This window comes from Dermacentor silvarum, chromosome 7 (assembly GCF_013339745.2).
Source record: "Dermacentor silvarum isolate Dsil-2018 chromosome 7, BIME_Dsil_1.4, whole genome shotgun sequence".
Lineage (NCBI taxonomy): Eukaryota > Metazoa > Arthropoda > Arachnida > Ixodida > Ixodidae > Dermacentor > Dermacentor silvarum.
Window position 1 is genome coordinate 7,030,249 of NC_051160.1, and position 72,089 is coordinate 7,102,337.

At 45.9% G+C, this 72,089-nt stretch overlaps 1 protein-coding gene across 1 annotated transcript; it reads right to left on the minus strand.

Moving 5' to 3' along the window:
- Window positions 1–2,346: 2,346 nt before the first annotated feature.
- Window positions 2,347–57,192, minus strand: LOC119458427 (delta-like protein 1). Its single transcript, XM_037720263.2, has 7 exons — window positions 56,826–57,192; window positions 42,850–43,095; window positions 34,815–34,878; window positions 18,984–19,568; window positions 15,269–15,329; window positions 7,470–7,600; window positions 2,347–3,612 (listed from the first exon to the last, which is right to left on the minus strand). Exons 1-7 carry the CDS (start codon window positions 56,901–56,903, stop codon window positions 3,257–3,259), a joined length of 1,521 nt encoding a protein of 506 aa, XP_037576191.1. The 5' UTR covers window positions 56,904–57,192; the 3' UTR covers window positions 2,347–3,256.
- Window positions 57,193–72,089: the final 14,897 nt, after the last annotated feature.

Below are 72,089 nucleotides of genomic sequence, written 5' to 3' on the forward strand. Positions count from 1 at the left end.
TGCTTGGGTGAATCAAGTGAATGTCGTTTCTAACAGTTAGGTTGCGATAAAATTTATTCAGATATCTATTTGCAAATCGGGATAGAAGAGTTAGATTTCAAAATTCATTGTTTTATTCTTAGAGTATAACCTAAGTGTCACTGCTAATTGCTAAGGACAGTCGAGAATTCCAAAATTACGTTCATATTTATGAATCCATTTTCAGTAAAGTGCTTTCGGTTTCGATTTCCCAAAGAAAGCGCGTGCACAATGACGTCACTGTTGACTAACCAGCGCTAGAGAAGTGGTGCTGGAAATCCTGGAGATCGTCTGCAAATTAAACGAATGCTAAATACAAAGGTTAAATCAGTCCAATAGTAATAACATTTTTTTTGCAAAATTTTCTTAGGCTAATTGAGAGGAAAAGGTTCCAGAATTACTGTTAAAAAAAAAACGATACCTATAACGTCTTTTCTTAATTTTTTTCTTTAATTTTGTACCAAAAGAGCACCAATAGTACCCGTGACGTTACCAATTTTGCTATATTTTCGCGTTATCGTTTGGTTATTTTTTGCGTGAGGGCCTAGAATGAGATTCCGCCATGAGTTCGTTTGCTTTCGAGTGCAATTCTTTTTGTTTGGCAGCGAAAATAAGCCACAATCTTTGACAGCACGGGGACTCTGCATGAAATTAATCGCGGCTTAGCCACATACCTCGCCTCGTTTTCAATGATAGGAAAACTCTGCTCCGATATTCAGGAATTGTTATCGACTAGCCGAGCTTAATGTAATAGTTTTATTCATCGTGCCTGTAAGGAGCAGCGAAACTGGACAGCGCAAGTTATCTTCATGTGTTTTGGGTGCAGTAACTGTGCACAATGTATCTATTATTTGTTAAGCAGGTCACAGGTATATCGCTTAGAATTTTCTTCGTGCGCTTGACGGCCTCGGCGCGCTGTGGATCACACTGTACTCTACAGCTAGAGAAATCCAAACAACAATGAAAAAAAAAATAATGAAGTTATGTCGTGTTTCTGAACAGTCGCTCGCCACCCATTATCAATGAAGGCACACTCAATATATCAAGACAGAAAACGCAACAAGAACTTCGGTCGCTGCGTTCCTTCATTTTAAACTGCGTTTCAAGACCACCACAGCGTTGGTTCCCAGTTCAAGAACCAGCGCAGCATGTTTGCTTGTTTGGCACCGATCGCGTATGCGAGACGTAGTTGTATCATGGATTATGCGTTGTTTCCTTTTCTTTGTTACATTTCTTTAATCGCATACTTCACGTGAGCTGGCCTGGATGCACCGATATGCCGTATAGTGAAGGTGCGGTGCGTGCGAAATCAGCGTCCCTCTGGTGTCGACTGCACATCCGTAGCCAAGATGACACAGGCGCGGTTGCTGCAAAGGAAGGCGTTCTCTCACGGATGTATGTCGTAGTGGCGATCATGTTCACCAAAGCAGCCCAACACATTTCCCGTACTTCTTTTTCCATTCTCTCTTTAACCTAACGTGAATCGTATTTTGCGCATTACTGGAGTCGCTCGCTTCTTTCCGTGCGAATCTCACGAGTTTATGTTCGTTAGACAAATTATTGTAGTTTATTTTCAAAGTTGTGGCGCTCAGCTGAGTACCGCGGACATGGTAAACAACACGGACGGAGACATCGACCCGCGCTTCCATGTCGATGCTGCTGTTGCGTAGAGTGCACAGCAAGGCCACAACTTGCAAGGCGCGTCGAGGGTTCCTGCGATATTTGACGCTGCTTTCTTTCTTGCTAAATAACTTTCATGTAACGATCGAGGCGAACTTTGGAGCTCATTCGGCTCGGTGGTGGAGGGCGTTCTGCCTTCCGCTGCTCGCATAAGCGTTGTGCGCATGCGCTGGTTCGAGCGGAACGGACAGACAGTAACGGCCAAGCTAACGTCACGCAATGTTTCATTAGGCGCGAATATATTTTTCATCTCTTGAGGCTAGGAAAAAAGTGTAATAAGCATAAACTCAGATGATTTTTTTTTGTTTTGTTTACAACGTGGCGTTGACTTCTCCATATGTCAGACGTTGCGCGATCGAGAGCGGCATGACGTCACGAAAATGGTTCAATAACCAGTGTCGCGCTCGCGAAAGATAGCAGTACTAAAACTGAGCTGCGAGCATGACAGCTCAGTTTACCGCATGGAAGGGCCAGCTACACGGCCTCATTTGTCCGGAGACACGAAATTATTTGACGCTAATATGAATATTCGGAGCAGCAATGTTCACTAATTAAGTAATTCGATATGAAGTTTAACGTCCCCGCCCCCCCCCCCCCCCCCCCCCCCCCCAAAAAAAAAAAAGAAAAAAAAATCACTTCTATGAGACTATGCTATAGTGGGTGGTACAAAATTATTCATTTCGACTATAAAGCCTTATTACCGAAATATTTTTAAGGTTCCCCCAAAACCAATAAGGCCGAACTTAGGTGTCCTAAAAAGAGTCAGTAGTCAATGTTCTGTATTAAAAAGCGCTGTATGCACTGTTGTCTGATTAGACCGTTCTTTTGAGAGACGTAACATGTAGATAAATATCTAGGTCCTTTGATCAAATGGTAGTTTTAGTAGAATGAGTGCCGGGTTAACTTATTTATGAATTTAAATAATGTGGGTGAGAACTGATCGATAGATCGAGCAGTGACCAGTAGTTCGATTAACAACCTAATGAATATGTTATCTTTACTGGCTTTGCGATGTTCACACGTTCATCTTCCAATTAAATTATCGGTACGCTCACTAAATGATTAAATAGTCGAGAAATCGACGTTTGATGGGGTAAGATGGCAGACTGGTTTATCAAATGATGGTACAGTGAACTAACTGATCACGTTGGGCGACTGCTGTACGGGTGGCTGGAGCACATAAAGCGGCAAAAACGCAGTTTTTTTTCCGTCACGTATATTGCCCGAGATTTGCGCAGTATAAATGACACAAACGCAACTGAACGGTTGATTGGCTGATGACAGGTAGATAGATTGATTGTATAACTGATAAGTTCGTCGGACAGCCGAAGGACAACTTCGCAGATGGACTCGGATGAACATTTCATCAGTCGTAAGACGACTTATGAAATATCGATGGACCGCAAATTTTCGCGTCTAAGATTGGCTGATCGGGCAGGTCAGTAGCGCAAATGAGCCGCGGTTAGACATCGACGCCGCTATATTTACAATCTCTTCCCCCCCAAACAATAAATAATACGGCACACACGCTGCACAACAGCGCCGCCTTGTGGTGGCGCTACCGTAGCATCGTGCGCCTTCGTTCCGAGGTGGCGGCAGTGCAGTTAGACGCCTGCGCGCCCTCTGGACAGGCGCACTTGAAGCCTCCGTCGGGCATGTCGATACACGTGGTACCCTCGGCGCACGGTGGCGGGTCGGTGGCCTCGCAAGCGGGCGGAAGAGGCTTGTCGCACAGCATTCCGCCCCAGCCTGGCTCGCAGGTGCATTCCCAGGGCTTGTTGCACGAGCCGTGGCGGCAACCCGGGTACGGACAGCACTGGCTGCAGTTCTCGCCCATCCAACCGACGCGGCATCGGCACTCGTTCGGCCGCGCGCAGTAACCGTGCTCGTGATGGCACTTGGGTGAGCAGACCGCTGCGAGGACGAAAAGGGGGCACGCACATACATGGTTGGGGCGAGGCGAGTCGCTGGGCTACACAACATACGTGAACGGGCAAAATAAGCACGGAAACATTTATTTCGATTTAGCGGAAAAATGCGACAGAAATGCGTTAGCATTACGTCGCATGTCTTTGAGGTTCCGGATGCGTGATTTAAACCGCGTTCACCAGATTGCAAAGTGTTGTCCAGGAGCTCAATCGACACACGTGCTGCCTCTTCGACGAGGCAGTGCAACTGACGGTGGTGCGGAGCAGGCCATCACCGTCACGCACGCACGTAATATAATATACACTATACTGTATTGAAATAGTCTGCCGACGACGACGGACTACTTCAAGCAATAAACACTACTTGAATTCTTCCGTTTTGCCACCGTTTCTTAATTCAATCTTGTGACCAAATGTTGTGGTCATGCAAGCGTCGAATTAACGGGACTCGACTGCATATCAGTAAGCGAGCGTTTTCGTGTCGCGCCATTATGCGCTTGTGGAAATCGAACAGGTGTCCTCCAGCTCGACAGGCGAACGGCACAGACGCTGTGACACCACTGCGTGGAAACGTAGCGACGAAGAAAGCAAGCGCGTATGGCGGGACGGGACGTGACCTCCCTGGGCGCTTGACGGTGTCGTTTATCAATCATCCGCAAGGTAGCAAATCGCGGCATACGTGCCGCCAGCACTACTCGCCCTCGACGAGTGTCGACACACGCTTCTCACTGAAGACAGCACCAGCATAATGACAATCGTGCGTATGCATCTAGCGGCAAGGCGCGAGCAAATGAGCTGACTCCGGCAGTTAAGTGAAGGTTCATACACTCCAAACCCTAGGGAAAAAAAAAAATACTTGCAGACGTTGAAACTCCCTAAACAATATACTAAAACAGTTTTGGTTTCGGACATTTTGGTTTCCTACAAAAATTACTAGGGGGAACACCGGCGCTTGTGTCTCTTCAAGCATGGCGGTTCAGCCAGCGTGAGAATTATGGCATAGCCACCCTGATGACGTTTAGTATACGGATGTGCCTAAAATTCGCCCAAATGGCTTGGTGACTTTGTGCGAACTGATCATTTTCAACAATACGTTGCGTTATAAACGCCACAATTCGCAGTGTTTACGCACATGCGATTAGTCTTACTGCCTTCTGCGTCGAGAAAAGTAAATAAAGGGGTTGCTTCGCGTTTTGGACCAATAGAGGCAGATCAAGCATAGTAAACAAATCCACAAGAACGTCGGATGCAAAAAGCACGAAGGTCAGACAGGGAGAGAGCTGGACGATCGCAGCGCCAGAGCTCATTCTAGCGATTTTACTAGGGAACTCTCATGGGTCTCGGCACTTAGACCATGATGTGGGTGGGTCATGCATTACATCGTGTAATATATTGCCTCGCTCTGTTCTCGCTATACCACGACGCGCGAATGCAACCAGAAGAAACGCGCGAGTTAATTTTTTTTGAGCAACGGCATCGTACGTATAGCCTTTGTTGCTCGTGACGTCAGCAAGTTTTGCTCCGTGTCATGACGTCACTGATAATTGCGGGGACGCCATGCATGGTACGGCGTTTCGGCACCAACTTTAGCATCAAATTATAATATCTGATGTTTCCCAGCCTTCATACTTGCTAACGAGCGAGCAGGAGTCCAGTGGCAGAACCCGAGCACGGTCGCGCCGCGCCGAGAGCTGCACTGCTCTTGCATCAAAAGTGGAGGAAAAAATAAGACACGTGACCCTTTGGGGTGTATTGTCACCAAACAATATTCGCCAGATGCCTTGCGTGCGTTTCCTTTCTTGAAGTGCGTGAAGAATTCTTGTCAAGAATTCTATGTCACGATGATAACGCGCACGCCATTCGTGACCTGTAAGTAAGTATACCGGGCGTGCAGCGTTAAAGAAAGCAAAGGCCCGTGCGGTAGATGACGAATATTGTTTGGGGACGAGACACGTCCCAAAGAGTGGTGCAAATTTCTTTTAAAATGTAGTTATTTTAGCTGCTGAGCCCATGACAACCGCCACCTGTCAAGGATGACGCCCAGAAGCTGCCACACAAGCTCCAAGCACAGAGAAGGGTCTATAGTTGTCAACGAAACCTTCTCAGGTAAAAGAACAGCTCATTTGATTGGCTCTGGTTTTTACAACTCATTAATGACAATTAAGCTCTCGTGTAGGTCCTGCTGAATGACTTGAGCAGTGGAGCCAGATGTCCATATGCACAAGTCGTCTGCATAAAGAGAAGAGTTCAAAGAAGTATGCAAGATATGGGGTAACTTAGCCATTACGTAGTTAAAGAGTTTACGAACTGAGTATACTTCCTTGCGGAACGCCTTGGATCACTTGATGTTCCTTGCTTTTACCATCAACTGTTTCGATAATTATTTTCCTGCCCCTAAAAAGTACGCGATTTATTTAAGTGTTCCCCGTGCTACGCCTATTTGAATCCTACCGCAGCTATATATGCTCCACGCATGTCTTGAGGTCTGGCATTACCTCCTTCGTTCATCGGCTAACGCCACGAGTGCAATGACTTACCGTGCTCTGCTTATCTGCTGACAAAATTAATCACTGTGGTGGTGTCATATTAATTACGAAACTATTCTGAATTATTACTACGGGTAGAAGAAAATTTCAAGTTTCGAATGCGAATCCAATATTACACCCTAACCATCCCTATTCGAAAATCAACTACAGCCGAACACTTTTATAACTAAGTGCTTGTGGCCTCCGAAATAATTCGTTATACAGGTCACTTCGTTGTAAAGGTCGCGCACCGCACAGCTCACAATAGAACCGGGACCGAATTATGCCTTCGTTTTACAGGTAATTTCGTTGAAGAGGCGTTAGTTGAAGAGTCGCTCGACTGTATTCAGTATGTTCGAATATTGAAAACTAACCAAACACTTGCCAACAACTGATTATTAAAGGCTTATTACTCTTCTCTGTCTGCTAAACAAACTATTGCAAGTTACCAGAATTAAGACAACGAAAAAAATTATTCGAAGCAATCCAGAAAGAAAATGGGTAATGCAAGTTTTGTTTTCGTTTTCGCGGCGAAAGTCAACATGACAACCCGTAATTTTTGCTTGTAGCCTGCCATTTAGTCTCTTTGGCAGTCTATTAATGTAGCAGTTTTATATTTTACGCCACAGCCAGCGATAGTTCCCTTTCAACGGGTCCTATTGCATGTGTCTACGGTCCACAAGTCCTTCAGGAGCTTTTTATTTTCTTTTCCCAGAACTTAGTATCTTTTTTTTCGGGAGCCATTTATTTAGCGTTTTTTAAAATCTAGTATATACTAATATAGTCAGAAAACTAGTCAGTGCAAGCATGGTAACTAACTATTCCCAAATAAATATTCCTGCTGCAAATATACGCGTCTGGGTTTGGTTATCCGATGTTCGATTCGATAATTACTATTCGTATTCGAAAAAGTGGGTACTCGCCCATGCACCTCTAATTCGCTTTATGGTTAGTTTAGTAAGATGTCGCTCCCAACGCTGCTGTTAGGCGACTGGTCTTCGCAGGTCAGTAGTCGAGATAAGTAAGAGACATAAAAAAAAAAAAAGCAGGGAGGAGATTTGATAGAACCGAAGTATCTACATGCTTAGGTTACTGCACAATATAAAGATATATATTTTAATGAAGAAACAAACAATCAAGAAGAGATAGCAAAGGACCAGACTGCGATAGATGTAAAACCTGATTAGCTCAATCAGGCTAGATGACTATTTGTCACCGCCCCATTTTAAGGGGATGCCAATAAACACAATCATCACCATTGGCATCATTGTGATCATGATATGCTCTCCGTTAGGCACGGCACGCGGGCAGTACTCACGGATGTGACAGAAGATGCCAGTCCAGCCCGGGTCGCAGATGCACTCGAGCGGCTTGGTGCAATGTCCGTGCAGGCATCCCGGCAGGGGTTTGCACTCGTCGCACTTGGGGCCCTGCCAACCGAACCGGCAGCTGCACCGCGAGTGAGAATGCTGTACGTTAGAGCCGTAATGTCTCAGAACTGTATCAACGCGAACTTGAGGGATCGACAACTTCCCAGAACGTGTCATCAGATTACTGTGGAAATGAAAAAAAAAAAGGCCATGCTACAGCGTGATAGAATAGAGCGTGCAGTTGGTAGTTTAGGTAGGTATTATAATTTTAAATCGGCACAGAAATTAGCGAAAGACAGTACGTCGCGACACACTACGTTGAAGCTTTGGTAGCGCTGTAGCACGCTGGAGTGATCACAGATTGATTTACAGGCACCCGAATTTCTAATAATACCGCGCGAGCGGCGACCACACGCCATGTCAGCGCCTTATAACGGCGAGAAGAGACACGGTCGGCAATAAGCGCACACCTAGCTACTCTCCAGTGCGAGCGTCGTCTGTGACGCTGTTGACTTCAGGAGTGCACACCCCCTAGTTATCTGTGAGGCCCCACCATTCAGAAACAACACAAGGTATATGTGCCGATAAATTTCCTTTAATATATTGTATATATGTATCATGGCGCATGCGCAGGTACTATAATACTAAAAAAAAAAAAAAGGGCAAGCAGATCGCAGATTACACTACTTAAGGCGCGAATATAGTCCGGTGTTTCCAAGGTGCCAAGCAGCTGTCGGCGAAGTTGGTTACGTCACGCCGGCGACGCCAGGATCACCAAAAATTTGTCCCCTGTATAGTTCGATGCCTGACTGGGAGCTTACCACGGTCGTTGAAAGGACAAGTGTACAATCATTGCATTCTACCGGTGCTAACATATGGGGCAGAAACTTGGAGGTTAACAAAGAAGCTCGAGGACAAGTTAAGGACCGCACAAATTAAGAGCGATGGAGCGAAAAAAATGTTAGGTCTAACGTTAAGAGACAGGAAGAGAGCGGTGTGGATCAGAGAGCAAACGGGGATAGCCGATATTCTAGTTGCGTAGGGTGGATAACCGGTGGACCATTAGGGTCAATAGGTGCCAAGAGAAGGGAAGCGCAGTCAAGGACGGAAGAAAACTAGGTCGGGTGATGAAGTTAGGCAATTTGCAGGCGCAAGTTGGAATCAGCTAGCGCAAGACAGGGGTAATTGGAGATCACAGGGAGAGGCCTTCGTCATGCAGTGGACATAAATATAGGCTGATGATGATGATGAATCACGGTCCGAGGGTGAGCGTCATACCCACTACGCTATACACCTACGCTTGCAGAGTTCTGCTGTTTGATCAGATTTCACAAGCGTGGAACTGGCTTAATTTTTGTTCGCTCTTCGTCATAGGCTCGGACAGGACTCGTACGCCGCCGCGCTGCCGTTATCGTTGTCATCTGCCTTTAGAGCGGAAAATTAAATTGAACATTACAAAATACGGGTCCTGCTTTGCCTGCGTTAAGTAAAATCGAAGAGCGCCGTGCTAACGGTGTGCGCTGCATTGTGAAATTGAGAACGAAAGTTTCGGCAGCCGTCGAAAAGGCGGTGTTTATTATTTATGTACCGCACTCCCGTTTGTAAAGATGTGTGCGTTTGAGGGTAAAATAAATAAATAAAAAATAAATACAGGGGTGTGAGAAAGGAAACGATAGCACCGCTAACTGCTATACGTATACACAAGGCTATTGACCCTTTTCACGGAATGGTTTGCTCTAGACGAAGAGATGGCGCCGTCGCATCTTGCCTCACCGAAAGCGCACGAATGCGGAATCATTATACCGCCTTCTGCGCTGCACGCTACTACTGCGATCAGCTGTTGGAAATGCAACTGGGTGATCGCTAACGCACTGTGCTCATTTCATGCTCCAAAATGTGGAACGGTAAAGCGAAGACGTGTGCAGAAGTTATAGCTGGGAAATTACCGGCTGGCATATAACGGAGTGGAATTAATCAATGTGGCCAAGTTCGCGGAGCTCTGGTACACAAGCACTGCCCGTATTGCTAGCCCTTCACGATGCACGACTTTCTTCAAGGATTAAAAAAAAAAGTCACTCGTCCGTCAACAAGGTATCGCTAACCTCCAACTAACCTCCAAAGAGAGAACTTGAACCCCGAAACGCCGGCAAGAGTCAGTACGGCTCATTGCACGATGACGAAGAGAGTAGCGCCGCTTCCTGGCATATTAAGTTTCTCGCACATTATGTACACACATGCACCCCAACTCACACTCAAACGTGCGCCCACTCTATCACCCGCGTATCAAGAATAGGGGATGGAACTAATGCGCCGAAGCATGCGTGACGGACTGCACCGACAGCACATATGAGTGCTCGTGGCTGAACGTACACCTTGACGGCAAAAACAGTAGGCGAGTGACTGTACGCATATGCTACCAGCGATTACCAGGTAGACAAGATTCGCGTTCAAGGCCTTGTGCGCAGTAAGAAAAAATGTGTCGCAACTGAGCACGCCCGCGAGCGATTAGGCAGAAAATAAAATGCTACAGAAATTCTGAGAATTGGCTACTTATGCGTAAGCATTCTTTGGCTCGGCTGTTACTTCGCTTTTGCTTGCTTGCTTTTCCTATAGCTTATGCATATCTACCCATCGCTTTTCCGGTGCCAAAGAAATGAAATCTGTGTACTGAATGGCGTGGAGATGAGTTGCCAGGAAGCAGCATGACCCCTCCAAAGCGATCGTATCAACTAAGCCAGAACGCCCACACAACCGGTTTCACCAGAGCTGTTTTTACCCTTTTTAAAATTTTATTTTCTCTTCGTCTTTTGTTACGAGCTTGACGCGGCGACGTCGACGTCACCAGTTTTTTTAACGTCACCAATAATTTATTATTATTATTATTATTATTATTATTATTATTATTATTATTATTATTATTATTATTATTATTATTATTATTATTATTATTATTATTATTATTATTTTATACTCAGCAGCCCCACAGCAGCATTCTTTGTGTAATGCGGGAAAGTAAGCTTTCAAGGCCGCCTGACGAGAACGGTTTTCTCTCTGATCAATTATATATATATATATATATATATATATATATATATATATATATATATATATATATATATATATATATATATATATATATATATTCTTGGTTTCAATTGTTTCTTATGGCCTATAAAGCTACCAATGATCTACATTTACACTATTATGACGATTAAGTATCTGAATGTCGCAAATTACGCATTCTTTGCAGTTACAAGGCATTACACTGTCAGAAAGAATTTGCTGGGGAACTCGCCAAAGAATGCTTACGAATTAAACTAATTAGCTAGTGACCGCATCGAAGAACGTTACGGGGTCGGAAACACAAGCCGCTGCTTCGGAGTGATAAGCAAATAAACAACGAACAGCAACAAACACTGACCCTCATTTGACCGACGGGGCCTGTAAGGTGTTTTCTAAATAAATAAATAAATAAATAAATAAATAAATAAATAAATAAATAAATAAATAAATAAATAAATAAATAAATAAATAAATAAATAAATAAATAAATAAATAAATAAATAAATAAATAAATTTATTTCATAAGTGGAAAGCTTGGACGCCTCGAAATTTATTTCCAGCTTTATTCCAGTGCAAGCACCGTCTCGCACCACTTTTTTTTTTTTTTTTTCTATGGGGTTTTACGTGCCAAAACCAGTTCTGATTATGAGGCACGCCGTAGTGGGGGACTCCGGAAATTTGGACCACCTGGGGTTCTTTAACGTGCACCTAAATCTAAGTACACGGGTGTTTTAGCATTTCGCCCCTATCGAAATGCGGCCGCCGTGGCCGGGATTCGATCCCGCGACCTCGTGCTCAGCAGCCCAACACCATAGCCACTGAGCAACCACGGCGGGTGGTCTCGCACCACTTGGACAAGGTGCAATGATCTCCGAAAGCGCTTACATGTTATGCGAAGCTGTGGGCAAAGCTTCGTGCCGTCCACCTAGTCACTGCCTATATACGATATTCGCCGAAATGCAGGTTTGCTGAGCCGCACCGAGTGTTATGCACATCCATAGTAAACACGGAGGCAGCTGAGGCAAGCAATGGACGCATCTCCACGTGATCAAACATGGCGGAGCACACTATTTATCGCCGTGAACAGGGTCTATACACAGAAATAGGCGTCTCTTTCGTCAGCATGCCGTCAATCGCCTTATCCGAGAAGGAATTCGTAGAATATCTTTCTCCTGCTATGAAAGAAATGTTGCAACATTGGAGACTCAAACAATAGTGCCAGTTGGTACGTATATTTAGACGAGAAAGCTGATATAGAAGCCTCGTAGTAAAGCGAAATCCTACAGTACCTTCTGCGTTATCATTGCGACTATGACAATGTGGCAGATTGGAATATCATTTAGTTGCGTAATTTTATTTTTCCTGTTTTCCAGACGTTAGATTTTCTTTTGCTTTGTGGGATAAGTTCCTGCATCCCTTCAATTAAATTGATCTGTTAGTCAGCGGTATGACTCCCCCATCGTCCCTGTGTAACATCCTGCTGGCCGATCTCGTCGACATGAACCAACTAGTCCAGCAAGATGCAGTGCTAAAAATTCCGGTAAAAAATGTCCCGCAACGTTTTCCGTTTTACCACAGCACGATCGGACATTATGGCCGGTTGCGCTAAAAGAAATAGGTAGCATGAAAATTAGCTGCCGGACCCTTTAAGCAACCTTTCTCTCCTTCCGTGTTACAAACCGATGCGTGCTTGGATCAGTAAGAAAAAGCCCGCTTAAAGCGGCATCGAGGAATTCGTTCGACTATCGACGTGGAAAAAAAAAAAAGTTGCCGTATTGCCATGGCAACGATAAAAATATATAAGCAGATTAATAATAAAATCTCCACGTCCATAGTTTCGTTTTTTGCCTGTTTCTTTGCCATTTGCATTTAAGGAACGTGAATAATAATAATAATAATAATAATAATAATAATAATAATAATAATAATAATAATAATAATAATAATAATAATAATAATAATAATAATAATAATAATAATAATAATAATAACCGTCTGACGCACGCGGGTCCTCGTTTTTCGTAGGGCCAACTGACGCAGCTTTCAGTGACAGTTAGGATTCCCTTGAGTGGGCTTATGCAATTCTGTTTTCATGTTACAGAAACAGAGCAGTGCGTTCAATATATGCCTCCGTTGCCTCACTCATCCCTTCACTTAAGCGCCGATTCTTTCCTTCAGCATAATGAACCAACTAGCGCAGCAACAGGTCTCTTTTGTCCAGGCTAGGCAGTGCTTAAAGTCAGAGGGGGGCTCAGAATCGTCCTTTTTTTAAGGACGATTCCCGCGTTATCATTGAAAAAAGAAGTTTCCAAAATGTCAATTTCTCAGTGCTTCGTAGCACCAGCTCATTAAATAAATGCCCGAAATACGCTCAGAATATTATATTTATTTGCAGAACACCGATAACAACTTGTACAATTCTAGATAAAGTTGGCTTCACTACATCTGCTTATGCAATTGCGCCGATTCTTTCCTTCAGCATAATGAACCATAACAGCACGTAGTAAAATATACCAGAATACTACTGATGTTTAAGCCAAGGACCGGCCTCCGTCGGGGTGAAAGCCGGACACTGGCCGAAACGTCAGTAAAATCCTGATATTTTTCCTACGTGCTTCTATTGTTTGACCTGTTTCACTGTCGGATCCTGCAACAATAATTTGTGTGTGCGTGTGTGTGTGTGTGTGTGTGCACGCGTGCGAGCGCTATTGACCCTTTTCGCGGAGCAGTTTGTTTTAGAGAAACGAGATGGCGCTCACGGCGGGGCGCCATACGTCTCCTCAGCGACCGAGCACGAATACGAAACCATTACCGCTTCTACCTTGCTTCTGTGCGATCAGCTGTCGGAAATGCAACTGAGTTTTCGCTAACACACTGTGCTCCAATCATGCTAGATTGAATCATGTGGATTGAAGACGTGTGTCAAGTTGGCGGCAAAAATAGTGACTGGCATTTTAAGGAATGGAATGAATCTGTGTGGCCAAGTTCGCGGACCGCTGCAGCAACTGTCCGAACGTGTTACCGGCACTTCGAGATGTACGGCTCTCCTCGAGGATACACAAATTTCCTCACCCGCCTGCGTTGTATTGCTAACCTTCAAAGAAAGGGCTTCAGCCCCGCTACGTCGGCAAAGGTGAGTACTGCTCGTTAAACAATGATAACGGGAGTAGCACCGCCTCCTGTCATAGTAGCTTTCACGCACAGTATTTACACACATCTACCCCAACCAGCACGGAAACTTACACCCACTCTTTCGCCAACGTGTCAAGAATAAGTCAATGGGTGCACACTTGAATATATGCGCACTATATACGCACAATAAGTGACGGCACTACATCGATAGCGCACGAATGGTCGAAGCTAAATGTTTCGTGAAGGTCCACAAGAGTAAGTGAGTTACTCCCGATAATACGCATTTGCTACAAAGTATTGCAATGTGCAGAACAGCTACATTTCAATCCTTGTATGCAGCAAGAACAAATCTATCAGAACTAAGCACACCCGCGAGCGATTAGGCAGAAAATAGTCAGATATAGTGGCCGCACCGAGGAACTTCACTGAGTCAGAAACTGACAAGCCACTGCTTCAAAATATTTGCCGAATAAAGAACGAAGAGCAAAACACACTAATCCTGACTGAATTCCTGAGCGGAATGTTTGGATAGCTTGGAATACATATTTAGCCCCGCTTTTATAACAAGCACCATATACGCTGCTTGCGCCGTTTGGACATAGCTTAATCAGCTCCGAAAGCGTTTTTGCATGTTCTCTGAAGCTGTGATCAAAGCTTCGTGTCGTCCACCTAGTCACCGTCTACGATATCTCCGAAAACAGGTTTTCTAAGCCGCGCCGGCGTCATACACTTCCATTGTAAACAAGGAGGCAACGGAGGCAGTTGAGGCAAGCAATGGACGAGTCACCACGTGATCAAACATGGCAGCGCCCACGGGATCGCCGCGAAAAGGGTCAATACTGGTGGCCGCTCTATGAGCCCCCCGCCCCCCTATACTGCAGGGAGACTTTAAGCCTTGAGGCAACGTCACTGCAACTTCTTTTTTACAGCAACGCTGTTTACCTCTAGCCACCGTATGCACCCGCCGCATGCGTTCCGAGGGGGTTAGCCAAAGGGGGGGGGGGGGGGGAGGTCATATTATAGGGTCATATCGTAGAAGTCATATTCACAATTTAGTGGTATATTTCGGAGTAGTTCATAATACATCAGTTTTGTCAGCTTTAGATGTATTACTAGGCGCAGTTAACAAAATTGTGATAGCATTTGTATTTCTGAGTTAGAGAGTTGTAAACTTAATACTTGATTGGTCTTTCAATTTTTAACAATTCTTATTTAATAACTTGACGGCTTAAAAAAAGATCCATGTTCTACAGCCACTACATTTTAACTTTGTTCCTTTAGATCCAACAAACCTCGTCAAATGCGGCTCAGTTGTCGCCGAGAAAAACGATTTCTTTGTTTGCACGTATTAAGATAGGAGCTCCCGAGCTAAAGTTTCCTTTTAAGTGCAAAAAAAAAAAAAAGAAAACTCCTTCATTTCGCGCAATGAAAGCATTCCTGTGCTACACACGGAAACTAAACCACCATTCTTAAAGCTTGATTCTTAAACCCATATATCACAGAATGAATAAGGATGACGCACGGCCGTGTGTAACATGACCAAAATGCCTACCTGCACTGTCCTGGCTTCTCGCAGTACCCCCGGGTTGCATGGCATCCTTGACCACACATGGCTGCGACAGATAAGAGGCAGCAAGTTAATTGTACTACTACGAATGCTTGAATGTTGGCAAACATTGTAATAATATGGATTATAGAAAGTGTGTGTTTGTGCGCGCGCGCGCGCGCGCACGCACGCGCGCACGCACGCACACACACACACACACACACGCACACACACACACACACACACACACACACACACCACACACACACACACACACACACACACACCACACACACACACACACACACACACACACACACACACACACACACACACACACACACACACACACACACACACACACACACACACACACACACACACACACACACACACACACACACACACACACACACACACACACACACACACACACACACACACACAACACACACACACACACACACACACCACACACACCCACACACACACACACACACACACCACCCACACACACACACACAACACACCACCCACACACACACACACACACAACACACACACACACACCACACACACACACACACCACACACACCACACCCACACACACACACACACACACACACACACACAACACACACACACACACACCACACACACACACACACACACACACACACCCACACACACACACACCACACACACACACACACACACACACACCACACACACCACACACACACACACACACACACACACACACACACACACACACACAGAGAGAGAGAGAGAGAGAGAGAGAGAGAATGTTTTCTAGTTTGAATAGATTTCTACAGAGAGCAGTCAGCTCAACGCGCACCAGGGGCCCCCACCGGTGCGCAGCCATTGAACGCCTTCTGGATCGTGAGAAGCAGGCATCGGTCGCCGCCGGCCGCTGAGGCCGGGGATCGCTTAGTACTATTTATTTATTGATGCGAAATGATCAAATGGCTCACTGAGCGCAAAAAACTGGCATCTGTAGCAGCGAAACCGTACCTAAATTGCCATTGGCTGCGACGCCATGTCACGTGCGTGCCTCGACAGAGCAGAGCTGGCGCGCCAAGTGGGGAGAGAGCATCGCCACGACGCCCCCGCAAGCCTGTGTTATCCGCGCAAGCTCTCGTCTGCGTGCGCCTCGGTAATCGCTATAACGAAATCAATGTATTCGAAAAACAGAATAAATTCGATAGGAATAACGTTGGCGCTAGTGACGTTCGAGCCTACGACCCCGCGCTGAGAAGCCGAGTGTCTTATGACATCATCCTACTTGGACCGAAATTTCCATTGGCAAGCCCGGTGTGACGAAAACGTCAAAAGCACCGCGGGGGAGCGTCTACATTAGAATTTATAGCAGTCGGTCAAAGTCACGGATCGAAGTGCACCGATCCCTGTGCTATCTAGGAGGCGTTGGCCAAGCGTCTCAACGCGCTCGCTTGCCCACGGAGAGTTCATTAATCGAAGGACCACTCGACGGCGTTCAATTGGACATTAATGCTTTCACAAGTCTCTAGTGCTTACGTGTCTTCGGATTTTTAAAAAGTGTACAACAACAGAGGGAAGACGTGCTGCGTCATGAATTCATCCGCCTCGCGACCTTCATCCACCTCAGCTGTTTACAACCGTTTGCCATGCACACCTTTCTGCAAAGCGAGCGCTACACAAGCCAGCATGCCGGCAATGACCTCCATGCTAACACCACCTGCAGCAACAACACAGCGTTACCGCCCCCGCTCGCACAAGATACGCAAGATATCCCAGAATGTCCTTGAGCTTCCATAAACATGCAAGTCAGCGATACGTCCACCCCACACAAGCGCGACTGACACACTCGATCAACTTCCCATAGCGGCGAAGTCAAATGCGGAATAACACACCACGAGTTCTCTTTCTGCGCCGGAAATCAGACAGCAGCCGAGCGATCGCTCGGCCACTTACGACATTTCTGTCCACACGTACGGAAAACATTCTAAAAGCGTTACAAGTAATCAGAAAACCATTCCCAATTTATTTTACCGGCGCTGGCCACACAAATGACGCACTCGGAACCAACCAAACAGAACGGAAAAATGAAAGATAAACTGCCTCTGCAACTTTGGCCAGTCTTGTGTCGTCTTGCGCACCGCGAGGGCCGAAACAGCGGCTTTCTGAGCCGTGCCTGCGGCCACGGCGGGCATTGTCAACAAGCGAGCAAACGCCGATCGGAAGGCGCGCAATGGTAGGCGCGGTCACTTGACTAAATACGGTGGCACCCACGGTAAGGCGCTGTAAACGGTCTCTATTTGGGAAGGGGTACTAGTCTCAGGCTTCACCAACTCGGCTTTAATTTTACTGTTGCAACATGCGCCCTAAAGTTAACTAAGAATTTAATTAGTACATTTCTTAAATTAGCTCCAGGGACGTGATTTCCGCCTCTTCTTGAAATGTCACAAGGCGATTTTTAGATGCGAAGCATCTTATGGCGGGGGCTTTGTCCGTCCCTCCCGCGGCGTCCCACACCCCCACAGCGCGTGCGCGTGCCCTCCCCCTCTCCTCTCCTACGCTCCCCCCTTTCTCTCCTCTAGGAATCATCTACTGTACGGAGCGGCGCCCGCGTCCCACACCCCCACAGCGCATGCGCGTCCCCTCCCCCTCTCCTCTCCTACGCTTCCCCTTTCTCTCTTCTAGGAATCCGGAGCGGCGCGCACGACAGGTGGTGCGACAGCTGCATACTCCGCTGGGGCGCCACGGTAGTTCCGCGGTATGAAAATGACGGAGCGCGCGCGCCTCATTCTCTCTCCTGTGCAGCGCCGCGATGAGCGCTCGGGCCGCTGCCGCGAAACCATCCCCGCTCAAGCTAACCATCTCCCCGCTGCTTCGCATCCACACATGGTTCCCTTTAGCGGGAGATGGAGTAATTTTTTGAACTGCTCGATCTCAGAAAACACAGGTGGTATACACACACAACGCACACCGTGTGTTTATGTGACGACGGCCTCAGAGCAGTTTCGAGAAATATGGAGTCAGCATTTAACGTGAATCTACTGCATCTAACAAACACGATGTGCTTAGATTGACCAGCAAACCTTATCTGTGAAAATGTACTTGCAATAAAATTTGATTTGATACTGCTGTTCTCTTCAGCAATTTACTATTTTCACACAATACGGAAATATATTAACTCGTAGAACGATGCATCTCGCTGCAGATTTTGACGATACTAATTTATTCAAGATGGTGCAAGGCAGAAAATTTCTATCCTAATGACAAGCTTTGACTACTGCCCGACTTTAATATTGAAATTTAAGCATTTCTCGAAGCCATTAATTAAAACGTTACTGTGTGCAAATTTATTATCAATTGTAATGGCGATAATCGTAAAGATAATGATGTCTACTGCTGCTGTTCAGCCTGGCGGCTTGCGAAATTTAGGTGCACACCTCTACGTCTTTTCCCGCCATGTTTCTTATTGTTGCGTGATTTGAAATATGACGCAAACAGGCTGCAGACAAGTTGACACGAACCAGTGCAAACACTAACTTGCTCGTAAACTTCTTTGCACTGGCTTCTCTCAACAAGATCAAAAGAATACATAGACGTTCCGCGAACTGTGCGGGTTGCAAGTAAAACACCAGTAGAGCGTACATCTCGTATTGCACATATGACGCACAATAGAGGAAGGCAGAAGCTATCATGACGACGTACGACGGTTGCAGAAGAAGCCGTCCCAGCCGGGCAGGCAGTTGCACTCGAAGCTCGCGTTGCACGCGCCGTGCACGCATCCCGGCATGGGCGTGCAGCGGTCGCAGCGGCTTCCCTCCCAACCCATGCGGCACAGGCACTCGCCGGGCTTCTCGCAGAACCCGTGCTCGGCGTCGCAGCCCTCGGCGCACACGGGCCGCTCGCACTCGGTACCCGCCCAACCGTCCATGCACTGCTTGGCGCCACCTTCGAGGCAGCGGAACCGGGTAACTTTCTCGTTGGGCCCAGGGCAGCGCTCGCTGCAGTTTGCGCCCGCGTAACCTTCGACGCACGTGACCCGGTAGTCGACCTCAAGCCCCGGGAAGCTCCGGTGCTGCCAGGCAACGCCCACGGCTAGGAACTCGTGCAGCGCGAAGCGCCGCACCAGCGAGCCCAGCTCCGGGTTGTGTTGGTCGTCGGTGCGTCGCTGGATCCAGCGCTCCGGGATGTCCAGGACGCGGCTGGCCAGCTGCAGGAACCACTCGGAGGCGCCAAGGCTTCGGAACCGGTCCACCAGGGGACGCCGCGTCCGGTGGTCCCGCCGAAAGGCTGCGTTAGAAGGGCGTGAAACCAGCGCTATTTGAAATGCTGAGGGCCGTAGAGTTTTGGGCCTATACAATCGGGATACATATGCTTGAGAGGCGGACCGCGTAATGAGCGAAGGAACGAAAAATGATTGATTGCGAAACAGAAATGGATCAGAAAGCAAGCGGGTCTAGCTGAAGTACTGCGGGGACGTGCACAAAAATATTCTGCCCTTACACTCTGTTTGTTCAAATGTCACAGAAATATCGCATTTTAGAGTTTACGTCGTTCAGTGTGACACTCTCGCACAGTTAACTTCCTGTTTTTAAAGATGAAAATGCAGCAGATCCAACGTGTCCTGTTGGAATCTATATACAGCGCAGCTTACGAGGTTAACGTGCATCTTCTCATATGGCGCAATGATGCCCTGAACGAGGAGCTCTGCAATATAATGCACCTTTGGACGCAACCAGCGTTATAGGTAGCGGTACAAGGTAGATTTTGAAGAAAAAAAAAAGATTAAGGAGATGTATACAAGGATGCTAGATTAAAAAAAAATGTGTAGCATGGCATGGCGAAATTTGTAGCGCGCACAGTAGACAAGGACACAGTGAAGGTGGACAGACGAGCGCTTACTCACAACTGTTTATTTTAGGAAAGAGAGAACATAAGTGCACCAGCTATCTGCACTGAGCATGTGCAAAACGAGACATCAGATAAACAGATAACAAAGGTTCAAACAGTATTCAAGAATGCCAATTCTTTGTCAATTTGGCGGCAACGCATACAGCTGTGGAAGACGACGACGAACGCGGTCGTGGCGAGGGCGTGCCGCTTGCTTACCGTGACGACGACGACAGTAGACGCCGACAGCCCGAGTGCATAAAGTGCCTCGCACCTAATACCTACACAGCTAATCAAACAGCTGGGTCCAAACAGCAAGGCACTGCTGACTAATGCCATAGGGAAGTGATTAAAACACAGAAAATTCCGCTTGGGTGGCGTGAAAGCAGGATGAACCTTATCTATAAGGGCAAAGATGGTAAGGATAAGACGAGCTCGTACAGGCCAGTTACAGTAACGTCGGTGGTATGTAGAATGGCAGTGCAAGCCATAAAATTAGAGCTGTCGAAGTGGGTAGAGAAAAACGGTATACTGGGGGAACTACATAATGGATTCAGACAGGGCGACTCTTAGAGGATAATATGTTTGTATTAAAGCAGTGTATAGCTCAGAATAGATCTTCATGGAGAGCATTTCTAGATATTAAGGGAGCTTACGACAACGTGGACAGGGAATTGCTATGGCATATTTTCAAGCATGCGGGCATAGACAACGATTTCGTGGAGCTGTTGGGGGTATACTTATAGGGACAACCGAGTACAAATCGTATATGGAGAGGCCGGAAATGCAATGAAGTTGTGGAAATTCACTGAGGACTGAAGAAAGGGCGTCCTCTCTTTCCATTGCTGTTCACGCTTTATGTTAAGGGCATAGAAAGACGACTGGAACGTAGTGAATTAGGTTTTGATCTATCTTAAATCCGTAATGGGTGAAATCTGCAACAGAAGGTCCCTGTGCTGACGTATGCGGACGACATTGTGCCACCAGAGGGCAATGCAAGGGATATAGAGAGACTTGCGAATATAAATGGAAATGTGTAGCGACGAATCTAGGCCTAAAGTTTAACACAAGAAATTGGGAATTATGAACTTTAATGAAGAGACGAATAATGACGTGGTATAAATTCAACAGGAAGCCTCATACCCATTGTCAAGCAATACAAATACCTGGGTGTATACATGAACGAAGGAAAAACATACTCAAGCGTCCACCAATATAATTTAAAAATGATTGAAACGGTATGCAGCAATAATTAAAAAAATTATGGGGTTTTACGTGCCAAAACCAGTTCTGATTATGAGGCACGCCGTAGTGGGGGACTCCGGAAATTTGGACCACCTGGGGTTCTTTAACGTGCACCTAAATCTAAGTACACGGGTGTTTTCGCATTTCGCCCCCATCGAAATGCGGCCGCCGTGGCCGGGATTCGATCCCGCGACCTCGTGCTCAGCAGCCCAACACCATAGCCACTGAGCAACCGCGGCGGGTATGCAGCAATAATGATACAGAGTACTTTGGGGCTAGAATAAATATGAGGTGGCGCGTGGAATACGGAAAGGAGTAATGGTGCCAGCGTAAACGGTCGCAAAAGAAATTCTGTGCCATAAATCAGAAATCTTGTCGGGGTTGGAGATTAACCAGAGGGCGGTAGGCCGACTGGCTTCGGGGGCCCATGGCAAAACCACAAATGAGGCAGTGCAGGGTGACATGGGTTGGGCTTCTTTTCAAGTCAGAGAAGTACAGAGCAAGATTAGTCTTGAAGAATGACTAAGGAACATAGATGAAAAGAAATGCAAGTACTGGGTAATTGAAAGTGCACATAGACAACCAGGAGTCATCAGAAAGATAGTGGGAGGAACAAAGACGGTAAATTGGATGCAATTGATGAAAACAAAGAAGACTGTGGAGGTTTACAAAAACTGCAACAAAGAAAGAAGCAGGGAAAATCTGATAACGCAAAGGGGAGTGACTTGCTATTTAAGGCCCAAGCTGGCTGCCTGAGGACAAAAGCATACCGGGGAAAATATGCGCCACAGGATGAGACATGCGTGTCCTGCAAAAGAAGCCCGGAAACGACTCGGCACATCGTAATGGAATGGCAAAGTAGCGAGATCCATGAGGAGTGTCCACCTTCCAGAAGCATTGCGATTAAAGGAAAATTGAAAGATCAACTGGTCAGCAGTCGAGATAAGAAAGAGACAATTAGCGTATTGGTGGAAGAAAAGCGGGGAAGAGATTGATAGAGCCGAAGTCATTACAAGTGTAGGTAATGCTACAGTATTGTGAGAGAGGTTCTGAATACGGAGGATCGAGATCAGATGAGTTAAATGCTAGGTAGCGATAGATGTAGTAAATTCTGATTAAATTAAGGAGGCCTGGGGAATACTGTCCTCGCCCCATTTCAAAGAGGATGCCAATCATCATCATCACCATTATCATCATCATCATCATCATCATCATCATCAGTGCCGTCACGGCAGCAGCTTGCATCCCCATAAACAAAGGCAACTTAGCATTCTTTCTTCTTAAAAAAACAGGTAATTAACTGTGCCAAGTGTTGCATTGAATGACGTAGACTCCGAAATGCGATCTTTCTGCGTAATTCGAGCACGAACAGTGCAGCGGTAAGCGCAAAATCATTTTTCGGCCATTTTAGTCGAAGTATGCACGTACCTGTAGATAACAAAAGTAACAAAATCGCTGCTAGGGGATCGGTGAAAGCAGTCAAGAACGGCAGGGGATTGTGTGATGTTCTGAATATTGCAGGCATAGAATGAAGTCAGCCGACGTAATATCGCTAGGAGCGGTCGTGTTGCATTGAAGAGCAAAAACGATTTCTTTTGTATTGGTAAATTGCCCTTCTACAATGTCAAGAACACAAGTCTTACCGTGAGAAGACGCTTGGAATGCCAAAAAAGGGGCGAGAACAAAATGCGGGTGGAGACGCCACCTTGAAGTTCCAGCAAAAGTTTGCAGTGACGTCATAGATTTGGCCGCGCCTGCTCGGGACCAGGTAATTAGTTATCGGTAAATATAGACTACATTGTGTTCTAAAGCTCCTAAAGACCAAATAGGTCAAGTTTCGGGTATTTTTACAGAGCCAACACGGCCCAAATACTAAAGAGTACTTCGAAATTCGTGACGTCACACTGACGTTCCGGCGTTGGGATTTGGGCGAGAAATTAGGAAAATGAAACATTGAGGTTCATTTTCTCATCTAATTATCAACCTATTGTCGTGAAATTAACGAAAGCATAGTTTTCAAAGAATAATTGATCAGTCTAAAATTATTTAGTTTTTTTTTCTCATTTGTGCCCGTTTAAGAAGAAGTGAGAAATAAGATATTGAGTCTTGATCTTCAACCTAGTGAGAAAGAAGGAAAGAAAGAACACTGACAGTGCTGACTTCCAAATGATCTCATTATTCGCGACAGAACACGCACTAGGCGATGAAAACAAAACGAAACGCGCGGAAGGAATGTCGAAACCGAACGGTTAGTGAAGCACACCACATAATTCTGCGTCCCATCGAAGACATCAAAACTGAACATTTTTGAACTCTGCGGCTTAATAATGTTATTGTTTTATGTACTACCTGACAGGGGTCCCTTTACAGCCTTGTGCTCTGGGACCTGATTCTGGTTCTGATTCATGGTTCTGATTCTGATGAGGACGACGCAAAGACTAGCCAAATGTCAGTGACGTCATATTAACGTACCGCTGCGGTTCGGGGACGATACTCTGAAGGAGAAAGTTTGAGCTTCATTTTAGCTGCCAAAACGCCATTTTTTTCAATAAGATTTTATATTTACTTGGATGTATCCGATAACTAGATAAATCCGTGTTCGTTATGTTGGGGTTCGAAATATTCCTTGCGGCCTGACTTGGATGCACTGGACATCTGAGCTTTACGGTGAGCACACTCTGCGCACCGTGCTCCAGAGGCCGCCACTGAACGTCGTCTGGATCGGGAGCAATCAGGCATCAGCTCCGGCAACGTTCTGTCGAGAGGCCAGTGATCGCTTAGTACTAATTATTTAAAATGTGGAATAGCCGAGGGAAAGGCAGCGAATATACAGGATTACAGCAACATTTTTCTTGTCAATGTTGTCCCCCCGCCTGTTAGTCTTGAGTCATTGGTTCGTTCAGTAGGCAATGTAATCCTTCTCTAATGAAAAATAATTAACTATAAGTCCATGCAAATGCTGTCGAAATCCATGGCGCCTTGACGAGCCAGTGCGGTGAAATTCATGGCAGCGAACTCACCACGATTTCGTGTTTGTCCTTTTCTGCCTTACCAAGGCTCCTATCATTGGTAAAGAGTTAAGACTGTTTTAACATATGTGAAAACTGATATATAATTCCGCAAGCAAGCTTTTCCACGTGCTAACTTGCCCTAACCAAGATGGCCGACCTCTTGCTAATGGTACGTTCAGCTGAGCCACCCTGGCACCGTGGCAGTGCAGCAAAAATTACGCCAAACACCACCCGAGTTTCACGTTTCGCTCCTGCCAGACGAACGTGCGAGTCACCAAACGGGAGTTTGCGACTGTAGCGCCCTCTGCGAGATACATGCGGAATGCGAAGTTAAGCAAACAACGCTCTATTACACGGGCCACTTATCCCTTGGTCTCGCCGTGATTTGCAGACGTGAACAAGGTCAAGCATTTTATTGATGACAGATGCTTGAAATATGAAGTGACGAATGACTCTTGCCATTCGAATGATTTTCGGGGTACTGGGACGAGCCTGCAAACTGCGCTGGCAGCCCCTTGCATGTACTCCGATTTAGCTTTAAGTGTTTCTGAACTGAAAAGAAAAAAACGGAAACGAAAGTTACAGCATCAAACGTAGAAACTGATACTGCAGCTTCATGTACCTGATTATCGTATGACGCCGCTACATCGGTGATGAAATGGTTCGCCTTCGACGGCTGCTCTCGTCAGAGCTCCTGATTAGCAGCGCAGATCAATTGCGTGGTCTTCGTTGACCGATGAGCTACTGATTCTAGCAGCGAAAATGGTTTTGTGCGAGACACGCAGAGACACGGCTTACATCGTAACCGCCTGCTACAAAATGGCGCCTGAACTGAACGGCTCGCTTTTCATCGTCTGCTGCCGCGCGCTGCTCGACGGGATCGCACCGTGCTCCACCGTCGATCTCCGCGGTGGCACGGTGGCGCGCACTCGTGTCGTGTTCGCCCCTCCCGAACGTGCGACACCACACGCGTGGCGCCCAGACGAACGTGCGACACCGCGCGAGTGCACTGAAAACGGCACGAGTGCAGTCAGCCGAAGGTACCATAATATAAGCACGTAATAAAGGAAGAGAGGTGTTTTTATACTTTGCATAGTGCAACGAACAAAGGATAGCAGGAATGACAGCACCAGTTAGCTCGGCGCCGCTAATTATCTTGGACGTTAGGCTGAGGTCTGCCATCTTGGTTAGGTCAAACAATCGTGTGAAGAAGCGAACTTGCAGGTTTTGCATATCATCTCATGGAATCGCAGGAAAAGCCGCTCTCGCCTTCGTGCCATCGAATCCTGAATGAACTCAGCTTTCAGCGGCACGGTCAAAACGTCTGTGTGATCGTCAGTGGTGTGTGGTACAATGAGACCACCGCATCAGGTTTTCGGTGGTGTGAATAGTCCGATTTCTGACGTCCGAAGCCGGCGCTGCAGTGGGCGGCCGTTTTGATCTGATCGCATTAAAACGTAAGGCAATTCTTTATTTGTTGCGCTCGCAGGCAATTTACGCTCCATAGCGTAATTACTGACTTGACAGCTCTTCAATAATAAAGTAAGACAAAGCTTTTCTGTCACTAGTGCGTTAAAAACAACGACGAATTCCGTTCGACGTACCGACCCAGACGTGCACGCATAAAAGCAGGGAAGAAATTCATACGACTGGATATGTTGCAGGCATAGGTAGCGATACAAAGTAGATACAGAAGTTTTGGGGAAGATAAAAAAAGTTAAGGAAATGTACACAAACATGCTAGAATGAAAAACATGTATAGCATACCTGATTATATCAAGCAAGCTAGGTGACTATTTGTCATCATCCCGTTTCAAAGGGGATGCCAATAAATCATAATCACCATCACCATCATCATACCAGACAAGGCATCTACGAAGCTTGAGCCGGTTTTTCTTGATCAATGTGAATGAGAACATTAATTACCATCACTGTCCTCCCTATCGTTCTTCCTCCGTAATAAGTCGGATCCTGTGTTCCGCGATAAGTGACGAATGTAGAGGTTCCCTCTCTGAGCAATGGAGGTACAGCAAACCACCACCATCACAGATATTACACTGACTTGAAATACTTTCGTTGCCAAAATTTTTATACTCACGTAGTGACGCTAATTTACCTTCCCACAATTTTTGTCAATGGACTCCATTTGACTAGGTAAATTTGGATCCTTCGTTTTTTTTTTTACGAAAATTTTTTACGCCTTGGGGAAAATTCTGGCACTAGTCAATCCGTATTTTATTCAGTCTCAAAATTACTATTGGCACAACCAGCGAGTACGCGTATTTTGCAGCCCATATATATACGGATCGGAACTGAAGATTCCCGCATCGCGAAGAGTCGAACACACGCCGCGCTTGTCACCACCGTGCGGAAAGTGAGACGCACGAGGAAGCTCCGAGAACGGTCGGCCGACCACTTCGACACGGACTGCCTCTTTCTCGGCGGGGCATCTTGTGGCCGAGTCAGCGGGTGGCTAGGCTAGACGCGTCTCTCGCTGCTTCCTTCGCTGCATGCCCTTTGCGCGGGAAGGAGTTTTGCATGTTCGCCTCCCCTTCCCGAAGACCACTCGCCGCGATGCTGCCGCTGACGCAAAGCGGTACCACATGAACGCTTGAATGCGCCGGCGGCTCAGGAACAATCGCTATGGACATCGCGCGCAAGGAGCCCCAGCAGGGGCATCCTCCGTGTAGACACGAACGCGTTCAGGCTTGAGCACTGCTAATGTAGGACGGCGGCACTTCGCTTTCTCCGGATATATTTGAGCCCCTTCGTGCATTCCTGCAGGAAGACCTCTGCGCGCTGGACCATAACAGCGTATGGATCTGTCCGGAATGTGGCTGGTGGTTGGAACAGCAAGAGAGGTGAATTATGAAAGTGCGTTCGCAGGCTTGAGAGAGTACAGGGCACATTCAGGCTCTCTTAAAAAGCGGCTTTACATTGCAGATTTTTTTGGAATTTCATTCAAAGAGTTCGCCGTGAACAGTCGGCTGTGATTTGACCGAGGCCAGTGCGTTTCAAGTGTAACTGGCATGCACACGCATCTTGATTTTATTTTATTTGTTTTTTTTTGCGTTTTACTGAATTTTTTTCTTTTTTCCTAGCAGCTACGATATAACTTTGTTGAAGTGAGCTAATTCCAGGCGATATATGAAGTATGTATTCAAGGACGAACAATCGCTTATCGATGCTGCGTAGCCAAATTCAATGGATATAAGGAACTTGATTATTTCTCGAAGTCAAACTTACACCGTGCCCCCACTGCACTGAAGGAAGGGCGCTCGTATAAGCTGACGGACGACAGATGAACTACTTCTAAAGGAAAGCATGACAATTGTTAATGGATTTACCGCTTAGCCGTTAATATCTTTTACGTGGACTTGCACAGGCCAGCTACAGCACCCAGATTTCGATTATGTATGCTTGTGGCGCAAGGGCCAATGATGGCTAAAGAGCGCCAAGGCACCCGGATTTCGAAAAATAAGGCAGCTATATCCCGGTTTCTTCGGTTCCCAGTTATAATCAGTATCGCCAGGTCGCCCGACCCATTCTAAAAAGGGATGTTCGAATTAGTCAATTGTCTGATTACTGAAGCTAAGCGTCATTATTTTCAGCCACTTGTTGGCAGGGAACAACGAAAGATAATCAGTCTTCGAACGTAGAATAGTTGCATTGAGCAAAACAGTTCCATGCATGTCCATGGCAAGGAATCCAAGCCCCCCACATGTTGCTTTGGGGTGGGGAGCTTTTTCATTTCGCTGTCGCCGTAAAGAGGTGAAAGATCACGCGAAGCATGGCGCAAAAAAAAAAAAAAAATTAGGGGCAGTTTCACACTAAGTGTTGCGAAGACTGGGCAAACAGCGAAGCTGGTGGCCCTACCCTAGCTTTAACCTTGCTTTCCTTTGCTTAACTTGGTTTGGCTTGGCTGGTTCTTAGATTTGTCTTGGCTCTCTTTTGCTTAACATGGTTTGGCTTGGCTGGTTCTTGGCCAAACTTAGCCGACCCCGAGTATCCGGACGATACTCGGGGTCGGCGTGCAGTCTTCTAAAGACCACCTTATAGTCCGACGTAGCGTTGACGCGCGAGCGCGCTCGGCACTGGGACGCCATGTCAGCGAAAGCGCTCTCTTGCTCGACAAGACGCAGATGCGGTCCATTCTGGGTGACGAGGTCGGCGCGAAATGCAGCATGTCGCATCTCGACGCCTCGCACCAGCTGCGCGAGGCATTGCTAGGCAACGCGCGGTGACGACATCGCCAGGCTCAGTTTTTTTGTTCACACTACGCGGCCTAACCAAGAGCTTAAACAGCTCCACTGTTAAGATCACCAGCCCTTCCTCGGTCGAGAAAATGGGGGTAAGCGAAGCTCGTCGTGCGTATACGTATCTGACCTTCGTGGTGATTTTCTTTCTCTCCTCTCTCTCTTTATTGCTTTCTATCTCTCTCTTTTTCTATATCTTTTTCTTCCTTTCTCTCTCTTTCTCTCTTTCTTTGACTTTCGCGGTGATTTTCTATCTTTCTCTCTTTCTTTCTCTCTCTCTCTCTCTCTTTCTCTCTTTTTCGTCCCTGGTATGTGCCAATGAGCTTGGACCCTTTCTGCACTTTCACCAGGATCGGCCCACTTTGGCGGAAGTTTTTTACTGGGCACACGAAAGAACCGTTGGTTGGTAGAGGTATATAGCTTCGATATATATGCTGCTTCATTATCTGACCTGCTTGCCTCCAATACCAGCACTATGAAGGCTACAACCAGTCCTCCATCATGGCGTCCGTGACGCCATCTGCGGGTTGCGAAATGTGAAGTCACGGATGGATGGATGGATGCTAGGAGCGTCCCTTTTGGAACGGGGCGGTGGGTTGCGCCACCGAGCTCGTTGTTAAATGTCCTACCTGTCACACACACACACACAAAAAGAAAAGTAAGAACACGAAGAACATCATGAATTTCCATCACCAAACTTTCTGAAACCCTATTGGGAACTATGTTTTTGTACGTTTAGTAGTCTTTAGTAGTCTTTTATTGTTTCAGACATGTAACACACCACATTGTTGTTTGTCGTTTTCCAAATTTTCTTCCACCAGTCCTTCAATCGCCTCTTACAATCACTATTGTGGACATGTTTACTTTCCCCCTGCTCTCGCTGAACCCAAGGGCTTCAAGGAGGCTAGAGGTACCTAAATCGACCGCTGGGCAGATATCTTCACATTTTAATAAAACATACTCGATCGTTTAATTAGCTTCACCGCAGCAAGCGCATGCGTCTTCTTTATTGTACCTCGCTTTACAGGTGCGCGTTCTCAGGCATCCTAGCTGATCTCGCTTCGAAAAGTAAAGAGCTTCCCTTTGACTTATCGTAAACTGTTTCTTTCCTGATTTTATTTTTTCCTCTTGAGAACTTACTCATAGAAGGTTTCTTTTCCATTGCCTCCACCCATGATATTGTCTCAGCCTCTCTGACTTTGCGCTTGACATTCTTCGTTGCCATGTTACTTACTATACCAGTCGCGTACTTACTGGTAAGCTTCCTAGTTTTTTTCCTCCACTGTGAATCAATGTTCTTCCTGTACAAATATCTGAACATTCTCCCAGCCCATTTACTTTCTTCATATTCCACAGTCATAATCAATTTTACTCTGCGCTTCCGTCACTTCAAAACTTGTCCAGCCCGTATCACCCTGCACAGCTTTATTTGTAGTCTTCCCTTGAGCACCCAATGCAAGGCGTCCCACTGACCTTTGGTTGCCATCGAGTCCTGATTGTACCCCTGACTTCAAGCAAACAACCGCATTTCGAAATGTAAGTCCTGGAACCATTACACCTTTCCACATACCTCGGAGCACCTCGTACCTATTGTATCCCCATAGCGCTCTGTATTACATTATTGCTACATTTCTCTTCCCCTTTGCTGTTATTGCGTTTTCCTGTGTTTCCATATATATATTGCCTTCGTTTATCCATATACCAAGGTATTTATATTCTTTTACCCGAGGTATTTCCTGGCGAAGATGCGGCGGCACTGCCATCTGTTAAGTCGCAGACGATGTAGACGGTCATCTCAGCAGCGTGAAGTGGGCGAATGAGCTTAGAGGCAAGGTTCCTGCAAACTCTACTATCCTGTGCATTAACTTCGTCAAAAGACACGGTGAACGCTTTCAGACACGTTTTAAACATTTCTGCGCTGAAGGCTTTCCTTCAATGGCGAGTGAAATGGCCTATAGAGACAATGTAAGCGTATGTATGCAACCCCCTGGTGCACACCATAGCGGAGGCGCGTGCATTGAGGCCCTTAACAAGATGATGATGACGATGATGATTTATATTGGCATCTCCCGCTAAACGGAGCGGCGACAAAGAGCCACCTAGCCTACTTAAGCTAATCAGGTATTATATACATGCACATCAGTCTAGAGTTTGGCTATCTCTCCTTCATCTTTTCTCTTTTCATTAAAACATCTATTGCTATATTGTACAGTTACTCATTCCTCGCATAAATTCCTCGCACCACCTCATATTTATTGTAGCATCAAAGTGCTCTATGTTTCTATTTAGGTGGCTGTGTTACGCACTCACTTCCTTCTCACATTATTTTGGTGGCTGTTCGAGTAGGTCTTTCCTTCGTCTGTGTATACATCCAGGTCTTTATAAACGCCGTGGTTGCTTAGTGGCTATGGTGTTGGGATACTAAGCGCGAGGTCGCGGGATCGAATCCCGGCCACGGCGGCCACATTTCGATGAGGGCGAAATGCGAAAATACGCGTGTACTTAGGTGCACGTTAAAGAAACCTAGGTGGCCGAAATTTTCCGTAGTCTCCCACTACGGCATGCCTCATAATCATATCGTGGTTTTTGCATGTAAAACCCCATAATTTAATTATTCTGTTCATCCAGGTATTTATATTGATTGACTATAGGTATAACTTGCTGTTGAACTGATAGCATGCCATTACTCGTATCTTTATTACAGATCATCATCATCATCATCATCATCATCATCATCAGCCTATATTTTATGTCCACTGCAGGACGAAGGCCTCTCCCTGCGATATCCAATTACCCCTGTCTTGCGCTAGCGTATTCCAACTTGCGCCTGCAAATTTCCTAACTTCATCATCCCATCTGGTTTTCTGCCAACCTCGACTGCGCTTCCCTTCTCTTGGTATCCATTCTGTAACCCTAATGGTCCACCGGTTATCCATCCTACGCATTACATGGCCTGCCCAGCTCCATTTCTTCCGCTTAATGTCAACTAGAATATCGGCTATCCCCGTTTGTTCTCTGATCCACACCGCTCTCTTCCTGTCTCTTAACGTTAGTCCTAAGATTTTTCGTTTCGAACGAAAACATCTTATTACAGCTAATAATTTTCAATTTCTCTGTGCTAAAATTAGGGCCTAGATATGTTGCTTGATTCAAGTTTCAAGTTTATGTAAGGGTCCCAAGGTCAGGCGACTGTACAGGGATCCTCTATACATAATTTATAGAAGCAAATTACAAACGAGCAGGAAAATAAGAAAATTAAGCCAGGCAATAGAAAACCAACCGCAGAGATAGGTAAAAAATAAAAGTATAGGCAACAGAATCAATTCAAGCAAAACAGAAAGCCAAAGTAATAAGTGCAAGTATACAAAATTGGTAGAAATATACCAATGAAAGTATACAAGTGAAGGTGCATAAACATCGTTATCATCGTTCTGCATCGTTATCATGTAAAATTGATTACAAACACCACTAGGAAAAGAAAAAAAAGTAACAGACAAATGCATGTCAAATGAGGTTATTCATTCAAAAGGTGGTTTTTTAGTAATTTTTTAAGCACAGAAAGAGACGAAGATGTTTTGATGTGGCCAGGAAGACAATTCCCAATCTTAAATGCGCAGAATGAAGCTGTCATTTTTCCGTGATTAGTAGATGCTTTAGGAAATAAAAAAAAAGATATTTTGAGCCAAGCGCGCAGAATTAACATTTGTAGACGAATTCAAGGGAATGAAGTTGTACGCGATAATATTATTAAACCTGAAAAGAACGGTAATTAAGTTGAGTGCAAACAAATCGTTAAGTGTGAGTATTTATTTATATTCTCCATGTGTATGATGATAATATATTATTATCTCAACTTATGTCAGAAATAATGCGTACAGCTTGGTTTTATACGTGCTGAATAGATGATATATAACAGTTACAAGTGTTAACATTAATAGCTATACCATAAATGATGTGTCTATGAATGAATGCATGATAGAGCGAGGGAGAGCAGCAGTAGATAGAAAAGTTGTAGCCGTTTTGAGTGCTCTATTTCCGAAATAATTTTTTTTAAGTTGTGAAACGTGTTTATCAAAATTTAGCTGATGATCGAGCGCTTGTCTTTGTCTCTCTTTCCGGTGTCTGTGTTTTTTATTGCGCTAAATTACTTGTGCAGTGATCGAGGTAGACACCGAGAAATTAAACACAGTCATTGATTGAAATGCAGTGCGACTCCAGGTGAAGCTTAGGCGAATATGGAAGGCTTCTTTGTGCGGAAGGAAACATCATGAGTTTAGTGTTGCTTGGATCAAGTGATTGCTGTGACACCAAGTAGCAATGTTGGCTAATGCACTATCTAATTTAGAAATTAGCGATGATAAACATCTTAGTCTGAAATTGCTGTGTCGTCAGCATATAACACGCATTGTAAAGGTGAAGCATACAGTGGAAGGTCATTTTTATAGAGAATGAATAATGGTCCCAAGACGGAGGCCTGAGCCCTGATTCATCATTTCACAATCTGAAAACTTGCCTGATAAATAAAAAAACGAGTTTTTGTTAGATAAGTATAGTTTCTTAAATATAATAACGTAGGACCTGTTATTCCATAGGCTTTAATTTTATAAGCAACACATCACGATTCATTGTGTCGAAAGCTTTCAAGAAGTCTAAAAATGAAAAAAGAAAAAAGAAAGAAAACAGAATCAACAATAAATCCGCTGTCAATGTAATTCTTAATGTAGTCTGGTAATGAAATTAGCGCCAAGTTAGTTGAACTATCAGAACGTAAACCAAATTGAGAGCTGTTCAAAAGATTAAACTTGGTCAAATAATTACTTACGCTACTAATAAATAGCTTCTCGATAATTTTACTATTTGAAGATACGAAGAAAATAGGTCGGTAATTAGAAATAATGCACGTGTTCCTAAGAATGGAAGAAAAAATGCCGTTTTAGAAGTGACGTTAATTATATTGGCCAGTGTTACGATATCAAATGAGCCACCATTTTTAAATGGCGTGCTTGAATGCGATCCAATCCGGACGAGGTGTCATTGCAGCACGTATTCTCAAATCTCTGTAATCACCTTGCATTGTCCGCTATTCGTTCTTAGCCCTTCCTTCACAAACATGCAACTCGTCTGTTGCTATAGCAACCGCGACTCATGTTGGACTCGCGGTGACACCATGAACAATTGGCATCATCTGAACTCGGTGGCAACCTAGGAATCTCGACTTTTTGTGCGATTTTCTGTGAACTGAACTCCTTCAGCAGCGCTGGCTCTGCATTACGCACGATTTGTATTCATTTACAATTTGATATCAAGTGCTTAGCATGTTTGTAGTGGTATGTATAGTGCTCCTCTTTCGATCACTCTAACCGGTTGTGAAAGCTATAGCTGTCGAATATTTCTTTTTTTTTTCTAGTTATATTGTTGTCTCGTTCAGCGTGTTTTTGTTTGTTTTCAGCTGCGATATTGGGAAATCGGGCTCTTTAATAACCATACCTCCCGTATACTTAGTGTCGCTGTTAATAACTGCCTGCGGAACGACAGTGCCCCTGCCCTCCACGCTTCAAAATATCGGCGTCCCAAGAAATTGAGAGAAGTTTACCTCCGCAGTGACTACACAGAAATGAGTGAACGTATTTGGCTGACGCACCTATATACAAGTTCTCTCCGAGTTGAACGGCGGTGTATTGAAACCTACCAAGCGCGACTTCTTAAGCTTACGACAATACGTTTGCCCACAGTCTGAAGGAATCCAACCATTCACCTTGTGGATTGGTGGCCCTTCATCTGTATATACGTCATGCTCCTTCGGCGCCTTTTCACTCATTGCTGTGGTCCTTGCCCGCGCACACCCTGGTTCGTTGACCCTACACGGTTATTTGGCCACTGACCCGGCAATGCAGTGTGGGTCATCTGAAGACGCTTGCGCATGCGCCTTGCGGGAGAGCGCGCACGAGGTAGCCATGCGGGACGCGATGCGCTCCCGCGGCATCAATCGCACAGCGTTCTCGCTGGCCGCACTGACTGCTGTACCGTTGCACTCGAGCCGAGTGAACCCACGGTGCACCTCATTTGCGCAACGGCGTTTATAAAGGCCACGCTGCTTAACGACCATAGCACAAATAAAGAGCGTCGTAACTCACCGCCTTCCGGGGGAACAGTTCCGTTCTGGGTGTGCCATGCTTCGATGGTGAGCCTGAAGCGACCCTGCAAAAACGGTAATTCAAGTGCCGTCAGAGGGCGCTGTCAAAAAAAGTTTGCCTATGCAACTATACTTGGTCTCTTCGATTTGGCCCCGCTTTCTCCGCATGTAGTTAACGAGAGTGACGCACGAGTTGACGGTTATAGTTTGCGTCCGAGGAGCTTGTCTTGCCGATGATGGCATACTCAGCAGCCGCCGGTAGTGGCGGCTGCTGAGTATGCCAGAAATTTACCAAATCTTCTTTTGAAAGCCACTAATTTACTTGTTATAGTTTGCGTCCGAGGAGCTTGTCTTGCCGATGATGGCATACTCAAGCCGCCAGTAGTGGCGGCTGCTGAGTATGCCAGAAATTTAGCAAATTTTCTTTTGAAAGGCACTAATTTACTTTCGTCTATGCGACGTCTATGCGAGCATGTTTGACGTGTTTTTACTGTTTGCAGCGTCGGCTATTTTTCGTCAAGACACAGTTTCGCCAAGGTCACTGCAAGGTCACCGCCAAGGGCACCACCAACATAGACATTTGATGAATTGCATAATAAAGTACAGTTAGTACAGTAGCGCTATGACAGCAAAGTTACAGGACAGAAACTCGCCACAGCATCTCAGTAGCACCTTCATCGTAGGCAATAAAACAACTTTCGCCTTAAAAAAGTGGCCACGGTGAGTATTCGATCCTCTGCCCCATCGTCACTTCTGGCACTCCGACGCCGAGGGCGCTAACCATTGCGCCACCGTTGCAACAGGCGGCAGTGATGAGTGTCTTCGAGGACGCGGTTGGGATCTGCCTGGCGGGCGATTCACGAGATGACGCATGATAGGATTGGCGCCACTGCCATCGTTGAATCGCTCGCCTCTATACATCACCAGGCGAGACAGCAAAGCGTGGCCGGAGGTGCCAGTTCACTGCCGACGAACTTACGATACCCTCGCAATTAACACAGCGAAACCTGCGAAGCGAGTTGCTGCAGCCAAACAACGTTCACCACCCAAGTCTCCGACAACGCGAAAGGCAGCGCGAGCGGCTGCGGATTGAGTAGGGGCGAGCTGCAGCGAGGCAAGCATTCATGAGAACTCCGCAAACAAAACTCAGCTGAGAGATCGCAATATGGCCGCCTTGCGACCTGATAAGCAGCAACATTACACACGGAAACATAACGCAGCAGCGCTAAACTCGGCAGCGACAAAATGCAGCACACGCAATCAACACAAAATCGCCAGGCACTTGCCACTGGTACTTGCCTGGTTTGCAACGGAAAAAAAATTAAAAAAACTGGTAATTTACCTTCGTCTGCGCTGCTCGCAGCCTCGCAGTGCGCGATGTTAGTACATTGCAGATGTGTCACTTCCGGCGTCTGCAGTATGGTTAAATGTGGCTTTAGACATTTTTTTTTTATGCGAAGTATTCTAGCTTCTGCAAGTCGTAACCACTTTCGTAATCTATCTGGCATTTTTCTTTTCGTGGACCGATCCAGTGTCAGGGGCCACTGGGTATGTGCCACTGCGTTAGCTTTAAATCTTGCCTTTAGAAACATCCTGTCCTACTTGCAATACATATAAACAGTACAGCGCATAACATCGACATAACCGTTCGCTACACTCCAGTTACATTATTCATACAACCGTTCTCAACAAATCTCGACTGCTTCGCATTCTGTCGATGCCAAGCACAGTTGAGTCTGTCAATTTGTTTTCCTCGAAAAACGAGGCAAATAACAGTGCAAGCGTTATATTGAATCATCTCCAGACAATCAAATGCGATCTTGCCGCGACATTTGACCTACAAGAGTAGCGGTATAACTACAAAAGCTTTGTTTTGCAATTTTAAGAGAATAATGCACGTTTCTGTGTAAAACTCTGTCATGTTGTGTCGACGCCTTTCTCAAGAAGCGAGTTATGTGGTTAAAATTGAGTTATCGATCAAGTGGAATGCACTAAATGTTGCACTGACTGCGAGCCTCTTCGCATTAATTTTTGTTTGCCGCAAGCAACAACGGTCCCACTGGCGCCCCGCGATTTTGGTCCAATATGGTGCGATGTGTCTCCCGCGGTTTCGGTTGGTCGTGGTGTCAGTACACTTTATATGTTTTCCGAAACCATAGAGTTTCCCTGATCGATCTGACGATGGAACGCACTTTTACATTTACCTATTTAACAATGTTTCGACAGTTACAAAACCTGTACTTGAGCCAAGGCAAAGAAGACGGTGATGACTTTCAGACTAAGGCCTTGAGCGTGTCACATCAGTGGCACTATGCATGTCAAAAACAATGATATCACAAAGGACAAAGCACCACAAGTGCTACCAGGAGACATCATGCAGTCACGTTACAACTAGGTTAAACGTTGCCGGTTTTTATTTTCCAGAAATTTCTGCGCACTATCTCTCTTCTTTTTTTTTTTTGCTTCACGTGAATACATTTTTCAAGACCAATTTTCACCGAAATATTTTGGTTGATAACCTTTCGGGTAGAGCTTACCGTTTTATTGTTTTCGATTAATATCTGACTCACTAATTTTGTTGACGCTGAAAAGTGCTGTACAACAATACATGCTACTCTTAATTAGTGTAGTTGCATACAGTATACACAGAATAATTACGAAGTTTTCGAGAAGTAACCTATAACAAGGGCACAAGGTCATACGGTGATTGACTATACATGCAGAAATTAACAGAATGCACCTGATAATCAAGCACAAATAGAATAATATTTTAATTGTAACATTATGAAGGTACATAGTTCCAACGAATAATATAAGAAAATGGCGTGATCTTCGCTCTTACTGAGTATTTATTGTTAAAACAAACTTCGCGAGAAAGAAATTGCCATACCTTTATTTCTCCCGGTTTAAAGCGAAAAGATAGTCATAATCGATGACAAAAACTTGTAGATGATCGCACTACTTCGGCGCTAAACCACCAGGCGAGAAATAAAATATATTGCCATATTTATTATTATAAGCGACTATCAAACAGGTCAGCAGTGTAAGTCAAACGATTCACACTCCGTATACGAAAGGAGTTTCACACTCGCACACTCGAGAGTTATTTAAAAATTTTTATATGGTTGCTTATTGTGTTTTTTTTTATGACGGTCAGTGCAGTTTTTTTACAGTTTACCAACCACCTCTTTGTGGCAAGCAAACGTGGCAGTCCCATCTTGAAATGGCAGAAAAAAACAGAAGCACTCTGTTACGGACAAGTTGGTTCATAGTGGAAAAAAAAAACGCAATGTGCTCAATACAAATGCAACGAGAAAGGATTTTTTGGTCGTGTCATGCGTTTACCCCTGTCAGATGTGTTTTTCGCAAATGCAAAGATGGTGTACGCATCTCATGTTCCAGTGGTAGCAGAAGAATTATTTTATACGCTTCTTTCTCATGGCGCATCTCATTAGCTTTAGTCCTGAATTACGATGGTCGACGTAGTGTCGACAAACGTCTCAACATCGCGGAATCTTATGCCGAAGATGAGCTAGAGACTCACTTGAGTATATTTACGTTTCCGCCTCGCAACAGAAAATCTGTAAGATATAATTGTTTAAACTTATCTGGTGCTCTAAATGTACATGGGAGGCAGCTTCTAGAGTTTTCTGGCGCCATGTGGAACTTTATGCCCAACAACGTCAAAAACTTGCAAAGCTTGTGCATAACTGCGAGTCGGCCTAGTTGGAACAGATTCATTGTTAAAAACTTTTGCGCGCAAACAAACAAGCGCTGGTCCTTGTGTTGCCCCTTTTCTTCGTCCTTGTTTGTTTGCGCGCAAAAGTTTTTAAAAAGAGATTGTGCAATCTCTGAACAACTATCTTTTTATTTAAAAAAATTGAGTTTAAGAAAACTGTTAAACACTAAGTAGTGATGTCTATACTTGTGGCAATAAAAATGAATTCAGTTAAATTAATAGATATGATGCTACATGCTGTTATTTTGGACGTCCATGTTGTTTTTAGGCCCAGTACTAGCCTTGTTGGCTATGAGCTCAAACAAGGTTTTGAATATTATTTTGTAGTTTCGATGAATGTTAATAAAATTGAATCGAATTGAATTGAAAGTCGTAGGATAATACTTTTTTGCATTTTATTAAACGTTTTCATAAATACCGAGTAATTACATATTGGCTTAATTTACAGCCAAACATGTTGAGGTTTTTTTTTTTATAAAGAGAATTTGATCACCAGCTCAGAGCCCATGTGTTAGCTGCAGGCGTTACGAGAAAGGAAAGCTTATATTCTTTCGGCATTACTGACGGAACACGGAGCGTCGTTAAAACATGCGCTATAGTGCCTTCAGGAAAGCGGTCGTTTGACTCGGCACATTTAAATGAAATAGAGTCACACTTAGTGCGCAGAGGTTTCAGTTTATCCGTTATTTTCAATGCTGCCATGGGACACAAATCGGCAAAAACACGTAGCGCGCACGAATGCGCACATCCGTGACCGAGTTGGTTATATTCGTTTGCTGTCCTTTCGTGCAATAAAAGTTGGCAGTCTAGGCTCTGTCATATCTTTCTCTTTCAACCCTGGTGGTGGCATTTTGAGCAGCACACTGCTCGTGCAGAGATTCTCTATTTATGCGTGGCTTGTCACTCGAGTTTCCATGCATATGCTATATCATCAACATCACCATCATCATCAGCCCATATTTATGTTCACTTCAAGACGAAGGCCTATCCCTGTGATCTCCAATTACCCCTGTCTTGCGCTAGCTGATTCCAACTTGCGCCTGCAAATTTCTTGACTTCACCACCCCACCTTGTTTTCTGCCGTCCTCGACTGCGTTTCCCTACTCTTGGTATCCATTCTGTAACTCTAATGGTCCACCGGTTATCCATCCTACGCATTACATGGCCTGCCCAGCTCAATTTTCCCCGCTTAATGTGAACTAGAATATCGGCTATCCCCGTTTGTTCTCTTATTCACACCACTCTCTTCTCGTCTCTTAACGTTAGGCCTAACATTTTTCGTTCCATCGCTCTTTGTGCGCCTTAACTTGTTCTCAAGCTTCTTTGTTAACCTCCAAGTTTCTGCCCCATATATGTTAGCACCGGTAGAATGCAACGATTGTACACTTGTCTTTTCAACGACAGTGGTAAGCTCGCAGTCAGGATTTGTCAATGCCTGCCGTATGCGCTCCAACCCATTTTTTCTCTTCTGTAAATTTCTTTCTCGTGATCAGAGTCTCCTGTGAGTAATTGACCTAGATAAACGTACTCCTTTACAGACTCTAGGGGCTGAATGCCGATCCTGAATTCTTGTTCTGTTGCCAGGCTATTGAACATTATCTTTGTCTTCTGCATATTAATATTCAACTCCACTCTTACGCTTTCTCGGTTAAAGTCCTCAATCATTTGCTGTAATTTGTCCCCATTGTTGCTGAATAGGACAATGTCATAGCAAACCGAAGGTTGCCGAGATATTCGCCATTGATCCTCACTCCTAAGCCTTCCCAGTCTAAGAGCTTGAATACTTCTAAGCATGCAGTGAATAGCACTGAAGAGATTGCGTCACCTTGCTTTTCCCCTTTCTTGATAGGTAACTTTCTACTTTTCTTGTGGAGAACCAAAGTTGCTGTGCAATCCTTGTAGATATTTGCCAAGATATTCACGTATGCCTCCTGTACTAGCTCCTTGATCCCGCAATGCCTCTATGACTGCTGGTATCTCTACTGAATCAAATGCTTTTTCATAATCTATGAAAGCCATATAGAGAGGTTGATTGTACTCCGCAGATTTCTCTATTACCTGATTGATGACATGGATATGATCCATCGTAGAATATCCCTTCGTGAAGCCAGCCTGTTCTCTTGGTTGGCTGAAGTCAAGTGTTGCGCTGATTCTATTGAAAATTATCTTGGTGAATATTTTGTACAATAGAGAAAGCAAGCTAATGAGCCTATAATTGTTTAACGTATCCCTTCTTACGGATGAGTATAATGTTGGCGTTCTTCCAGCTCTCTGGTAAACTTGAATACGCGAGGCATTGCGTGTAAAGGGCCGCAAGCTTTTCAAGCATGATATCTCCTCCATCTTTGATTAAATTGACTCTTATTCCACCTTCTCCAGCAGCTTTTCCCCTGGTCATGTCTTGCAAGGCCCTTCTAACTTCATCGCTAGTTATAGAAGGAGCTTCTGTATCCTGTTCATCACTAGTTCGAATGAAAGTAGCCTGGCTGCTCTGGGTACTGTATAGGTAAGTATAGAATCCTTCCGCTGCTTTTACTATGTCATCGAAATTGCTGATAATATTACCCTGCTCATCTTTCAGTGCATACATTTTGCCTTGTCCTATGACAAGTTTTCTTCTCACTGATTTCATGCTGCGTCCATATTTTACTGCTTCCTCGATCTTTTCCACGTTATAATTTCGGATATCCCTTACTTTATTCTTGTTGATCAGTTTCGACAGTTCAGCGTATTCTATATGATCTCTCGTGTTTGACACTTGCGTGTTTTTCCGTTTCTTTATTAGGTCCTTTGTTACTTGGGAGAGCTTGCCTAGTGGTTGCCTTGGTGCCTCACCTCCCACTTCAATTGCTGCTTCTGAGATCAGCCTAGCTACGGTTTCATTCATTACCTCTATGTTGTCTTCATCTTCCTGTTCTAAAGCTGCATATTTATTTGCGAGCACCAGCCTGAATTGGTATGCTTTTACCATTACTGTGTCTAGGTTGGCCTGTTTCTTCATGACGAACTTTATTCTTTCTCTCGTCAAATTGAGAAACATCCTAGACCTCACTAACCTATGGTCACTGCACTTTACCCTACCTAACACTTCTACATCCTGCAGTGTGCTGGGATCGGCAAAGAGTATGAAATCTATTTCATTCTTTGTTTCTCCCTTAGGGCTTTTCCAGGTCCACTTCCTGTTGCTGCGCTTCTTGAAGAAGGTATTCATTATTCGGAGCTTATTCCTTTCCGCGAATTCTACCAACATCTCTCCTCTAGTGTTCCTAGAATCGATGCCGTAGTTGCCTATTGTGCTTGCTCGCCAGCCTGCTTTTCCCCCACTTTTGCATTGAAGTCACCCATGACTACAGTATAATGAGTTTGCACCGTTCTCATTGCTAATTCAACAGCTTCATAAAACTGTTTTATTTCTTCATCATCATGAATGGAGGCTGGGGCGTAGGCTTGTACAACATTCATTCTATACCTCCTATTCAGCTTTATTACGACGACTGCTACCCTCTCATTAATGCTGTAGAATTCATCAATGTTGCCTTATGTACTAGAAATCCTACTCCGAATTCTCTCCTATCTGAAAGACCTCTGTAGCAGAGGACGTGGCCGTTAGTCAGCACTGTATAAGCATCACCAGTTCTTCTCACTAAAGCATATAATATCCCAGGTAATTCCTGATAATTCTTCAAATAGCCCTGCTAAGCTAGCCTCACTCGATAGGGTAGTTTCCAGTCGCGGCCTGTCTGGACCCACAGATTCTTAGCACCCTCTGCCGCGTCGCAGGTCTGTCCGCCGCCTTGGTCAGATGCTTCGCAGATGCTGGGGACTGAGGGCCATGTATTAATTGTAGGAGTATATGCTATATACCTATACTCAAATATAATATGTTTGAGCTGTGCAAGTATTTTCTTATTTATTTTAAAATTGAATGGCATTATCCTGTACATTTCCTGCTATTCTGACCCTTCAATAACACAAATGTTCACTCTACTCTTTTAAGACTTATTGTGTCAACTTTGACACAATAAGCTTTGACAATTAGTATATTGCCTGCATGCGTTTCTCTTCTCGCACTGTTGGTTGCATTTTGCGCAGTTCTCTACTTGTGCAGAGATAACTCGACTATTTGTTATGTGGCTCGATCGTCATTGGAGTTTTCCGTCACGTGCTACATATACTGAACCATGTTTGTGCATATTTGCGACATAATGTTTTTTTTTTACAATTAGTACATTGCCCCTACGCAGTGCTCATCTCCCGAGATGCGCTTCCCTTTACGGCGAATAAAAACGAAGCTCACCGGCCACGGCATGCGGGAGGTGAAGTTCTGCGCGAGCACGAAGCCCGGCGGCATGCTGTTGTTGGCCACGACGGGCGACACCAGCAGGCCCATGGAGCACGTGGAGTCCCGCGGCCGGGCCAGGCAGCTGCGCATGAACACGCGACACGCACCGGGGCACAGGCCTCCGCAACACTCGCCGCGGGCGTCGGTGCCATCGGTGACGAAGCGCCGAAGCCGGAGCTCGAAACGGGAGGCGGCATCCGCCTGCGATACAAACGTCTCTGCATCACACAGCGGGCCAAGGACGAACCTGCGCATATTCCTTTGTTCGCAATGAGCCGGACAGCACGAGGACATGTGCACTCGTCCCGCAGGTTTGGAGAACACACGTTGTCCAGATCGCCTTGCGTGCCTCCTGTTCAGCACGCTTTCTGTCGTTTCCAGACGCTTGTTTTCTCTACTACATACATTTTGAAGCAGGAGTTGGAGCATTTAGGTGGGACTTCTCCAACTCAGTGCTAAGGAACACAAAATGAAAGCCCGAAAAGCACTGAACAAACATCCATAACATTCTAAGAACACGGTCACGGGCGAAGTATGCGCAACTCGGGTCAAGAAAGGCACAAGAGCACGAACAAACATACACAGTCCCACCATCCCGTTTCTCATATAAATGAATGCAGTAATAAAAAAAAAAGAGTAAGAGAGCACGCAAGAAATTTGGGTTTTAAGACTGGTTTGCCAATGCAACTACACATAACTTCGAAACACATCACATAAGTACATAAACTATACTGAAGTGGACATAACACGTAGCACATCATCATCATCATCATACTATATTTTATGACCACTGCAAGACGAAGGCCTCTCCCTGCGATCTACAATTACGCCTGTCTTGCGCTAGCTGTAACACTACTTGTAACAGTGGGCTCAGACACGATGTATGGTACGGGCCTAAGGAATCATGGTATATCCTCCGAAGACCCCTTGTACATAATGTACATTGCACATGATTGCCTTCGACATTTCTTTTGAGATTCACTCGGAAGTGATTACGCAAAATTTTCATCCTGGGTATGAACTAGGGTGTATGTGTAACTGTAAAGGAGTGGTTTCCTCCTATTCTTGTCAACCGCTTTCGAGAAATTACACTAAATTCACCTAAACCTCAGTGTCATCCCAGACGGCCGAAAGTAATCTTGAGGTGCCTGTGGAAATCACCGAGATTGCGTGAAAATACCGAAGCGGCAGCGACATGGCAATGTACTACACGCAGCTCCATCTTCATCTCTGCGTTTAGGCAATGAAATGCGGTTTTTACCATCGCAAACATAAGGAGGTGATGGAGATAGCTTTTTCTTTTTTTTTCACGTACACGCAGACGGAGGTTTTGGCATTTAACCATGGAATACAAACTTTTTCAATTGTTTTCACCTTGATAACATAACAGTAGACAATAAAAACCACGTTGAAGAGCGATTATGTCCCACAGCTGCATTCGGGTCTCGGGAGGATATTCCAAGATCTTTAAAGCAACAAGCGCTCTTCTATGCAACACCGCTGCTATCCACGGACATGGTAGTTAACTCAAGTCCTTTGTGCATACACATTTGCAGCATCCTTACGTATTTGCACATAAACCTGATCGCGTAAAGGACAACATGGCCACGACATCAAGATTGTACAAAAAAAAAAAGTTTCGCATATATGCGTACTTTGTTGTTTATCAGGCTCCAGTGGTTGTTCAGTTAATTTCAGTCCGAAGCCGTAGGTTGTTCAGTTAGGATTTCAGTCCGACAGGAGATCCTCTGACCGAGCCCCACTACAACGTCTTTGTCTTTGCCATTGCTCGTGACATTATCCCCGGCCGATGAAGCACAGTCCCGGTGCTTGTTGTGGTCAAAATGGGGTATCACAGTTGCAACGTTTGAGGCGGGAAATATGTACGATGTCACTTAGTGGTGTGGCAGTCGATGAGGAGGATGCCATGGTAGATATCTCATAGGTGACAGGAGTCACCTGGCGCAGCACGCGGTAGGGCCCGACGTACCGCGACATTAACTTTTCACAGAGACCGACACGACGAGATGGGAGCCAGAGAAGGACGAGAGAGCCTGGTGGAAAAGCATTATCCCGGTGTCGCCGATCGTAAACGGACTTTTGTGCGGTCTGCGATGACGAGAGCCGAGCGCGGGCTACTGTGCGCGCGACAAGTCCACGCGTGATGGCATCTTGCGCATAGGAAGTCGTGGACGTGGAGGCCGGATCAGAAGGGAGCAAGGTGCCAAAGGGTAGTAAGGGATGGCGTCCAAAGAGAAGATAAGGGTGAGTAGCCGGCAGTTTCATGACGCGATGAGTTATATGCAAATGTGACGAACGGAAGCGCAACGGCCCAATCGTGGTGGTCATCGGAAACGTACATGGAAAGGATGTCGGTCAGTGTACGGTTTAGGCGTTCGGTGAGTCCATTGGTTTGTGGGCGATATGAGGTCGTGAAGTTGTGATCAGTAGCACATGATCGAAGTAGATCGTCAACCACACGAGACAGGAAGCAGCGACCGCGATCTGCGAGTAGGTGACATGGAGCACCATGTTGGAGGAGGATGTCGTACAGTAGGAAGTCGACTGTACGTCTGTAGCGCAGCTGGTTGGCAACGCTCGAGGAATTGCATATCGAGTGGTATGTCTGATGGTCTGATGATGGTCTATTATGACCACGAACGACCGTCCATATAGGTACGGACGGAATTTCGCGACAGCCCAGACGAGAGCTAGGCACTCCCGCTCAGTAATGGTGTAATTCTTTTCTGACTGTGACAGAAGACAACTAGCATACGCTATCACACGGTTGGCTCCGTTCTGTGTTTGGGCGAGGATAGCACCAATGCCATGGCCGCTTGCGGCGGTGCGAAGTTCCGTTCTAGCAGCCGGGTCAAAATGAGCCAGCACAGGTGGTGAAGTGAGGCCAGAAATCAACGACGCTTGGTTGGTTCGTCGTCCGGTCGCTTGGCCCGCGCCCCAAGTAAAGGCCGCATACTTTTTTAGTAGGTCCATGAGGGGTCGAGCAATGTCCGCGAAGTTTAGAACAGGGCGGCGAAAGTAGGAGCAGAGCCGAAGAAAGCGGCTTACTTCTTGCGTGGACCGTGGAACCGGGAACTCGCGGACGGCACGGGCCTTGTCAGGGTCCGGTTGGGCACCAGTAGCGTCGACAAGGTGTCCAAGTAATTTGATCTGGCGGCGTCCGAAGGTACACTTAGTTGAATTGAGCTGGAGGCCAGCCCGGCGAAATATGTCGAGAATGGCCGACAGACGAGGGCTGGGCGAGAAAACGATGACGCCGTCCAGATAACAAAGACAGGTCAACCATTTCAGACCGCGTAGAAGAGTGTCCATCATGCATTCAAAAGTTGCAGGGGCATTACACAACCCAAGAGGCATAACCTTAAATTGGTAGAGGCCGTCGGGTGTGATGAATGCGGTCTTCTCGCAGTGGCGGTCGTCGACGGCAATTTTCCAGTATCCCGAGCGGAGATCTAGCGACGAGAAATATTTGGCACTATGGAGGCAGTCGGAGCGCATCATCAATTAGTGGGAGAGGATACACATCCTTCTTCGTTACCCGATTGAGATGGCGACAATAGACGCAAAACCGCCAGCTGTTGTCCTTCTTTTCCACAAGCACTACAGGGGATGCCCAAGGGCTAGAGAAAGGCTCTATCACATCTTTATCAAGCATTTTTCTCTACCTCCTTTTGGATGACTTGGCGCTCAGAGTGAGACACTCGGTAAGGGCGCTTGTGAAGGCGGCTGGCATCTACAGTGTCGATGCGGTGGGCCAAGACATGTGTACGGCCCAGTGGACTTTTATCTATGTCAAATACGTCAAGATACGAAAATGGGACACCACGGAGTGCTTCACTTTGGGAAGGTAAGAGGTCGGGAGATATCATTTTGTCCAGAAGTGCCTGGGTTGGCGCCGGTATGACAGGTTGGGTCTCGGTCTCAGCGTCAGCAGCGAATGCAGAAACAGCACATTCTTCTAGAGGTGACAGTTCGGCTGGTGAAATTCCTTGAGGAAGAACATGGGTCGAAGTAGAAAAGTTGAGGACTGGAAGCAACGTTCTGTTGTTGGCAACAACCACTACGGTATGAGGAAGTGCGATGTTGCGCGAGAGGATCAGATCTGTGAGGGGAGCGACCACATAGTCGCCATTAGGGACTGGGGGAAACGGTGACATAAGGACGTAGGTAGCAGTCTGAGCGGGTAGTCGTAGAAACTCCACGGAACGTAGACAAGCGTTACTTGATGCGGCGTCATCAGGACACAATGGCAGTTCGAGCCGCAAAATGCCAGTAGATCAATCGATGAGGGCAGAGTGGGCGCTCATGAAGTCAATACCAAGAATGACATCATGTGGGCAAGCGTCGAGAACAGCGAAGAGAACTGACGTGTGGTGACCGGCAACAGTAACGCGGGCAGTGCGCATACCAAGAACCGGTGTTCGGGTGCCGTCAGCTACTCGCACAGTAGGAGAGACGGCAGGTGTCAGCACTTTTCGTAGCCGGCGTCGGAGCGTAGAACTCATAACAGATATGCGGGCGCCAGTATCAATGTTAGCAGTAACGGTCACGCCGTCGACGAGAAGACCGAGCAAATTGCGTCTTGAAGTAGGGGTCAATAGAGGTTTTGCGGTCCTTGTCGTCAATGCAGCCTCGCCTCCCGGAGCTGCACTGGCTAGTTTCCCGGGTGATGTCCAGAGTAAGCCGGAGATGGAAAGCGACGGCGTTGAGGGGAGCGCGACTGGCGACTCTGAGGGGACGGCGATCGGCTGGACCAGTGTCCTTGTGCGGCAACATCGGCGTAGGTTGATTCAGAGTGCGAAGACAGACGGTGAGGATCACAGGCCGGAAGTTGGTCGTCGAGAAGAGATGTGCTATAGTACGGGCCACGATCTTGGCGGCGGTCACCGGGGAAGCTTGGGCGGTAATTCAGACGATTGCGGCAGTGGCGTGAAATGTGGCCGACGCGAGAGCAAGGAAAACAGATTGGTCTATCGTCAGGCGTCCTCCACTCAAATGGGTTTCGGTAGCGGGGTGTGAACTGGGGAGCGGAAGTGGCAGCAGCAACAATTGGGGCGGTGTGATGTTCAGTGTGAGGACCGGAAGCGCACATGGGCGGAGGGGCGTAACTGGTGGCTTGTGGAAATAGGACGCCCATATTTGCAACCTCTTGACGGACGACGGCCTGAATGAGAGATATTGTCGCCAAATGGTCGTGATCAGGTGCCTGATAAGCGGCTGGAGCCATAGCTTCGAGCTCCTGGCGAACAATCCTGGCCAAGTTGTTAGGCGTCGAGAGCGGAGGGGGCGTCACGGGATTTTCGCGCGAGGAGGTCGCAGCTGTGTTCGGGAGTCTGTTAAAGCGCTGAGTAATCCGTCTGCTTTTTGATTGTTCAAACCGCCGGCATTCTGTGATGATGGAGTCAACCGTAGTGCAGTGCTTACACATGAGTATGATGAAGGCATCGTCAGCTATGCCTTTCAACACGTGGCCAACCTTGTCCGCCTCTGGAATGTCTTTGTCAATTGTGCGGCACAAGGCTAGCACGTCTTGGATGTATGCGACGTACGATTCTGTGGACGTCTGAGCTCTGACCGCCAGCTCGTGCCGGGCTGTCATTTGTCGCGCGGCCGATCGGCCAAACAATGCGCGCATCTTCTCCTTGCATACGTCACAACTTGCCAGTTCTTCGCGCGTGTTAAACCACACGCGAGCCGTGCCCCGTAGATAGAAAGTGACGCTGGCGAGCATTAGCGTATCATTTCACCTGTGGAGCTTGCTGACGCGCTCGTACAATGGGAGCCAATCGTCGACGTCATTGTTGTCCATGCCGCAGAACGTGCCAGGGTCGCGGGGATGCGAAAGGACCACGGTTGCCGGAGCCGCGGGCTGCGATGACTGCGTACTGTCTTCGGCCATGAAGGCGGGAGAAACGTGGCGTCCGCTCCGAAGATCCAGGGCCGGGTGGAATAGAGCCCGCAACCTCCACCAAAAAGATGTTACGGGGAGCATTTAATTAACAGTAAACGGCTAGCGCTTGTCCATTCAAGACTGCACATAGCGCACTGGTTCCAGCAGGTTTCAGTCCGACAGGAGAGCCTCTGACCCAGCCCCACTACAAAGTCTTTGTCTTTGCCATTGCTCGTGACAACATTTCGCAAAGTGCTGTTACCTCACCGCGGTTTAGGGGGTTGCGAGAACATGCCTGTCGATGAGAAAGCAGGTAGAGAAAAGTAGAATACAAACAGTCGTCGAACGAGCGGCACATGACGTGACATTGCGCCACTCGAAGGATGGCAAGATGCGTTTATGCAATGTGACGCGTACCTGGGCTCATGAAGGCATCAGCACGGCGTACCTATAGAGAACATTCAAACCCTGACGTCACGGTAAACGCCAAGCTGTAGTTACAAGGGCTGCAAGTCAAACTCGAGCCCAAAGTTCTGGATGTGAATGCACCTAACGTCACCTACCTTGATAGGATAAATGAACACTGAGGGCGCATCATCATCGCTGAAAAGTGATAGGTCTTGGTGGAAACATCTGAAGTCGCACTCTCCCTCATTTTCTTCGTGCCGTGCGGGGAAAGCTGTGGGTCGCGTCAGCTAAGTCCTCCGAGTAGCGCCAGGCAAAATGAGGGGTCGTTTACTGGTCCGCCGCTAATGAGCCTGTTCGCGAAGATGCTTGGACGGTAGGATCACAGATTGATTAGTGGCGCAAATCAAGCGAGCCCTACTCGATGCTTTGAGACGGGCTCTCACTCCTGATTGGCTGACGGGACACACAGCTTTCGCTGTACTGCACAGAAGCAGTAAGGCGCAGTACAATTGGTACACTTCGTCTTTGGTAACATAACGAAAAGTCGCAAGAGCCTCAATATACCGGGTGTTCACAATTAAGCTTTACGGAATTTTTAAAAATCACCTGTGGCAGGTAGCATGATTCTTATCATTGAGCTGTTATTATTCGAAGATGCGGACATTAGTAGCACGAGAAATCGAAACACATATTCAACTAATTAACAAAAAATGACTAATGAACTTTTTGGTTTATTACCTCACGACAAATATTGCAATTTACGAATTGTAGCCGGTGAGTTTGCAAGACGCATCCACTTGAAATAAATTTCCAGGATGACACCAGTTTCGAGATATTATTTCCCAAAGTGTGGGACGAAATACATGGGCGTTCCAGTTACTTTTGTGCTTCAATGTATAAAACAGCATTTTGGTGAAAAAGTAAGTGGACCAACTGTGCATTTTTATGGCGAGTTTGATGGCGCATATTTTCAAACTGGTGTCATTCCGGAAATTCATTCCAAGTGGACACGCCTGACAAGCTCACCGGCTACAATTCGTAAATTGCAATGTGTCGTAAAGTAATTAACTGTGAAGTTAATTTGTCAATTTTTGTTAATTAGTTGAAGATGTGTTTCGATTTCTCGTGCTACTAATGTCCGCCTCTTCGAATAATAAGAGCTCAACGATAAGAATTATGCTACCTGCCACAAGCGATTGCTAAAACTTCCGTAAAACTTAAAAATGAAAACTTAGAAATGAATATATATATATATATATATATATATATATATATATATATATATTAGTTTGTGGAGACAAATGGCGTATAAGTTTCGTGGAGAATAAGTTTGTGGAGACAGTGGGCATACTACGAGAACATCGCGACAAACACCAATAAGAACTTTCTCTACCACTATATATATATATATATATATATACATATATATAAGTAACTGGATTTTTCAATGGGCCAAGCGTATTTAGGAAAGTCAGAAGCACAACTTCGCGGTTATCTTAGGTTTAATATTTTCCCAACAGTTTCGGTCGGTGGACCGACCTTTTCGGTCGGTCCACCGACCGAAACTGTTGGGAAAATATTAAACCTAAGATAACCGCGAAGTTGTGCTTCTGACTTTCCTATATATATATATATATATATATATATATATATATAGAGAGAGAGAGAGAGAGAGAGAGAGGATAGCGGTAGAGAAATTTCTTACTGGTGTTTGTCGCGATGTTCTCGTAGTATGCCACTGTCTCCACAAACTTCATGGAACAGAGCTCTTCTCAGGAAACGCTAAAGAAAAAAATTGGTCGACCCGTCTACTCCGTGAAGATGCATGGTTAACCAGCCAAGCTGAAACGTGCGGCCCCGGTGTTCATCACGGGATTAATCTCGCGGATTCATTAAAGTATTTCTCAATTGCGAGGTTACACACACGTTCGGCTGCGACGGAGAGAACGAAGTCACTGACGGTATGCCCGCAGTCCGCTGTTGTCGCTTGCGTTCGATGTCTCGAGTTTGCTCGGCGGCGTGGTTAGCAGCAGTCACCCGCCATTGCCGCTTGCGATTCTTCCAAATTAAATTGCTTCAAAATTAAATCTGTCCGTTACGTAAGACAATGTCATACCCCCGTAAACGCGACCTCCCCATTTCGACGACAGAAGAGAAGTGAAATTCTACGCTGTAATGACGAGCGGAAACGCAGCCAGCTGTGGAAGAAGACGACGACGACGAGTGCGGGAGCAGTGCCACGAGCGCGTGCCAAGCACGAGCGCAACCCGAGCTCCGGAAGAAGGCGACGACGCTCGAGCCAATGTTGATGATGATAGTTTTCTGTACACAGGTGAATTCGCCTAGGCATATAAAGCTTCGCTTTCAAATAAACATTACTCCATCTCCAGCTAAAGGGAACCATGTGTGGATGCGAAGCAGCGGGGAGATGGTTAGCTTGAGCGAGAGATGGTTTCGAGGCAGCGGCCCGAGCACTCATCGCGGCGCTGCACAGGAGAGAGAATGAGGGCGCGCGCACCGTCATTTTCATACCGCGGAACTACCGTGGCGCCCCGAGCGGAGTATGCAGCTTGAGCGAGAGATGTTTTCGCGGCAGCGGCCCGAGCACTCATCGCGGCGCTGCACAGGAGAGAGAATGAGGCGCCCGCGCTCCGTCATTTTCACACCGCGGAACTACCGTGGCGCCCCCATCGGTGTATGCATCTGTCGCACCACCTGTCGTGCGCGCCGCTCCGGAGTCCTAGAGGAGAGAAAGGGGGGAGCGTAGGAGAGGAGAGAGGGGGGAGGGGACGCGCATCCGCTGGGGGGGGGGGGGGTATGGCACGCGGGCGCCGCTCCGTACAGGATTCCTAAGGAGAGAAAGGGGGAGCGTAGGAGAGGAGAGAGAGGTGGGGACGCGCATGCGCTGTGGGACGCGGGAGGGACGGACAGAGCCGCCGGCAAGAAATGGTTCGCATTTAATAACACCAGCTAGATGCTCGAGTAGCACGGAAAGAGGGGCCAATATTGAGCTAAGGTTGTCCCATGAGGGGCAATGTGACCCGCAGTCGGACCCAATTCGCCCAGTCTCTTATGCTGCCACAATGACAGATTACTGACAATCTAATCTTTCCATGAGCGGTCCTTTGGTTAGGCTGGAGGGAACGTAAAAAATAATACACGCATGGCATCTACGGAGATGCATTTTGAAATCCCCGCAGGAGCTCGTCGTGACGTCATATAATTTAGAAACGTTTGGACAGGCCTGATTGATAACAGTGGTTTTGAGGAAAAAGGCGTCATACAAAAAAAAACGTAATTCAACCTGCCAACTTTCGTTAACTTTTTCTGTACGTTAGAAGCGTATAAATGCGAAAAATTACAGGAAATTCCGCAACGTCACATCGACGTCATCGACACCACGACTGGTTCGGGTTTTGCGAAATTGAAGCGAGAAAGTTCTACTTTCTAAAGGGCGCCTAGAGCGCAGCTGCTAGGAGCCCTTTCCTGCGTTGAGCGTCGGCGTTGTCCCTCAGCGTAACCGAGCGAGCGCAGCGAAGAATGAAAGAGCGATGAAAGACGGCGATAGCGAAGAGAGCACGAGAAGTAAAGCGGAACCATGACGCGGAAAGCGGAGGAAGAGGGCATGGCAAAAGCCTCAGAAGAAAAGCGTAGTGACGCGTAAGACGGCCGCTACGAGATGGCGCTAGAGTAGCATGCCGTCGTCTTTTCACCGATGACATGCGGCGAGCGCGTCCAACGATTCCATCTATGGAAGCGAAGCATTGTATGAGCGTCTGCGGCTGCTGCTGCGAATGGCACCCAAGCGTCACCCACGAGCTGCCTCTCGCGGTCTCCCGATTAGCAAGGCAGTCGCGCCACACTTCGCCCCGTTTGCAACGTGCCGCACGAAACGGATTGTTCGCGCCAGCCAATGTACCACGAATTGAAAACACGTATAGAGCTGCACTGAAATTTCGCATTAAGTGGGATCGTAAACATCGGTGAATTCTTTTACCCCAAATAAGCGATCTTTTTTTCCGTCAAGGAAATTCGGTGAGGCTACCGATGAGAACTAATAATCTATCATGTCTATACAGATTTACTGTCATTATCTCACTGGGTCTCCTGTAATCAGCAGCCCTGAAGTATGCCTTTAACAACATTCGGCTTCGAGCGTTGTTACTTGACCATCTCCCAGCTGGCGTAGCCGTGGGATGCAAGACACCTATCAATTATTTTACGCCGCAGCGACTCAGTGGCGCTATGGCGTTCTACGAGCTCGCGGGTTCACTTTTCAGCAAGGACAAAAGCAGTACCACGGGGTTCGGAGTGCACATAAATTTAACAAATCACGGGATGTAAAAGACACCGTGGTGGTGAGCTCTGGATTACCTGCGGTTCTACCACGCACACAAAGCACGACGCTTGAGCGTTTCTGCATTCGGTCACCAAAATCGAATGTGGCCGCCGTTACTGGTAACCGAACCAGCGACCTCGTGCTCAGCACAACGCCAATCCACTGAGCCACCAGGGCGGGTGGCCTGCATGCATAATAAAATTCAACGCCATGGAAATGATGCACTTGGCGCTCTCAGAGTATAGGGGAATAAATTCAAGCGCGTACGTGCAATTCTGAACCGCCCACCGCGCGCGCCCCATTCTAGTCACGGCGTCAGTCCACTGCACGAAACAGGACCTATGGGGGACAGGTGTATTAACGCGGCTGCCCCCGGCCAAGTTGAAATGCAGGGTCGCGCATCGCGCACTGCGGTAGCCCGCTATTTCGAGGAGGTCCGGAAACGCGCTTCCGCGCATGTGGTTCTCGCGCAGATGCGCTCGCAGAACGCGGCCCTTATCCTGAAGGTCAAGGCTCACGGGACCGCTGCATGGCGGGGAGTGTCGTGCAATGGCGCTCTTTGATGTAGGCCTTTTTTGGTTGTGTTTTGTCTATCGTTCGTTAATGGGAACGGGGAAAAGACAATAGAAAGAAGAAAAGAAAAAGGTAATGAGGAAAAGGCCTAGGGCGGGGGGGGGGGGGGGGGTTAATGCGCCGGCCTTAAAACGGAGTCATTAGACTTCAGTGGCGGTGGTTGGATACTTCCTGGGTGCTCTTGTTGTTGCCAGAAACGGTACTACGGGGGTGGTCCTTCTTTTCGCGCCGACACGGTATAATGGCAGAGCCTCGCGATCCCAGTGCAGCCACTTGCGCGACCATCAGTATGGAAGCCGACCATGCGCGACCTCTACTTCCGGAGCAACGAGCAGTTAAGTACAGATGAGCCTCGTGGTCTGACCGTCTCCAGACATGATTCTGAAATGTTCTAAGCCTCTTACCGATGCAGTTTGCAGAAGTGCGATATATTTTCTTTTGGCTTACGAGTCAGGGATTTGTAAGCGTGACGCACCCATTTTCGGCTATTTTTGTAAAGACTGAGGCCCTAAACCAAGTTCTTCTTCCTGGAGTCGGTAGAATTCAGTTTTCGCCCTTAAACTCAACAAACTTCATTCAAATCGCTTCAGCGGTTGTTTAGTGAGAGAATGTATTCTAATGTATTTGGATAGGCAGACGGCCCTGATATAAAGGCTCCTCTTACTAGACCATGCAATAATTGTTGTAGAGAGTCTACTGCTCTTATATTGGCTTTCTGTTGCCTTCAATGTAATGTCTGCTGAGATGCGATTGAGCATAATGCATTATCTTTGCAGAGGAGCGACACGTCAAGGTGTAACGCACACAAAATTCATAGGTGTCGGCAGCAAATCACGTCGGGATATCCGGATTGTTGTTATAATAGAAAGCTCCAAAGCGTAAACCCTTCTGTCAGCCGTCGATGCAACGAACATGTTCGAACATCTACCCGAAGTAATATATAGGTGTAGTGTTGTGGGTGCAGGGTCAGAATGTGCTGTTCGAAGGCGATGTGAGATATAAGGAAAGAACACCAACTGACCAGGAAATGCATTGACAGTCCCCGTGGTGAGTGCTGGCAAGCGTACGGGAAAACGTGTCACTAGAAAGTTTCACGTCATGGTAAAAAATCTCTGCTGATCGATACTCGGATAATTGTCGAACTGAATACAATAGACAATAGTCCATGGCGGTAGATTTTTTGCAACAATGTAATCGGTCACGATAACTGGAAGAAGAGCGATGGAAGCGCGAGGGAAGAGCGAGACGGGCGCGATGGAACAGCGAGACGGCCACTCCTGTAGTGGTGCTAGCATCCCTAACAAAATTATTATAGAATTTCCGTTTCTAATGACATTCTGTTTGCCATCAAGTGAATTTCTGTTGAGAATCAATCAATATGATGCATGATTTTCACCTTGGATTTATCTGTATGAGATTCATCGCTTCGTTCAACCAGCGCCAGAGCCCACGCTCCGCTATCACTATGTGATTCTGACTTGCTTCACTTTTCACATCGTGATAACTCGCGCTAGTGCGCAACACTATCAGGCCAAATGCATAATATTTACATAAGCAGCTACTTCAAACGTTACAATACGTACGCCATCGTGAAACGAAACAATGACGAAAAAAAAAATGCAAGTATCGTAAGCGAAAGACGAGCATGGACCATCCGGACGATCGATCGGCGTGATCTTTCGCAGAATGGAGCTTGCGCAAATGCCTAATTAAAGGATCACCGTTGTGAGTGCACATGAGTTCAGTTATGAGCAAGCATATTGTTACGTTGCGGAAGTCACCTATAAAGATGTATATTTACAATATTTACAAGACAGGCAACGATGTACAAACAAGATGGCTGTCGAGACCGATTTCCCCTCGACACGTCAAATCGTCGTCTTCTGACTTTGGCGCCATTCTTAGTTGCGCCGTGACAATGTACTAAAATACATAGCCTTAACGTTTTAATTTTGTAAAATCTTCTTTCTCCGAACGTCGTGGAAAGCGCTTGGGTACGGTGCTAACGTCGCTGCCTACCCTCTGGTATACGCCTGCCTATAAGCATTTTTCACGACTTTTTTTAATTTCAAAAAGAGTAAGGAGCCTGATAAATCACATAGCAAGAATAGAACTCGGTGGTTCCCAACTACTGCGCCCCGTATAACGGGCCCACTTCAACGACAATGCAGCAGTAAGCGTGGCCGCTCAGCGATCGACTGCTGCGCTGCTTTTGAAAGCGATCCTAAAATCAGTCATTCGCCAAAGTGCTGCTAACCAATTACCAATTACTTAAACGTCAGCCAGAAAAAACCATCGCCTTGGTCGGCCTCTGTTTCCTGTTCTCGCTACTTGACCGTCACTCCAACGCCTTAGCTCTTGCTGTTACTTCAGCTCTAGAAAAATATTAGTCTGCACGCGGGCCCATGCATGCTCCAAATCTCCACTTGTTGGCCTTCACTTGGCGTCGATCTCCCAATACGCTGTCTCATGATCTTCTTCAGCTAGCATCATTTCAAAGGCTTGCTGAAATATTCTAGATGGCACTTAAACAGCCGCGCTGTGGTGCCACTCCTATAAAGTACCTCCGGCGCGAGTTATTCATCTGAACCCGCACTGATCACATGCACGTCTGGCGCGCGCCGCTGGCCGAATTCCTGGGGCCACGGGGGCGCCCGGCGCGACGAATATGCCGGCGCTGTATTACAACGGTGAGCTCACCGGTTCTGCCGCCAGAACGGTCAGGAGGATCAGGAGCGGGACGGGGCCCAGGAAGATGCACCGGTAGAGGCGGGCCATGCTGGCCGAGTGTCGGCTGGCTGAAGCTGGCTGGCTTTGCCGGAGAGCGCACCTCTGCAAAGGCAGCGAGGGAGTGATGGGTGAGCGAGGAGGCGGCAAGTTCAAGTTCCGCCTGGCGGTGACCCGGCTGGGTCAGCCGCGGCGTCGTCGGGACGCTTCCTGCTCGCTCCGTCCGTCAACTATCCGGCCGGCCACCGTGCGCTGGACGACGCGTCCGGTGAAAGCACTGAGCTGTGTACAGCGTGAACGAAGCGAACGATCCGAGACGGCGGGAGCCTGAAGCGAGCGCGTCACGCACTCCGCGGCCAGAAAACGACAGTGGCTGCCGCCGCCGCCGCGTGCCGGGCCGGGTGTTGATGGCAGCGAGGTGTCCACGCCGTCGGTGTCACGCGTGCATGTACTACGACGCTTCACTCCATCGCTCACGCCCGAATTAGCCTACACACTGTATGCGCCAGGCAAAGCGACGCCGTCGCGTGTCACGTGATGGTGACGTATGTATATACGATGCCTCACTCGATCGCTCACGCCCGAACTAGCATACGCGGCGCATATGCAGATTAAAAGGAAGAATTCAGAGGCGCTGGACAGGTCATGTATTGAGTACAGAGTAACGCGGTGCCGAGGGAAACCAGGGCAGATTGGGGGGTCAGACATGGGATGAAGACGGCTGACACAAGGCAGTGGAGAACGCTGGGAGTGGCCGTCGTCAGACTGCAGAGAAAGAAAGTGCAAGTTACGCCGACGTGGGTGGTGTTGCAAGTCATTTATTGCATCACTTGTTGCACGACAAGTGAGCGCGCATGGTGGCGCTGGAACACCGTTGCTTAGGGGAAGCGAAAATGGATCTGCGGTGGCAAGTACAGTATACGATACGGCTGCAGAATTCGTGGATGAGAGCGGACAATGAAGCAGCTTTTCGGGTTTTGAATCATTTGACAGTGTGCTTAAAATATTTAGGTACACTAAGTACAAGAGAAATAATTTGCCCGCTCATTTTGCTCTGCTCAGTGAAATAAAAAGTAATTTTAAACACATGAAGGACTTGGCAAAGAAGGCTTACTTTTCCAACATCGGGCAAAAATTATCAGCGGACTCGAAGGAGTTCTGGAAGTACGTCCACCGAAATGGCACAGATGATAGCACCATCCCTGCCTTACAATACAATGGAACCGTTATTCACAATGATGAATCCAAAGTAGATTGTTTTGCTCATTACTTTTCGTCCGTGTTTGCGCGTACTAATGCACAAGATATTGAAGTTTTGTATCCGATTCAAGTAGATCGCATGCCCGCGGTGTCCTTTTCGATAACGGGTGTTCTTCGATTCTAAATGATATAAAAGAGAGCAAAGCCGGCGGCCCTGATGGTATTCCGGCTACAATTCTCAAGCGCTGTTCCGGGGTCGTCGGTTATTTCAATATTATTTAAACCACGCTGCTTTACCCCGTGACTGGAAGTTGGCACATGTAGTGCCTGTACATAAGAGTGGGCCACGCAACAACGTTCATGCAAAATACAACGTGCAACAACGTCCACGCAACAAATCCCATGCAAAATAATGGAGCATGTAATTTATTCTTCTATAATGTCGCATGCTTATAATAATAATAATAATAATAATAATAATAATAATAATAATAATAATAATAATAATAATAATAATAATAATAATAATAATAATAATAATAATAAAGAAGCATAATGCTTCTATATTGCACATTATGCTTCTATAATGCACTCGTCCGCGTCTATTACTGTGTCCCTGTTTTGTTTGCACATAACCATTTCCTTTGCAAATGTCGCATCTTGAAAAGCAAAATCTTCTAAATGACAGACAGCACGATTTTTGTCGCGTATTTCATGCGCTACACAGCTGGGAGAATTCACACATGATTTGCCTTCCCTTCTTCCCTGTGCAGAGTAGCAGACCAGAGCTCAGGCCGACCTCTCTAATAAATTATCTCTCCTCCTTCTTGGCTCTGGCTATTGTTGGCTGTGTTTTCTTGGATTTTCGCAAGTAGTTTGATGTCGTTGCGCATGGCTTACATATATCAAAACTTAGAGCTTATAATCTGGATGAAAATGTGCTCAAATGGATTGCTGAATACATCCGGCAGCAATCTGTTGTTCTGGACAGTATTTCTTCGGGTAAACACCCCAGTCACTTCCGGGGTATCCCAGGGATCAGTACTGGGCCACTCTTATTCCTACCGTCTATCAATTACATTGCAGACAACATCGCGTCATCGTTTCGAATGCTTACCGTTGACTGTATCTCGTACAGAGACATTAACGATCATAGTGACTACGTAGCTTTGCAGGATGATTTGGACATTGTGGCAACATGGTGTGCACGTTGGAAGATGTCGTTGAATGTGAGCAAATGTATGCACGTCTCCTTTACAAGGAAGCGCTCCTACCAAGAGCACTCGTATCGAATCCGTGAGGCTAACTTAGTTACTGCAAAGGAATTGAAATATTTAGGTGTTTTTTTTTTCCACCTCGGACTTGCGATGGACTAGGCACATAAATTATTTAACGAATAAAGCGGTTTCGTTCTCGATTTCTTGAGGCGGAATTTCAGTTTCACCCAATGGGATGAAACAACAATTGTATTTCACCCATGTAAGATCAACGCTCGTATATGTGTATGTTGGGACCCTTACACCCTTACACTTAAGAAAATACAAAGCAGAGCTGCCAGATTAGTCCTTGGAAACTATGACAAAAATTCAGCATGACAAAGGCTAACATATTCTCCAATGGCCGGACCTAAAGACTCGCAGAAGAAACCGGCGTTTGAAATTCTTTTGTAGCATATATCATTCCCATACTGGCATTAGTCGAGAGGAATACATGAAACCACCTTCGTATATATCCCCAAAAATGATCACCATTTGAAAGTCGAGGAACTTGATTTTAAAGGTGCCGTTTTGTGGTATTATTTTTTTTGTCCGGACAACGCGCTCCTGGAATCTTCTTGCGCCTGATGTTGTACTAATTACATTTGATGCTTTTTTCCACGCTTCGAGTGTATAAATACCCTTTTATAAAATTTTCTATTTCGAATGAAATGCCCCCTGCTGTAATGCCTTATTGGCGATGCAGGTACTGAATAAATAAATAATAAATAAATAAATAAATAAATAAATAAATAAATAAATAAATAAATAAATAAATAAATAAATAAATAAATAAATAAATAAATAAATAAATAAATAAATACTTCATGTAATGGCGGGGTCAATAACAGGTGGAACATTTTATCTGCATATTCAAGAACGTCAACTGCATTGTTAGTTTAGAGATACCGTGATGTGATTTTTGAACAAAAGAAAAGCTTGGCAGTCATCAGCGAGCGAACCCACTTTTGTGCAGGAACCGTGGCTGGTCTCGGTGGTTTGGCCTCTTCCGCCACTGCGCGTACGAGGAAATCACGTTGATGGCGACACGCACTTATGCCGCGAGCCCGTGGACACTGCGGGCAGACATGTTTATGTTGATACGTCAGCTGTCTGGAGCGCCTTCTTTTAAACTTTCTGGTGTGTCTAAATTTTTAAGGAGTGATGCGCCTCAGAAATCTATGTTAATTAAAATAACGCTGGCTGGATTAATGTTATGTATTGTATAAAGTCTAATCTCACATCATTTAATATGTTTTTAGTTACTCAAAATCTGAATGATCTTTATGTGCCCCCTGAAAGTGAAACAAGCATGTTCTCTCTTTACAAGTTTGCAGCTTCGTATCATGACTAAAAGAGTGTTATAAAATAGCCCACATTATTCCACATAGGGCGCAGATTGCAAGGAGCCTGAAACAGTTATTTTTTTCCTCTTTATTATATAACGAAAAAAAAATTTACCCCAACTGCCATTTTTGAGAACATTGTTGAGTGGTTCGTCAAGTTGGACGTAACCAAAATTGCCGGAAGTTGTGACCACATTTCGCAAGATTATGCAAAAGGATGAGCACAGTGCACGTAGGTGTTTCCAAGTAATCCAGAGACAGGTGCGTTAGCCAGCCGTCGCTGACTCTGTTCAAGAGTGCAGTGCATCTGCAGAAAAATGTGCCTCCATTTTATCCGCGCATGTGCACGCGCATGCGCTTTGTTGCTCTTGTTTTCCTTTTAACCTCTTGCGTGTAATACATTTCAGTTTGAAGCCGGCGCTCATCTTATCCTTTCTTCACCTCGTGTCCATGTTTTTTTCGCGCTGTGCAGCTTAACATGAATCCACACAAACTCGCCCAAGATTCCGTGCTTCCATTCCTTTCTTTATCATGTATAGGCGACATAAACGTAAACACTATTGGTGACGAATCATACGCTGTTTACTTCAGGCATTGACTGGCTACATATAACTCAGTAAATGTGAACAATGTACCGACACGCATCGGAGTCAAAAGTTGAAGCTGCATAAACGTTGTTGTGCCATACTACGTGCCCATCATCGAGGCGACGGGAACTGCCATTTCTCCGCGAGGAATCAAGAATTCGACGCGGGTGACGTCAGCACCCGCCCCGTCTGGTTCCTGTCGACGAGGAGTCGCCAAGGGGATTTAAGGAAGAACCGGCCCATTGTTAGGACAGAGAGTCGCCACCAGCCGCCCAGTCGGTCTGATGCGCTCCTACAGCTACATGTACACTATTATCCACTATCTGTAAATATTGTATAAAGCTTTTCGTTTCTTCTTCGTCTGCTGAAAGAGTCCGTCTCTCGTCCTCCACCCCGAAGTCACAACAACGTTCAAATGAACTCTGAACTCTCCCTATTTTCAGACCAATTTCTGAGCACTTGCAAGTCCCGCTCATTCCAAGTTAGCTGATCACTATTAAAAAATACATGCTTACTAAATTATTTGACACCTTTGTTCCCGTTATCACTATAAAGTACAACAGAAGTACGACGTCTTGCGCTGTAAGCATGGTTAAGTATAAGCCACCAACTAGTCCAAACTTTTACATTGCCGAGAAAGCCCTGGTTTAATCAATGTCTTCGTCACCTTAATTTAAAAAAAATTCTTTACGGGCAAGCACTTGAAAACAAACTTACAGCTTCCTGGTATCGATACAAACAATGCGACAAAGATTTCCGCCGTAATTTTTACAACAATGGCTTGTCTTCCGTACTGACCCATAACCCTAATCGTTTCTGCCGTGCAATCAGCTCTAGTAATGAACCTGAAATAGTATTCACTGATAACTCTGGTGCTGTAATTACCGAATCTCGTTGTGCGCAGCTTCTTAATGAGACTTTTTCAATGGTATTTACTTTTGAGGATACCACATCATGCCCGAGCATTAACACCGTAATTGACAGTTCTATGCCAGAAATAATTATTAGTGAGGGTGGTATTCTTCTCTTCTTAACAAACTGAAGATATCGTCTACTTCTGACACCTGTGGGCTTCTATAACACCAGACTTAAAAATCTATCGTCGAGCATTTCACCTGTTGTGTCAGTGCTCTCTCAACAATCTCTCTCGACTGGTACCATCTTCCATGACTGGCGAGTTGCTAAAGGCATCCCCATTTTCAAATCCGGTGACCGGTCTTCGCCACCAAAGTACCGACCCATTCCGTTAACAAGTACTAGTTGTAAGCTTCTTGAGCACAATTTATTCTCATGTCATTGACTACCTCTAGCAGCATAACATCATCTACAAATACCAGCACGGGTTTCGCAGGGGTTATTCAGTGACACTCAACTAGCCGTATTCACCCATTAATTGCAATCATCCCTAGACGTTGGTAGTTAAGTTGACGAAGTCTCCTTTGACTACTCGAAGGCTTTCGACTGTGTCCCTCACCACAGGCTTCTTCACAAACTTACAGAACAAAATATCGACCCGAATACTGTTTTATGGATTCAAGCCTTTCGTTCTTTTCGAACGCAGTATACCAAAGCCAGCAACTACAGCTCTCATCCAGCCCACGTCTCGTCTGGGGGACCCCAGGGTAGCGTGCTTCGGCGTGCTTGGGCCTTTGCCTTTTGTAATCTATATTAATGGTTTACCTAGCCGTGTTTAATTCTTCAAAAAAATGTGTTTGTTTGCTGACGACAGCGTGATATACCGTATAATTTCATGACAGTGACTTGACCTTGACGAAATTAACGCGTGGTGCTCAAGACGACTAAAGTCCCTTCATGTTTCTAAGACTAAAGTTGTCTCTTCACTAACCATTCTAAGTACTTTCTCGATTAACACGGAGATAAAAGAGCATGCGTCTTCTTACATATATCTCAGTGTTAAATTAACTTCAATTTTAACATAGAAAACGCACATTGAGCACACTATAGCTTAAGCAAACGGTTCACTCGGCTTGCTCAAACAGAGCACTAAACACGCTCCTTCATACTTGCGCAGACGAACATGTGTCACTCTAATCCACGCAAAATCGTATATGCGTCAGCTATTTAGGATCCTGACCATGTATATATAACATGCGACATTTAATCCGTGCAAAAGCGTGCTGTCCGATTCATTTATTCTGTTTATTGACGACACCCAAGTGTAATGGCACTAAAAAGGCGTGCTGAACTCGAGAATCTTGCACTCGGCTCGGCTCGGCTCGGCTCAGCTCTCGCTTTTTCATAAGCTTTACCATCATAACTTGCTTCACGAAGATTTCTTTCAAACACCTTCTGTAATCTACCCTCGACGCGATCATTTACTGCAAGATAAAGCGCTTTCATGCCATACACGCCACTTCTCCCAGTCCTTCATACCTAAAACGATAATCGATTGGAACAATCTGTCGCCCAGCTGCTAGTCACTGCTATTGCTACTCATACATTTTATGAGCTTGTGAGCAACGCCTGTTGCAGCTCGTGATGCACTTGCATTTCTTACCTTTTTTGTAAATTGCACAGCTCTATTAGGCATCGTTCTTTATATAAATTTGTATTTCTGTATCTGCCACTTGTAATACACTTTAATCCGAAATTTGCCGTTGCGTAACTTGCAATCGCTTGTTCATTCACTTGCGCTATCTGATGTATTCATCTGCCTACGAATATGCTTGTACATATACCTTACCTAATAAAGCAGAGATAATTGGAGATCACTGGGAGAGGCCTTCTTCCTGCAACGGACATACGAGTAACTATAGGCTGATCACACCCGCCATGGTTGCTCAGTGGTGGGCTGCTGAACACGAGGTCGCGGGATCGAATCCCGGCCACGGCAACCACATTTCGATGGGGGCGAAATGCCAAGACACCCGTTTACTTAGATTTAGGTGCACGTTAAAGAACCCCAGGTGGTCGAAATTATTCCGGAGTCCCCCACTACAGCGTGACTCATAATCAGATCGTGGTTTTGGCACGTAAAGCCCCATAATTAAGAGAGGCTGATGACATAATATTTACGCCAACAAACTTACGTGGCACATCAGGTAATGTAATTGAGCACAGGCGAACACGAATTACGCGGACAAATTAACGGACATTTCTGGAAGTCTGGTTCCACGAAAACATGACAAGAAATACGCACATGTCACACTTGACATCAGACATAGGCAAGGCTATACATTACATTGAGAGAATTATTCATTTATTAGACCTATTTATTTATTAGACCAGACCTCGCTCTGCGCCGACAGTGTTCTCGACTGTGCCTCTTCTATAAAATACTTTACTTCGATCTCACACTTAAGGAAGAATTACTACATCGGCCATCGTACGTGTCATCTCGCATTGATCACTCCCAGAAAGTTGGTGTACCCCTTTGTCGCACAAAAATCTACTCTGACGCACTTATACCAAGAACCTCGGAAGACTGGAACCACCTCCCTGCCTCCATCACCGCCATCTCTGACTCCAAGAATTTCAAGTCCGCCTTTAATACTTACATTTGTTCTTGCCCCTCCTCTCTGTAAAGTCTTCGGGCGATTGAGAGTACGAAAATAAATAATAAATAAATATTATCGCTGTGGCTGGAAATTAAGGCCTCTACTAGTCATTAGTACATTGATAAACTTTGAAGACGCTTAAGCTTCGCCTAGAGTGGAACGCGATAGCATTCAAACACCCCTGACTGCTTCTCACGCTTCCCAGCAACTGCAGATTCTGTAACTGCAACGCTCACCGGGAAACGCTGGCGGCGAACGCTATACACGAAGGCGAGTTTTCTAGTAGAAACGCGGTCTCTTGCGTGGGCTGATCCCAGAGGTAGTAGACAGCCACGACAAAAAAAAAAAAAAAAAAAAAAAAAAAAAAAAAAAAAAAACATTATTTTCAGGAGTCTGTTATTGTTTCGCACTTTTGATAGTTCAGTCTGCCCAGATTTAACATCTAGGTCATGCGCTGTCGGTGTTTTGCTTCATGACATTTGTTTGTGGGTTGTCATTCCCAAAATTCCGCGGAATAACCTTGTCAAGAATGCAAGACAAGGTATGAGCAACTTTAGTGACAGAAGGGTGTGGAAATATAACCCGCATATACCGCACGTCATATAACAATACGTGGCATATGCATATACCTAAATATATAACGAAATTTTCGCTCACGGAAAACTCCGCCGACGCCGACACCAGATTTCCTGAGAGTTTTAACGCTATCGCGTTAAAACTCATATACTGTATTTTAGTCTGGGGAACACGGTACGTTAGTTTTTCGCGCACACAGTACGGCCAACAGAGTATTCTGCATACATTGCGAACGACATTAAATCACTATGACACAATGAATATTGACATCACAGCGTTAACGAAGAAAGACATAAGTAGTTTATTCACGCAATAAAAATAATACTAAAAAAATTGTTTTTTTTTGTGTCTGACCATTGTATTATGTATGTATATTATGAGTACTTAGCCTTTCTATTTCATTCTTACTTCCTACATGTCCTTAGAGACGCGTGTTTGATTGCAATGTAATCTTGGATATGTCTGGTACAATGCTTTTCATGAAGGTTCAGAAATGCTAAATGTGTTTCGTCTCCATTGCTGATGGGTGGCTGGAGCCCAGTCAAGCTACAGTGTAGCAGCTTTTTCTTCGGCCACCTTGTAAAGTTGCGAAATAAAGTTGCTTTGAACTAACTATAACCACTGATTGCAATCGTAATAGATTACTAGTCTAGCAAAAAGGGGTATTTCGACTATTTGAGAGTTCTATATATTATGAACTTAAATTAGGGGACATTCATGAATCACATACGCGGAAATTATTCATAAAGCATAAGATACAAGAAGGCCACCAGATCTACTTATTAAAGCTCATGCAGTATGCTAACTACAGAAAATTGTATAAAGGATACACTGTTACAGAAAGTTACAGGTATCAGGTGTACATCGACTATCCACCCAATGTCAGGACCTATTACGGACAACACACATTAAATTATCAAATTACGCACTTCTGAATAAATATGAAGAAACAGTGAGCTGGAGTGATTCATCAGGAAAATTATAGCATGTGTTCGCTATGCATCTTACAACTATACTGATTTAATTAAGGGGAGAGGAGGGTCAAAAAACGGCGATTTTCATTAAAAAAACTGGTTTTGTGTTTTTAGTTGTTTCAGCAACATTGATCTCTCATATTTCACATATGAAGAAATCAGAGCCAGAAATGATCGGGAAAAGTATAATAAACTCGATTAAAGCCCTCGAGGTGGCAAGAAAAGGCACAGATAAGACACATTTCTAAGCGCGCGATGCGTCAAACCGCGGTTTCATACGCCATTGGGCTCGTGCAAGGTGGTAGGCCAAAGCTTTTTCTCTCCAAGGTTAGCTTTGCCACATCACAATCTCCCTGAGAAGTAATAATGATAATTAACAGAAGTAAATAACTTTTAAAACTTTCAATCGCATTTTTCTCAACTTCATATTTTGGGCAAAAGAAGGTGTTTGTGCACAACATTTTATGTACTTATTGTGGTCCAATCAAGACCACACTTGATGGGCGTAATTTTTAGAATATGTAGAATGCACGTATCTAGGATTTAATGCAATCAAGTAATTTTTTTAAGGGTGAAAATTTTTAATGTACTCGGGCACCAGCCACTGAATATGAAGCACCAGATACGAAATTCTCTTAAAATGTTGCCTGTAAAGGGAATCACATTATCTTGCTTATTAGCACTCAGTGGAGTGTTAGGGACAAGAAAAATAATTTTTCACTGCTCTATCATGCTAACTGCTAAGTCCAGCAGCTGCACAAACATGCACTGTTTCTCACTTATGCATGGTACTTAGGACATGAAAGCATCGAGATATCCTAAAACTAAAAGTAGATTTCTAATGAAGAGATCAAGCTCTATAAGTGGTAAAATTTTCATTTACCCAGCATTATTATTTAAAAAGAAATGTTTCTGAGGAGCATCTCCCCTTAACATCTTGAAGGGGCAGCGCGATAACGACTAAGACAAGAAACAGGAAAGACGCAGGACAGCACAGACAGCGTCTTTGCTGCTTTTTGTCTTAGTCGTTTTTGCGCTTCCCCTTCAAGATGTTCAACTGGTACCAACTCGCCCAAATGTCGATTATTCTACAACTATACTGATGTTGGACTCTGATGATGTCTGTATAATTTCAAGTTTTTTTTTTATTTCTATGAACTACTATACTGTATTCCGCTATTACTTTAGATACGACACTTTTAATATAGCTTTTGGTGCTTTAGTTTGTTTTTAAATATGTTGTTTTTGTAACGGGTAATTATGACACCACTTTCGTGTTTGCTACATATCGATTGGAACATTTTCGTTTAAACTACCTTTTTTAATATGAAAAAATGTTTTCGCATCACTTCTGTAATTTCATAACGAGTGAGTTCTGTTAAAATTTGTGAAGAAACATTTGTTAGAATCAGTTCTCAAATTGTAGAATGCGAGCCAGTTGGAACTTTTTCTGCGTGTGTGCGTTTGCTTTTTCTTTTTAGTAATGCAATTCTTTCAAACTGAGAGGGGCATGCAAAGACCACTTCATGCAACTGCAGCCTTTAGCCTCTGTCTCATGGGCAATTCAGAAATAAAAGTGAATATGAAATTTCCTATGATCCACCGTTCCCGGCCCGCCCATCCCGGTAATAACGTGAGCACAGCGCCAATCTACTGGGGAAGCGACAAAAGGAACAGCATTAGAATAGAATCACTACATAGTTCCAGCCTAGCACGCACGATGACACTTCATATAATTTTATGCATAAGAAAGTTCGAAAGCTGTTTAGGTGCCCTTACCTATACACATCACAATCTTATAAGCGTTGTCGGTGCGTCAATCGTTGCCGCAGGAATTTCAACAAACCAATTGTGTCCCCGCCCCCCTCCCCCCGTATCGCTGCACTCTGCGTTCGTCTGCAGCGTTCTGCGCATGGCTGAATACGCATGGGCCGAGTCATACGTATTCTGGGCCTGACACCTAAGCCTCCGAGATCGGGCTACGCGCGCGCCGACGATCTCGAAGGTAGGTAGCGGCACAATGGCATGTTACGCCGGTGCCAGCAGGCATCGTTGCACGCAGGTGTCCCTGTCGCGGAATCCGCCTCTAGCGAGGCAGAGATGCATGAAGGGCAGGCAGCGGGCTTCGTCCTGGTCGTAGAAGAAGGGCAGTCGGCGTTGCTCCCAGCTACAACGACGCACAACGGCCCCCGGACGACAGAGCGAGTGCGACGACGACGCGACACTGTCGTCGTTGGTCGGGGCCTGCGAAAACCGAGACGTCGAAGACCGTTCAAGCTCACTGATCCGTGGTCAAAATTCACACTTGACGAGAGACTGCTGGCGTCATGCGAAAATTCTCGTTGAAGGCCGGAGCGTGTGCTGCCCACCGACGACGCGCTACGCGGCTCATTGGGCATGCTCTGTTGTCTCTCTCTCACTGCCCATTTCCGTATACAGTGCGACGGTTCGGCGGAGCTTGAAGGTATACATCGCATGTAATACCCCAAGATCCACCATTGCACTGCAAGGCAAAGCTTCGCTTGCGCTTGTTGAACTATCATTCGAGAGATGGAGGCGCGTTGGAAATTGAGACAGACAGCTAAACATTTTTGCATCAGTTCTCACGGAATTGTGCATATGCTGTACTATTTAACAATCTCTGTTGTGTTCTTTGCGGTTTCTTAATCGATGTTATATAAACAGGGTGTCCCAGCTAAAAGTAGCCAATGTTTGAAAAACAACGGAGTGAGCTAGGAGGATCAAACCAACTCACTGGTGTTGAGGACCGCGTGTCCTAGTCTGTGGCATTTTTTTTTTCGTTTTGCAAAGTCAACTAATTAGTATAAACTGATTGCCTAACTTTTTAAATATTGGCTTAACCAAGAAAGTGCCAATACGAAAGTTGTAGAACACATTTAAAAAAAAGAAAAGAAAGGAACGGCGGTAACGCAAAGCCCGTCCCGGAACCGCTATACAGATATGCGGATTTCGTTTCTTGATCGGTCTTTTGGGGGTGCTGAAATATTGGCGCTATCGTGCGCTTGTTTTATTGCGATAGCAACTATATGGACACTTCAACCGGATTTCTGCCGTAGGCGTCGCCGTCGTCGTCGCCGTTGTCGTCGCCGTCACCGTGAGGTTCCCTATAGATAAAATCTTCGCCGCGTGCCGTATCCCCGAGCGGAAGCGTGCGGGGACGCGCGCTATCACGGAGAAGCCAGCGCCGGAGGGAGCGGGGGGGGGGGGGGGGGGGGGGCGCACTTCTACTCTGCCAACAACCACGCTCGTCGCTCGCCGCACCGTCTCTTATCTCCACACGGCTCTGACCTTTGTATGCGCCGTGCATTCGCCGCTCAGTTTCCGTTGAAGCGATAGACCGCACGTACCTTCGCCCGTTGCGGCGTATGTGCTTGCTGCCAGCGTTTTGACAGTCGTTGTCTGCAGTCGTTCAGTGTGATCTATTCATGTTTGTTTGTGCGCGCTCACACCACGCTTGCTCATTCAGTTAGTAATAGTCGGGCCACATTTTCCAACGCACGCTACACATGCAATGCTGCCCGGATCGGCAGTGCAGCGCTACAGGTGTGTGCAGTGCAGCGCTACAGGTGTGTCCCTTCGCACGCGCTGCCCACGGGAAGCGCTTCTCATCAACACCACCGTTTCACACGCGCCTTCTCGTGGTCATCGAGTCTCTCTTCATGTCGGTCTACTTACGCCGCAGCACACCTGCTTAATTAATCAGCTCATGTTTACTACAATTCATATTGCTACCAAAGCCGCTCACCTTACTTCGTATGACATTGCTGTGTTGCTATCGCATTCATTGCTTCGCCCTTAGGGCGAAACTGTGACATTTTTTTGTATTTCGCGAGCTTTCTTTAAAGGCAATTACAAGCTCCATCAAGGGTACTTAGTTGCAAACACTTCTGTCGGCCATTTTTAAATGTGATCTACAACGTTTGTATTGGTAGTCTCTTGGTGAAGACAATATTTAAAAAGTTAGGCAATTAGTTTATACTAATTAATTGACTTTACAAAACGAAAAAAAAATGCCGCAGACTAGGACACGCGGTCCTCAACACCAGTGAGTTGGTTTGATCCTCCTAGCTCAATCCGTTGTTTTTCAAACATTGGCTACTTTTAGCTGGGACACCCTGTTAATATAACATCGATTAAGAAAACGCAATGAACACAACAGAGATTGTTAAATAGTAGAGCATATGCACAATTCCGTGAGAACTGATACAAAAATGTTGAACCTTATTCGGGCGTAAAGACGAATGGCGATGCACATTTACAAAGAATATTTACTTTTCAAATGATTTAGTAAAGCCGTCTGAAAGGAATCTGTTTCGGTTTTTGGCAATGCTTGCAGGTAAAGCATTGTTCTACTGATAATGCCAGTGGCGAGTTCCGACGTTTGTGTGTTTGTGTAATTAATTTTAACCAACTGTGTTTTTTTAAGTGCAGCCGATGCACGGCACATGGGTGTTCTTGCATTTCGCGCCCCATCGAAACGCAGCCGCGACCGGGATTTCATCCCGCGCCCCTCAAGCTACACCTTGACGTCTACAGAAGATGTTCACGAGAAGGCAAATTTCTGCATTAATACCTATTTATTAGTTTTTAAAAGGCAATATCGCGCCCGATAACAAACATGTATGGCTCATCTCCAGCGTGGCTTATCCAAGTCCGTCCTGCCTGCCCGCCCGGGCCTGCGTGTCGTCATCACTGCTTACAGTCGGCATCGAAAATTTGCTAACTGCGTGATCTGAACAGAAAAAAAAAAACTGGCCATTTCAACAGCACGCAGCCTAGTATTTGAATTTCCAACCTGTATGCGCGCGACATAGTGTTAAACGGTTCTAGGCTGCGGTCACAAACTGCTCGGAAATTCGACGCTTTTTCTCATTTCTCAGATGCTGCGATCCGTGCCCTTTTGACGCCGGCTGTGCTGTACGGTCCACTGTTAAAGGAGAACAAAATTAGTGTGACGTGCTACGCGCGCGGTGCTTTACCATTAAAGGCATTTAAGGCCGAGATGAAAAAAAAATGTCTGAAGGAAGTGTTTATTTTTCTTCTAAATGCGCAAAATACTCCGAACATAATCGTGTTGAACGAAGAGAACAAATATCTTGCGGCAACTTCTTGACCACACGGTTTGTAACCTGTGTGGAACACCAGGCAGAACACCGAAAGCGAGCTTCGCCCGAAGCCAACTATGACTTGGTGGGGAACTTGCACAGGTACAGTTCTCGCCGGATGTGACACACAAGTGTACATCGCATTTCCTATATATAACCGGAGTGATTCCACTGCAGCCGGAGGTTTCGCTTCGGCCTTCCTCCTCTGACCGTGCTTTCAAAAGAAAGCCAGTCGCGCGCAAATTTAATTTTTTTTCTCTCTCTGTTCTTGATTCCTTTCTGATCCTTAATGCCCCAAGCCTCTTTGCCCTCCTCCCTCCTCTTTTAATAAATCTTTCTTCTTCTTCTCTCTGTTCCTGCTCTAAGTCAACAAATGACGCTTGCTGACAATCATACAGCGTTCGCCGAATACATTTATCCAAGAACTCCGTACTTCAAGCTAAAATTCAAGAACAGATGATTTTTTTTGTAGCTTGCGGGAAACACTCGCATATAAAGGGTTAAGGTACTGCGATCGCAGTTCTACCGTCAGCTTTCTTGGATATTTGTGTACAAGGTCAGCCTCGTGATGATGATAATTTAGTGGTATCCCCTTTGAAAATGGGGCGGTGATAAATAGGCACCTAGCCTACTTGATTTAATCAGGTCTGCTAT

Excerpts from the sequence above, each read along its gene's own strand:
- LOC119458427 (XM_037720263.2), bottom strand. The coding sequence starts at position 56,903 with ATGGCCCGCCTCTACCGGTGCATCTTCCTGGGCCCCGTCCCGCTCCTG. Across the intron at positions 19,569-34,814 it reads AACTGTTCCCCCGGAAGGCG|CCTTTCGGCGGGACCACCGG; the intron begins GTGAGTTACGAC and ends CTTCTAACGCAG. Across the intron at positions 3,613-7,469 it reads TGGCATCTTCTGTCACATCC|CGGTCTGCTCACCCAAGTGC; the intron begins GTGAGTACTGCC and ends TCGTCCTCGCAG.